The sequence below is a fragment of the Aquarana catesbeiana genome, linkage group LG10, assembly GCF_042186555.1.
Source record: "Aquarana catesbeiana isolate 2022-GZ linkage group LG10, ASM4218655v1, whole genome shotgun sequence".
Taxonomy (NCBI): Eukaryota; Metazoa; Chordata; class Amphibia; order Anura; family Ranidae; genus Aquarana; species Aquarana catesbeiana.
The window spans coordinates 21,740,475-21,812,563 of NC_133333.1; the positions used below are offsets into that span (position 1 = coordinate 21,740,475).

Here is a 72,089-nt window from a genome sequence, read left to right on the forward strand (position 1 = left end):
CCACAGTCAGGCAGCTAGACTATTTACATTTAGTGCAGTGCGTCCTGCTCACAGTGTTCAGCTAGATCCGTTCCTGTTATCTTCTTACTGACAGGCAGGCTTGTCTTGTTACAGTATTTTAAAGAAAATTACTGGTGTTCTTTTGATCCTATTAGTACCACAGTCAGGCAGCTAGACTATTTACAGTTAGTGCAGTGCGTCCTGCCCACAGTGTTCTGCTAAACCTACAAGTAAGTGGGGTGCGTCCTGCTCACAGTGTTCAGCTAAACCTACAAGTTAGTGGGGTGCGTCCACCTCACAGTGTTCAGCTAAACCTACAAGCTAGTGGGGTGCGTCCTGCTCACAGTGTTCAGCTAGATCCGTTTCTGTTATCTTCTTACTAACAGGCAGGCTTGTCTTGTTACAGTAAATACAGCTACCTGAAGAAAATTGCTGGTGTTCTTTTGATCCTATTAGTACCACAGTCAGGCAGCTAGACTATTTACAGTTAGTGCAGTGCGTCCTGCTCACAGTGTTCTACTAAACCTACAAGTTAGTGTGGTGCGTCCTGCTCACAGTGTTCAGCTAAACCTACAAGTTAGTGGGGTGCGTCCACCTCACAGTGTTCAGCTAAACCTACAAGCTAGTGGGGTGCGTCCTGCTCACAGTGTTCAGCTAGATCCGTTTCTGTTATCTTCTTACTGACAGGCAGGCTTGTCTTGTTACAGTAAATACAACTACCTGAAGAAAATTGCTGGTGTTCTTTTGATCCTATTAGTACCACAGTCAGGCAGCTAGACTATTTACAGTTAGTGCAGTGCGTCCTGCTCACAGTGTTCTGCTAAACCTACAAGTTAGTGGGGTGCGTCCTGCTCACAGTGTTCAGCTAAACCTACAAGTTAGTGGGGTGCGTCCACCTCACAGTGTTCAGCTAAACCTACAAGCTAGTGGGGTGCGTCCTGCTCACAGTGTTCAGCTAGATCCGTTCCTGTTATCTTCTTACTGACAGGCAGGCTTGTCTTGTTACAGTAAATACAGCTACCTGAAGAAAATTGCTGGTGTTCTTTTGATCCTATTAGTACCACAGTCAGGCAGCTAGACTATTTACAGTTAGTGCAGTGCGTCCTGCTCACAGTGTTCTGCTAAACCTACAAGTTAGTGGGGTGCGTCCTGCTCACAGTGTTCAGCTAAACCTACAAGTTAGTGGGGTGCGTCCACCTCACAGTGTTCAGCTAAACCTACAAGCTAGTGGGGTGCGTCCTGCTCACAGTGTTCAGCTAGATCCGTTCCTGTTATCTTCTTACTGACAGGCAGGCTTGTCTTGTTACAGTATTTTAAAGAAAATTGCTGGTGTTCTTTTGATCCTATTAGTACCACAGTCAGGCAGCTAGACTATTTACAGTTAGTGCAGTGCGCCCTGCTCACAGTGTTCTGCTAAACCTACAAGTTAGTGGGGTGCGCCCTGCTCACAGTGTTCAGCTAAACCTACAAGTTAGTGGGGTGCGTCCACCTCACAGTGTTCAGCTAAAGCTACCTGTAGAAAGTTGGTGGTGTTCTTATACTACAGGCAGGCAGTTGATTTTGCTAGCTGCAGTATCAGTACATATATATATATATATATATATATATATATATATATATATATATCCCAGCTTAGTGCAGCTACAGGCCATTAGTATGTCTGGAAGGCCAAGAAGGAGAGGCAGACAGTCACAAGCCAATAAGAGAGGGCAAGCAGGCTCTGTATCTAGTGCTGGTCGTGGAGACGGTGCATCCTCATCAGCACGTGGCCATGGGACACGCTTGGCCTTTTTTTCGGCAGCTGGCCATGTTGAGCCGCAACATGCGGAAGACTTGGTCGAGTGGATGAGGCGGCACATCACCAACGAGGCAGGATGCCCTCCAGGGGCCAGCCTAAGGGCAGCACATTGACTGCATCACACCCCAAAGCTCCACATGTGCAGGGCGCTGCAGTCTCTGCACGTTATTCAAAAAGTTCTTTGGTGTGGGCCTTTTTTGAGACGAGTGCATCAGATCGCACCGCTGCTATTTGCAACATATGTCTCAAGCGTATCTCGCGTGGCCAAAACATCTCCCGCTTGGGTACCACATGCTTGACCAGACATATGTTGACCTGCCATGCAGTTCGTTGGCAAGCGTATCTAAAAGACCCACACCAAAGAACAAAGAGGACCTCTGCTTGCTCCTCATCAGCTGAGATTTCCAACCCCACTAGACCTTCAGTCCTCTCTGAGACCTGCACTGAGAGGAATGAAGGTGTAGAATTAGGTGTGTCACAGCCACGTACTTGTGGGCAATCTGATTTTGGTACACCGACGTCAGATTGTACCAGGCAAATTTCCCTGCCCCAGCTGCTGCACCGCCGAAAGAAGTTTTCTCCCAGCCATCCACATGCCCAACGGTTGAATGCTAGCTTGGCAAAATTGCTAGCACTTCAACTGCTGCCTTTTCAGTTGGTAGACTCTGCCCCCTTCCGTGAGTTTGTGGAATGTGCGGTTCCTCAGTGGCAGGTACCCAAACGCCCCTTTTTCCCACGGAAGGCAATTCCGGCTCTCTAGCAGCATGTGGAAGGCAATGTTCATGCCTCGCTGGACAGGGCGGTCAGCGGTAAGGTGCATATTACCGCTGACTCATGGTCCAGCAGGCATGGACAGGGACGTTACCTAAGTTTCACGGCGCATTGGGTGACTCTGCTGGCAGCTGGGAAGGATGCAGGACAAGGTGCAGTAGTGTTGGAGGTTGTTCCGCCACCACGCCTCCAAAATGCTAATGATTGTGACACACCTCTCTCCTCCACCCCCTCCTCTTCTTCTTCCTCCATGGCCTCTTCCTCGGAACCAGCGGTGCTCCGTAGTCGTTCAAGGGGCTACGCAAGTACGCAGGCCAAAAGATGCCATGCGGTGCTTGAGCTGGTGTGCTTGGGGGACAGGAGCCACACTGGGGCAGAGGTTCTGTCAGCTCTGCAGGGGCAGGTTCAGAGGTGGTTGACGCCACGCCAACTTAAGGCAGGAATGGTGGTTTGCGACAATGGCACCAACCTCCTCTCTGCCCTCCGACAGGGACAAATGACCCATGTGCCCTGTTTGGCTCACGTCCTTAACTTGGTGGTGCAGCGGTTCTTGGGCAGGTACCCGGGCTTACAGGATGTCCTGAGGCAGGCCAGGAAAGTCTGTGTGCATTTCCGCCGGTCATATAATGCCAGTGCTCGGCTGACGGACCTCCAAAAGGAGTTTAACCTGCCCAAGAACCGCCTAATCTGTGACATGCCCACCAGGTGGAACTCAACGTTGGCCATGCTGCAGCGGCTGCACACGCAGCAGAGGGCCATCAATGAGTACCTGTGCGACTATGGCACCAGGACAGGGTCAGGGGAGCTTGGTTTTTTTTCCCCACGCCAGTGGGCCATGATCAGGGATGCATGCACTGTCCTGTCACCATTTGAGGAGGCCACGAGGATGGTGAGCAGTGACAGTGCATGCATCAGTGACACTGTCCCCCTTGTCCACCTGTTGGAGCACACGCTGCGTGGAATAATGGACAGGGCACTTGAGGCAGAACAGAGGCAGGAAGAGGAGGACTTCCTTAGCTCTCAAGGCCCCCTTTATCCAGACAGTGTTCCTGCGTGCCCGCCGATCACACAGGAAGAGGACGAGGAGGAAGAGGAGGAGGAGGAAGATTGTGTCAGTATGGAGGTGGAGCCTGGCACTCAGCATCAGCAGCAGTCTTTAAGGGATCAGTCCTCCTGTTTCTGGACAATGTGTTGCTGAGGCTTCGGTCAGTCAAAGAAGGAGCGGTGGAGAAGGTGGCCGTCTGACCAATGCGTTCAGACAATTTTTTGGTCCGCAGCCCCAAGGTATGATCGGTTCCAGCAACCATCGCCAGCGTCTGTTTTACATGGTGCAGGAATACCTAGGGGCAAGATCAGACTTGGACACCTTTCCCACCGAAAATCCTCTGGGTTACTGGGTCTTGAGGATGGATCACTGGCCAGAGCTTGCACAGTATGAAATTGAGCTACTGGCCTGTCCTGCATCCAGCGTTCTTTCGGAACGCACATTCAGTGCTGCTGGAGGCGTGGTAACCGATCACAGGGTGCGTCTGTCCACTGACTCGGTCGATCGACTGACCTTCATAAAAATGAATGAGTCTTGGATCACCACCAGCTACCAAGCACCTGATGCTGATGTAACCGAATAATTTTTTTTGAAATCTCAGATCCCTTCAAAGACTGCCTATGCTGATGCTGAGTGACTATCCCTGAGTAATTATCCTCTTCCTCCTCAATCATCACGCTGATAGCTTGTAAGAAAATTTTTACTTCTGGGTGCCACCACCAGTGCCTAAGGCACAATTTTTCAGCCCCTGTTTAACAGGGGCGTGTAATTACGATTTTTGATGTAATACTTTGCAGCAGGGCTCGTTCCTGCATTCCAACTAGAGTGTCTGTGAGGGGTTGCAGTGTTGTGGCACCAGCACCAGTGCCTAAGGCCCAATTTTTCAGCCCTTGTTTAACAGGGGCGTGTAATTACAATTTTTGATGCAATACTTTGCAGCAGGGCTCGTTCCTGCATTCCAACTAGAGTGTCTGTGAGGGGTTGCAGTGTTGTGGCACCAGCACCAATGCCTAAGGCCTAATTTTTCAGCTCCTGTTCAACAGGGGCATGTAATTACAATTCTTGATCTAATATTTCACAGCAGAGCCCTGTGAGGGCTTACAGTGTTGTGGCCACAGCAACACCTAAGGCCCAAATTTCTGCTGAGTATATAGGGCAGGACCCTACTTTCAAACAACTAACTTACAAACAACTCCTACTTGCAAACGGAAGGAGACAACAGGAAGTGAAATCTACCCCTAGGAAGGGAAATTCTCTCCTGTAAGAGTTAATATGGGAAAAACATTTCTCCTTTCCACTGATGCTTTCCAATCCATTGGGACAAAAAGTGAGGTGAAATCTTCTGAAGAGGAGGAAAGACAGCAAAACAAATGTCACAGGGGTGATAACCCTTTCCTATGTTTTCCAAAAAGCTTAAAAAGATTTTTTGGCTGGAGTTAAACACGTTAAAAATGTACCCGTTCAAAATTACAAAGAGATTCTACTTAACAACAAACCTACAGCCTGTATACTGCTGTTCAGAGTATATAGGGCCTGGTGGCCCCACACCTTTCCTTATTTTAATTTGGGTGCGGGGTTCCCCTTAATATCCATACAAGACCCAAAGGGCCTGGCAGTGGCGTAGCGTGGGGGGTGCAGGGGGTGCCGTGGCCCCGGGCGCGATATTTAGGGGGGCGCCAGTATGTGTCACTGGCTGCCTCCTCCTAATTTTTAATTTTGTGTCCCCGGGCTCCGGCCGCCATGTTAAGTGTCCGGCGCCCTGTGATTGGGTGTATGGGGGTCATGTGAGGCGCCCCGCCTCCGCACATGACCCCCATACACCCAATCACAGGGCGCTGGATACTGAACATGGCAGCAAGCAGAGCGCAGGGGAGAGAAGAAAGTGAGCCGCCGCTGTGTTCTCATCATCCAGACCGATGCAGCCAGGATAAGAAGGTAAGTGAGAGTCATGTTACTGGGGGGGGAGGGAGGGGGGCGAGAGAGAGAGACTGTAGGCAGGACAGTGTAGTTTAGTATAGTATGGAGGTCAGTGTAGTTTAGTATAGTATGGAGGTCAGTGTAGTGTCACTATGGAGGTCAGTGTAGTGGACAGTATTGGAGGAGACAAGTCAGTGCAGCCCAGTCCTGTCTCTGCCGATGACTGACCCCTATCACAGGATCTGTTACACACACACAGATCCTCAGTGTCTGGGGGAGGGGCGCTGATGTCCTATCCAGCAGGAGCCCGGGAGGAAGGACATCTCCCATGCTGTTATGATAAGGTCAGTACATTTGTTAGGGGGATGTTGTGTAATTATTGTGCTAGGGGACAGACTGCTGCTTCCCCCATGTAATGTGCTCTCTTGTGCCCAGTGCCCACCATGTCATGTGCTGTGCCCACCATGTCCTGTCATGTGCATTGCAGTGCCCACTATGTAAAGTGCTGTGCCCACCATGTCATGTGCATTGCAGTGCCCCCCATGTAATGTGCTGTGCCCACTATGTCATGTCATGTACCTTGCAGTGCCCCCCATGTAATGTGTGTGCCCACCATGTCATGTCATGTGCCTTGCAGTGCCCCCCATGTAATGTGCTGTGCCCACCATGTCATGTCATGTACCTTGCAGTGCCCCCCATGTAATGTGCTGTGCCCACCATGTCATGTCATGTACCTTGCAGTGCCCCCCATGTAATGTGTGTGCCCACCATGTCATGTCATGTGCCTTGCAGTGCCCCCCATGTAATGTGCTGTGCCCACCATGTCATGTCATGTACCTTGCAGTGCCCCCCATGTAATGTGCTGTGCCCACCATGTCATGTCATGTGCATTGCAGTGCCCCCCATGTAATGTGCTGTGCCCACCATGTCATGTCATGTGCCTTGCAGTGCCCCCCCATGTAATGTGCTGTGCCCACCATGTCATGTGCCTTGCAGTGTCCCCATGTAATGTGCTGTGCCCACCATGTCATGTCATGTGCCTTGCAGTGCCCCCCATGTAATGTGCTGTGCCCACCATGTCATGTCATGTGCCTTGCAGTGCCCCCCATGTAATGTGCTGTGCCCACCATGTCCTGTCATGTGCATTGCAGTGCCCCCCATGTAATGTGCTGTGCCCACCATGTCATGTGCATTGCAGTGCCCACTATGTAAAGTGCTGTGCCCACCATGTCATGTACCTTGCAGTGCCCCCCATGTAATGTGCTGTGCCCACCATGTCATGTCATGTGCCTTGCAGTGCCCCCCATGTAATGTGCTGTGCCCACCATGTCATGTCATGTACCTTGCAGTGCCCCCCATGTAATGTGCTGTGCCCACCATGTCATGTCATGTGCCTTGCAGTGCCCCCATGTAATGTGCTGTGCCCACCATGTCATGTCATGTGCATTGCAGTGCCCCCCATGTAATGTGCTGTGCCCACCATGTCATGTGCCCACCATGTCATGTGCATTGCAGTGCCCCCCATGTAATGTGCTGTGCCCACCATGTCATGTCATGTGCCTTGCAGTGCCCCCCCATGTAATGTGCTGTGCCCACCATGTCATGTGCCTTGCAGTGTCCCCATGTAATGTGCTGTGCCCACCATGTCATGTCATGTGCCTTGCAGGGCCCCCCATGTAATGTGCTGTGCCCACCATGTCATGTCATGTGCCTTGCAGTGCCCCCCCATGTAATGTGCTGTGCCCACCATGTCCTGTCATGTGCATTGCAGTGCCCCCCATGTAATGTGCTGTGCCCACCATGTCCTGTCATGTGCATTGCAGTGCCCCTATGTAATGTGCTGTGCCCACCATGTCATGCGCATTGCAGTGCCCCCCATGTAATGTGCTGTGCCCACCATGTCATGTCATGTGCCTTGCAGTGTCCCCATGTAATGTTCTGTGCCCACCATGTCATGTCATGTGCCTTGCAGTGCCCCCCATGTAATGTGCTGTGCCCACCATGTCCTGTCATGTGCATTGCAGTGCCCCTATGTAATGTGCTGTGCCCACCATGTCATGTGCCTTGCAGTGCCCCCCCATGTAATGTGCTGTGCCCACCATGTCATGTGCCTTGCAGTGTCCCCATGTAATGTGCTGTGCCCACCATGTCATGTCATGTGCCTTGCAGTGCCCCCCATGTAATGTGCTGTGCCCACCATGTCATGTCATGTGCCTTGCAGTGCCCCCCATGTAATGTGCTGTGCCCACCATGTCCTGTCATGTGCATTGCAGTGCCCCCCATGTAATGTGCTGTGCCCACCATGTCCCCGTCATGTGCATTGCAGTGCCCCTATGTAATGTGCTGTGCCCACCATGTCATGTGCCTTGCAGTGTCCCCATGTAATGTTCTGTGCCCACCATGTCATGTCATGTGCCTTGCAGTGCCCCCCCATGTAATGTGCTGTGCCCACCATGTCATGTCATGTGCCTTGCAGTGCCCCCCCATGTAATGTGCTGTGCCCACCATGTCATGTCATGTGCCTTGCAGTGTCCCCATGTAATGTGCTGTGCCCACAATGTCATGTGCCTTGCAATGCCCCCCATGTAATGTGCTGTGCCCACCATGTCATGTGCCTTGCAGTGCCCCCCATGTAATGTGCTGTGCCCACCATGTCATGTGCCTTGCAGTGCCCCCCATGTAATGTGCTGTGTCCAGTATGTCATTTGCTGTACGTTGCAGTGCCCACCATGTAATGCACTGTGCTGAACAATGTCATGTGCTGTGCATTGCATTGCCCTTCATGTGATGTGCAGTGCCCACTATGTCATGCTGTGCCTTGCAGTGCCCACCATGTCATGTGCAGTTCCTAACATGTAATGTGCAGTTGCATTTCCCACCATGAAACGTGCTATGCCATGCAGTGCCCACCATGTAATGTGTTGTGCCCACCATGTAATGTTATGTGCCATTCAGTGCCCACCATGTAATGCGCTGTGCCCACCATGTCATGTGCCTTGCAGTGCCCCCCATGTAATGTGCTGTGTCCAGTATGTCATTTGCTGTACATTGCAGTGCCCACCATGTAATGCGCTGTGCTGACCATGTCATGTGCTGTGCATTACATTGCCCTTCATGTGATGTGCAGTGCCCACTATGTCATGCTGTGCCTTGCAGTGCCCACCATGTAATGTGCAGTGCCCACCATGTCATGTGCTGTGCCTTGCATTGCCCACCATGTAATGTGCAGTGCCCACCATGTCATGTGATGTGCCATCCAGTGCCAACCATGTCATGTGCAATGCCCACCATGTCATGGCTGTGCCTTGCAATGCCCGCTATGTAATTTGCAGTGTCCACCGTGTCATGTGCTGTGCCATACAGTGATCCCACCATGTAATGTGCAGTGCCCACCGTGTAATGTGCAGTGCCCACCGTGTAATGTGCAGCGCCCACCATGTCATGTGCACTTCCCACCATGTCATGTGCTATGCTGTGCCCACCCTGCCATGTGCTGTGCCCAGCATGTAGTGTGTTGTGCCCACTGTGTAATGTGCTGTGCTGTTCAACAGTGCCCACCATGTCATGTGCAGTTCCTAACATGTAATGTGCAGTTGCATTTCCCACCATGAAACGTGCTATGCCATGCAGTGCCCACCATGTAATGTGTTGTGCCCACCATGTAATGTTATGTGCCATTCAGTGCCCACCATGTAATGTGCTGTGCCCACCACGTCATGTGCTGTGCCATGCAGTGCCCACCATGTAATGCGCTGTACCCACCATGTAATGTGCTGTGTCATACAGTGCCCACCATGTCATGTGCAGTGCCCATCATATAAATTGCTGTGCAGTGCCCACCTAGTATGGTGGACAGTGTAGTATGGTGGACAGTGTAGTATGGTGGTCAGTGTAGTATGGTGGTCAGTGTAGTATGGTGGTCAAGTACAGTGTAGTATAGTGGACAGTGTAGTGTAGTATAGTGGTCAGTATAGTGGACAGTTTAGTATAGTGGTCAGTGTAGTATGGTGGTGAGTATAGTATAGTGGTCAGTGTAGTGGACAATGTAGTGTAGTGGACAGTGTAGTTCTCAGTGTAGTGGTCAGTATAGGAATCAGGTAGGTCAGTACTATTGTATTTGAAGGGACTCAGGGATAGCTAAAAGTCCGCAGGTTGGGGGGGGCGCAAATTACTTGCCTTGCCCCGGGTGCTGACAACCCACGCTACGCCACTGGGCCCTGGTAATGGACTGGGGGGTACCCATGCCGTTTGTCTCACTGATTTTCATCCATATTGCCAGGACCCGACATTACATTAAACCCGCAAGCAGTTTTAAATGAGATTTTTTCCTTTAAAAATGACATTTGGTGCAGGGACTGTTCTAAACACGGGAAACACGCGTCACTTTACAGGCATACTATAGACACCCCTCAGGTACGATATTTAAAGGAATATTTCACTTTTTTTTTTTTACTTTAAGCATCATTAAAATCACTGCTCCCGAAAAAACGGCCGTTTTTAAAAGTTTTTTTTGCATTGATACATGTCCCCTGGGGTAGGACCCGGGTCCCCAAACCCTTTTTAGGACAATACCATGCAAATTAGCCTTTAAAATGAGCACTTTTGATTTCGAACGTTCGAGTCCCATAGACGTCAATGGGGTTCTAACGTTCGTGCGAACTTTCGGTCCGTTCGCAGGTTCTGGTGCGAACCGAACCGGGGGGTGTTCGGCTCATTCCTAATGCTGAGTGACTATCCTGTTATGCTGAGTAATTATCCTCTTCCTCCTCAATGATCACGCTGATAGCTTGTAAGAACATTTTTGGTTCTGGGCGCCGCCACCAGTGCCTAAGGCCCAATTTTTCAGCTCCTGTTTAAAAGGGGCGTGTAATTACAATTTTTAATGTAATTCTTTGCAGCAGGGCTAGTTCCTGCGCTCCAACTAGAGTATCTGTGAGGGGTTGCAGTGTTGTGGCACCATCACCAGTGCCTAAGGCCCAATTTTTCAGCCCCTGTTTAACAGGGGCGTGTAATTACAATTTTTGATGCAATTCTTTGCAGCAGGGCTAGTTCCTGCGCTCCAACTGGATTATCTGTGAGGGGTTGCAGTGTTGTGGCACCAGCACCAGTGCCTAAGGCCCACTTTTTCAGCCCCTGTTTAACAGGGACATGTATTTAGAATTCTTGATCTAATATTTCACAGCAGGGCCCGTTTCTGCGCCCACCAAGAGTAACTGTGAGGACTTACAGTGTTACTCACCAGCACCACCACCACCAAAGACCCAATTTTTCTGCCCCTGTTCAACAGGGGCATGTAATTACAATTCTTGATCTAATATTTCACAGCAGGGCCCTGTGAGGGCTTACAGTGTTGTGGCCACAACAACACCTTAGGCCCAAATTTCTGCTGAGTATATAGGGCAGGCCCCTACTTTCAAACAACCAACTTACAAACGACTCCTACTTGCAAACGGAAGGAGACAACAGGAAGTGAGATGAAATCTACCCCTAGGAAGGGAAATTCCCTCCTGTAAGAGTTAATATGGGAAAAACTTTTCTCCTTTTCACTGATGCTTTATCACCAATCCTTGTTTCACCAAAAACCCCAAATTTTCAAAAAACATTTGTCATTGGGACAAAAAGTGAGGTGAAATCTTCTGAAGAGGAGCACAGACAGCAAAACAAATGTCACAGGGGTGATAACCCTTCCCTATGTTTTCTAAAAAGCTTAAAATAGATTTTTTGGCTGGAGCTAAACACGTTAAAAATGTACAAGTTCAAAATTACAAACAGATTCATTTTAACAACAAACCTACAGTCCTTGTCTTGTTTGCACCGCCTGTATACTGCTGTTCAGAGTATATAGGGCCTGGGGGGGCCCCACACCTTTCCTTTTTTAATTTGGGTGCGGGGTTCCTCTTAATATCCATACAAGACCCAAAGGGCCTGGTAATGGACTGGGGGGTACCCATGCCATTTGTCTCACTGATTTTCATCCATATTGCCAGGACCGGACATTACATTAAAGCCGAACGCAGTTTTAAATGACTTTTTTTCCTTTAAAAATGACATTTTGTGCAGGGACTGTTCTAAGCACAGGAAACACGCGCCACTTTACAGGCATACTATAGACACCCCCAGGTACGATATTTAAAGGAATATTTCACTTTTTTTGGGCAGGACCCGGGTCCCCAAACCCTTTTTAGGACAATACCATGCAAATTAGCCTTTAAAATGAGCACTTTTGATTTAGAACGTTTGAGTCCCATAGACTTCAATGGGGTTCTAATGTTCGTGCAAATTTTCGGTCTGTTTGCAGGTTCTGGTGCGAACCGAACCGGGGGGTGTTCGGCTCATCCCTAGTTACCACCCCCAACTATTGAACAAGTCTCAGATGGAACACAAACCCTTACCCCTCTGCTGTGCACATTGGATTTTCAAATAAAGCTTTAAAAGGGGGGAGGGGCGTGATCGGCCGACGATGCAGATGATTGCTTTCTGCTGAAGCTCCTCTGCTCTCCCAGATACTTCTGCGACTTCAACCCATGACGCAAAACTGAACCAATTGAAACTGAAAATAGCAGACCTTGAAGACCGTTCCAAGAGGAACAAAATTAAATTCCGTGGCATACCAGAATCAGTTAACTCTGACGCCTTGGTCCCTTTTCTTCAACAACTAATGAAATATCTTCCGGCACTCACGGACCTAGAAATGGCCATTGACCGGGCTCACAGAATTTCTAAACCTGATTTCCTGCCAGTGTTGGTCTCTAGACATGTGCTGGCAAGAATTTACTTTTACAATATAAATGAAAAATGTACGTTTGCAGCCAAAAACACACCTGCACTTCCTGCACCTTATTCTGGAATCAAATTCTAAGCTGATCTTTCATAACACTTCTAAATAGGAAGAAACTAGTCTCCATTACTAAGGCCCTCCATAACAATAATATTATAGCTACCAATGGGGCTTCCCGACCAAACTCACAATTAATAGATAAGGAAGCCTAAAAGCTGGCATAGACCTTCTGAAGGAATGGGGTATTCTACCTACTGATGACCATCCTCCTACATCTCGCCAGCCCCATCACATGGATATGGAATGGAGCTGATTATTCTCTGGTACCTGCTCAAGCTACCCTGAAATCCCTTTTTCTTATACAATTGTTAGTAGCTGGACACTTTTTTTTCACCTAACCGCACAAATGTTTACATTCACAAATGCTTTTGTTTCTTATTAACCTGTTTGTTGATATGGCCCACTATTGCCCCCACCTGGATAGTAGCAATACATGCTACCCATGACTCAAGCATTTTACACAGGGCTTTTTTACACCCTTTTTCTAGTTGCTTTCTCTTGGGTTTTTGTTTCTCCATGACGCTTAAGCTCGTCTCCCTAAATGTACGAGGCCTCGGTTCTCCTTTTAAACAATAGATTTTTATTGATTTTCACATTGTACATATCATGACATACATTAATTACATTGTTAAGGTTATACAAGGTGAATAATAAATGCAGTGCTTACTACACTAATAACAGTAAATATAACTTGGGTGCTCGAGCTACATATATGGCTATAAACTTTTGACCTCAACAGGAGGTACAGCCTGTCACCCATTTTGGGTTCACACTGTGAACAGGCTTTTTGCTGGGTTGTCACAAACTAGCCCGCCTTGGACTTTATTGAGGGTCCCTGGAGGGTTAAAAGGAGTAGTATGTTCTGTCATTGCATTGTTAGAAATTTAGGAACATAGATGTAATTTGTTCACAAGTACAGAGTGTTTCCTGCACACCTAACACACCACAATGTGAGGCTCATTTTAATACATCCAATAGTTTGAGGGTGACTGCTCATGCCATTACTCCACACCACCAACAGGCATCATATATGCTTCAGAGTATCAGTGATTCCTATTCACATATCATAAATGTCTAGAAGCATACCGAGAGGATCTCCAAATCTCCCAATGTTTATGGAAAGTCAGAGATCCTCTTTTTTGTGTAGGCAAGTATTTTTTCCATTGTATATTGAGCATTTACTCTAGAGATAACCTCTTCTATTTTAGGGGGTGCTTGTGATCGCCATTCCTTTGCTATTGATATGCGGGCTGCGAACAGTATATGGATGACCACTTTCCTCACTAGAGGGGGAAAAGATTCGATACCCAGGCTTAGTAGTGTAAATGCAGGGTTGAGGACAAAGTGTATATTAGTAACATTCAGAATGAGGGATTGAACATCTTTCCAGAAAGGCTGTATGACCCTACAGCTCCAGAATACATGAAGAAGACTTCCGTGGTCATACATTCCCTCCAGTATAGTGAAGATATGTTAGGGCTCAACCTTTTCAGGCATGAAGGTGTAAGGTACCATCCATGTAAAAGTTTTTGTGCATTATCCCAATGGTCTGCGCATGACGAGGATTTACTGTTGTATTTTATAGCTATATGCCATTGGTGCAAGGGGTATTCTCTTTGTAATTCCTGTTTCAACTTTACCATATTGGGCAGCTTAGATTGTAAATAAGTGGGGGTGGCAAATTTGTAAAACAGGGATATGCCTTTGCGATTGCTCAGGGGATTATTGATCAGGAAATCCCATAAGATCTGTGGAATTTCTATTGGTCGGGTCGGGTTGGAGCTTGAGTAGTGATTTAATTGGAACAACCTATATCTGTCAATTTCGCTCAACTTATCCAGCTCAGCGGCTGAGAAGTGTACACCCTGTTTCTTCCATGCTTGAGCCGAGAAGTTAGGGATTAAATATTCATATGTTGCTAGTGGTATACCTAGTTTGCCAGTCGGGATATCAGTAAATTGATAGTTTACCAAAGAGGACTACCAATAGTGGCTTGTATGGTTGGGTAAGGAGGGATATTGGGTTTATGGTGAAGGCAAGCGGCTATGGACATTGCTGGGAGATCGTGACCCGGTGTAACCGTGCGCTCAATATCAGACCAGCGGTTGTCCGTTTGACAGGAAAACCAGTAGCGCATTTGGTCCAGTATTGCTGCCTTGTAGTATATTTGAGCATTGGGGAGGCCAACGCCACCAAGGTGTTTAGATTTGTAAAGTTGTGCTAGAGCAATTCTAGGTTTTCTACACCCCCATATGAATTTTTTCAGAAGCATTTCTATGTGTGTGAAGAATTTTTGGGGAACAGGGATGGGTAAAGTTCTAAAAATATACAATAGTTTGGGCAATACTTGCATTTGGTATGCAGCTATCCTCCCCAACTACGTGAGTTGTAGTTTACTAATTTGATTTAATTCTTCCTCCATTTTTGCTAATAGTGGAGGGAAGTTGCATGAGTAGATTTTGGTAGAAGAAGATGCCAGCTGCACACCAAGGTATGTAATGGAGGGCGGGTCCCAGTTACAGGGAAAAATGTCCTTTAAGCCGGGTTTTATTTCATCAGATATATTGATGGTCAGTGCATAGCATTTACTTGTGTTGACCTTGTAATAGGAAACCTGTCCAAACTTGTGTAAAAGGGATTTAATAGAGGGTAGCAATGAATTTGGGTTAGATATAGTTAGTATGATGTCGTCAGCGAAGAGCACTATTTTATGGCATTCAGAGCCTACCGTGATGCCCTCTATTGCATTATTAGTTCTAATATATTCCGCTAACGGCTCTATAACCAATGAAAAAATTATTGGGGATAAGGGGCATCCTTGTCAGGTGCCGTTAGTTAGCGTAAAGGGATCTGAAAGTAGACTAGAGGAATAGACTTTCGCTGTGGCGTTCATATACAGGGACATAATCGCGGAATGGATCAGGCCAGAGATGCCAAATTTGTGTAAGGTCCTAGACAGGTAAAAGGAAAAGGCCTTCGACCCTGTCGAAGGCCTTTTCAGCATCCAATGCCATAAATATACTCGGTATCTTGTTGACTTTAGCTAGTCGCAATAGGTTCAACATCCTTCTCGTCCCATCAGGGGCTTGTCTACTCTTTACAAATCCGACCTGATCCAGTCCTATAAGAAAGGGGGTAATATCTTTTAATCTGTACGCTAAGATTTTAGCGTAGATTTTGAGATCCGAATTGGAAAGAGATATGGGCCTGAAATTTTGGGGGATTGATGTGTCCTTGCCAGCTTTCGGTAGGGTGACTATCACAGCTTGTAGCATCTCTTTGGAGAAGTTACCCGAGGAGGCTGCTATATTGAATACTTTCACTAGTTCGGGGGTGAGAAGGGAGGTGAAGGCTTTGTAATATTCGTCAGAAAAGCCATCCGCGCCTGGGGATTTATGCATGGGTAGGGATTTAATAACCGATTCAACTTCCTGGTAACTGATAGGGGCGTTCAGTTTATGTAGTGAGGTTGTGTCTATGGATGGAAGATGAACTCCGTGTAGGAATTCCTCGATCTCCTCGCTTGTGGGCTGGTGTGTAGAGGGGTCCGCATTTAGGTTGTACAGGGATTCGTAGTGATCTTTGAATACATTGCCTATATCCTTAGGGTTTTGAAATAATGTGTTGGTGTGGTGGTGCTTGATGTGTGTGATATTTGAGCGTGCCTGTCTTTTCTTGAGTTGGGAAGCTAATAATTTACCCGACAGGTTATTTTGGGAGTAGTATGATCATTTTAGTATTTTAAAGTATGTGTCGCAATCTGCCCTAAGCTCCTGTCGCAGTTCTTCCCGGCAAGAAGTAAGGCGTTTAAGTACTTCATTGGATTTGGTGATGGGATTCTTGTGTTTCGCTTCAAGATCTGCTATAGTCTCTTGAAGTTGTGACATGCGTTGTGATTTCTTTTTCCTCTCTCTGGAGGCAATTTGTATGAGGGTACCCCTAGTGAATGCCTTATGCGCACACCATATCGTCGTCGGGGAGCATTCCCCATTATCATTAATTCAGAAAAATTCTGTGAGTTTCTCTGCTATCTCATCCCTAATTTTTGGGTGCGATAGGAGAAATGTATTGTTGCGCCATAGTGGTTTTTGGGAGGTCTTGCTGTCATCCACAACTTCAATTGTCACAGGAGCGTGGTCTGACCACGTGATGCTGTGGATGTCAGCAGCCCGGACCTTCTGCAAGGTATACATATCGGTAAGGAAAAAATCAATCCTAGAGTAGCTACTGTGTACTGCAGAAAAGTGCGTGTAATCTCTCTCGGTGGTCTTAAGGCACTTAAGTCGTTCCTCATGACAAAGAGGTCCTAAGAGGGCCTCCGCCTAAAGGCCACCGAGGAGGTGTCCCATTCTGCATTCATAACCATGTTAAAATCGCCACATATAATTAAGCTACCTTTTTGCAATCTTTTTGCCATTGTGAAGACTTTACGAATTCATTTCAAATGGCGGTTTCAGCATTTCTGGATTTCATTATATATAAGGATACATACAACAGCCAATCTGGTTCCCCAGATGAAGACACGTGACGTGTCGTAACGCGTAGGGATTGGCTGGAGCGGCACACAGCTGTCAACACAAGTGAGAGGGCGCTGAGAACGCCAAGCTTCTCATACGTTCTTTACTCTGCCTATTTGTATGCTTGTAAATGTAAGAGAATATATCAAATAAATATCTCCCTTTGCTTATAAACAATAATACACTAGTGGAGCCTATCTTCTCTCTCCCTCTCCCTTCTCTTTATCCCCCCCCCTTCCCCCCTCTTCTCCCCCTGGGTCTGAGCTGCACCAGAGTGGAAGAAATAAGGAGATAACAAGGAGAGCTAAGCAGCAAGAAGGAGAAGTTTTCAGACAGGACTTCCACACCTCAGAAAGTATATTACCACAGCCTGATTTCTACTATTTTAAGGTGAGAGTTCTGAGAGACTGAACTAGGAGGCACCACTATAGGAACAACTCATTCAACATATAAGACATACACAGATCTTAATGGAAGGACTTTTTTAACTCTGCAATAGCGCCACCTATCTATGAATTTATGAACTGTTCTTTTTCAATTTTACAATGCTGACATCACTGTTTTAAGGCACATTTATCTGCATGATGATTGCATTAATTGTAGTTAACTGTTGATATTTTCTGTGTATAATATATTTATCCTTTTGATGGGTTGCACTTTATTAATTATCCACAGTTGAAAATTATTTTTAATTAAGGATATTTATTCACTAATATTTATTTGCATCAATTTATTTATGGTATCTTAGCTAGCTGTCACCTTATGGTCGTTTGGTTTTTTCAACCACTTGCACGTATTCACTTTAAATACAGCACTATCACTTTACTGTTAATCAGCGGTAATAGATTTTTGTTTTAATATAGAGATCGTAGATCCTAATTAACATTATCACAGTTACCAATACCTTAATCACTTTTGCCCTACCCTACTCTATTCACATTACTCACGTAAATATTGCGCGAAATCTCTTTTAATTATCATTTCATTAAGTGGTTGTGTGAGCACTTTTATTGTGCAGCAATATTTATTTATTTATTAATCTACACTACTTAGTTATCAGTACTTGTCACATCCACCAGCGCGAAGGAAATTTTACCATTCACTGTTTGAGATTTCACATACATACACCTTTGCAGCTAACATGGATGTATTTACCTATATTGAAAATAGAAAAGTAAATCTAGATGAGGTATTTAACCCAATCAATAAAACACGAAACACAGATCTGGAAAGTATGACCAGAAAATTAGGACACCATATGGAAAAAAAGATCAATCTATGGTGGGACACTAATACATTCGAGAGATATATTAGAGAAAACATTGTCCCCAGAAGATTAAGGTGGGAAGTACCACCAAATGATGGGCTGACTGACAAAGATTCAATGGAAGAATGGTTTGCGTTCTATAATGAGAAAAGCATTGAAGGTCTAAAATTCCTACTAGGACGTAAACACAAGAAAGCCATACTATTGGAACAACAGATAGAAGAAATTAAACAAAAAATGGAACCATTTAAAGAAACAGCGGATTTTAAAAGACTGGCAACCCAACTTAATAAGGATTTAATAACTAAAGACCTAGAAGTACAAAATCGGAAAATGAAAAAATATCAAAGGGATATAACGGATTACAAGACCAACCAGGTCTTCAAATGGCAAAGTAAAGTTGAACCCGACCCTCCTGCATCTGCATACTCAACTCCGGAAAGGGAAGTTAGAATTCAAGACCCCACAACAACGCACGCACTCAACCCACCTAGGTGGAAAGAAAAAGAGAGAAGAATGGAAACACCACGTGCACATAGAGATAGACCCTATACAGATGGCCCCAATCAAATAAGAAGAGATGAAAGAGATACATATGGAGGTACACCAAGAACTAATTATAACCAAAGAAACAACTACGTATACGGGCAACACACTCCAAAAAGAGGAGGAAAGAAACCCTTTAGAAAACCCTTTAATAACAGAAATTGGCAACATAATGAGAGAAATACAAGAGAAAATAGAATACCACCATATCAACATGAATATCGAGACGGATATGGACGCAATCCGATACCCACGTACAATAGATTTGACCCTATTAGAGACTACCAAGAACATCACTATGAAGACCCCCACTACTACGGGTACCAACAAAATTATAACACACAAAGGCCTTTTTTAGAGAGAGAGAGGAGAGAATACTCCCCGCAAAGACCCACTCAAGACGTCTACCACTCACCCAGGAGACGACCCCAAGAAGAACACAGAAGAAATACGCCAGAACGAAGAGAGGACGGAGATCAGGGAAGAGACTCCAAAAGAAAAAGAGTATAGTTGGAGAAAATGTAGTGAACATAAGCGGCAAACAAATAACAACAGAAGAGCTGGCAGTACTCGACAAGGGCCTTAAACATGCACCTAAAAATAATCTCAATAAGTTCAACACGTACATTGGGATACAAAAAAACATCAGGAAAATTAACATTAAAAAATATATGATGAACAACTTGTGGAAGCCATTAAATCCAAGAATTGAAATTGTACAGTCAGAAGTACATAGTACACTACGAAATGCCTCATTATTCAATCCACAGATGTCCAACAACCAAAATGTGGAAGTCTTCAAGAATCTAGTCTTACAGGATATAGACTCCATAAAGATTAAAAAAGCCACAGACCCTATACATATAAAAAATGGCATTAAACGCCTGACAGAAAGGAAAGATATAGTAATCAGGCCGGCGGATAAGGGAGGTGCAATAGTGCTGCAGTCAAAAGAACAATATTTGACCGAATTAAATAGGCAGCTACAAGATGAAACGACATATACCAGATTACTTGGAAATCCTACTTCAAAGTATAAGAAACAATTAGAAGCTCTAGTAGATCTAGGCATGAGGAAAAATATACTAAACTCGAAAGAAAGTAAATATTTAATACCGGAAACCTGTCGAATACCGATAATTTACACAATTCCTAAAATCCACAAGAATAAAGAGAATCCACCGGGAAGACCTATAGTCAATAGTATTGATTCACTTACATCAAGAATGGGTAAATACATTGACTATTTTATACAACCAGCGGTCCAGCAAACACAAGCGTATTTAAAAGACACTAAACACATATTACAACTTTTAAATACAGTGCCAGTATTAAAGGGACGTACATTACTGGCCACCGCAGATGTTACATCGCTTTATACAACAGTACAACACCACGATGCGATCTCAGCAACAAAATGGCTTTTAAGAAAATACAGCACTTTAACTTGTAAACAGAGAAAATATCTACTGAAATGTCTCGATTTCTGCCTTAAGTGCAATTATTTTTGGCACAATCAAACTTATTTTAAACAACTAGTGGGAATAGCCATGGGTGCCAAATTTGCACCAGGAGTGGCGAATGCATTTATGGCGCAGTGGGAAGAAATGGCAGTATATACAAGTACCCCCGCCGAACTTACGTTGTACAAAAGGTTTATAGACGATGTAATGATAGTGTGGAATGGGGATAGAAACAATCTGGAAATATTTCTAAATAAATTGAATGACAACACAAAAAATATTAATTTGGTATGGAGAATAGAAGAGAAAGAAATAGATTTCCTAGACTTAAACATAAGTTTAGAAGGACAGAAAATAGTCACTAAAACGCATTTTAAAAAAGTAGATGCTAATAGCTACCTGTCAACAGATAGCTGTCACTACAAATCGTGGCTATATAACATCCCAAAGGGCCAATTTACAAGATTGAGAAGGAATTGTACAAAAGAAGAAGACTATCGGAGTCAAGCACAGGTGATTGGAGAAAGATTTAGAGTAAAAGGTTACAATGAAGATTGGATAAAAAACCAGATCGAACATGTCAATTGTATGGACCGAGAGAAAATGCTTGAAGAACAACCTAAGATGAGAATCCAACAAGAAGCACCTAGTATAATATTAGATTTTAACACACAATATAAAGATGTAGCTAAAGTTATACAAAAACACTGGCACATTTTAAAAAACGATAAAGATCTCAAGGATATATTGCCAGAAAGACCCAATATAGTATACAAGAGGGCACCTACTATTAGAGACCTCATCGTTAAGTCAGTCATTGACCCTCCCCCAACATCCGCATATACATTCTTTTCAGGAAAAGGATTTTATCCCTGCCGTAACTGTTATGCTTGTCGTCATGCGAAAAAATTTCAGGGAAAACGTAAAGATTTTATAGCTACTAATACAGGACAAAATTTTATTATTAAAGATTTTATAGGATGCCACACTGAAGGGGTTGTGTATGTACTACAGTGCAGTTGTAATCTTCAATATGTAGGCCGTACAAAAAGAGCACTTAAGACACGAATAAAAGAACATGTACAAAATATAAAATCTGGCTTTCCCAAACACAACGTGTCAAAACATTTTGCATTAGTACACAACAGAGAGCCCACACATCTCCAATTTTGGGGGATTGAAAAACACAAACCCATGTGGAGAGGTAGCCATCTAGTCCGTGATATCAGCCGGAAAGAATCCAGGTGGATTCATACTTTACGCACTTTGGTACCTGGGGGCCTTAACGTGGAATTTGATTTAAATTGTTTTTTAAATAACTTTTAAATAATTTTTAACATTTTATTAAATACATTTTTTATCATATTTTCATATTTTAATAAATTTTATTGTTTTTTACTGGTCATTATTAAATTTAAATATTATAATTGTACATACTTTTGGCACCCGTTAACATAACTGATTTATATTACAATTTAGTAACTATAATCATATATATTAAGTTTTATGTTTATCTTGGATCTAATTTTATGATTGTGCATTGACTAATCTCATGAGTAGTGTGTATGATTACCTTAATGACTGGTACATGTTATAATATTGACCAATAGCTTTAATTTTAATATGGTATCGGAGTAGAATTGTTTTAGAAGATATTTGACTCTTAATCGATTTAATTATGTATAATGTATTTATTTACTGCTGTATCAGAGCACTCTCACCTGTTTTTACATGTATACCGCAGTGTGGTCTTCGACATAATCGATATTTATATGTATAATTTTATACATATTCTTATTGTATAATATTATTAAGTGCACCATATAAGGTCATTTGCTATATTGTGGCTCCTATGGTGTAATTTTTATTACACATATTGGCCGTAAATAAAAATGAATATCCAATTGTATTTCCACCAAAATAATGGCCGCCCACATAGGAATCCAACACACAGAGTAGTGCTATATCCATCTACAACAAAATGGCGGCGAATCAACTTCCTATATCTAAAGAAAAATGACCGCCGTTCATTACAAACATAACCATAAGTAAAATGGCCGTTCTAGCACTTCCGGTTTCAATATACAGACGGCCGAGTTTAACAGCACACCCATAAGTAAAATGGCGGTTTCAGCATTTCCGGATTTCATTATATATAAGGATACATACAACAGCCAATCCGGTTCCCCAGATGAAGACACGTGACGTGTCGTAACGCGTAGGGATTGGCTGGAGTGGCACACAGCTGTCAACACAAGTGAGAGGGCGCTGAGAACGCCAAGCTTCTCATACGTTCTTTACTCTGCCTATTTGTATGCTTGTAAATGTAAGAGAATATATCAAATAAATATCTCCCTTTGCTTATAAACAGTAATACACTAGTGGAGCCTATCTTCTCTCTCCCTCTCCCTTCTCTTTATCCCCCCCCCCTCCCCCCTCTTCTCCCCCTGGGTCTGAGCTGCACCAGAGTGGAAGAAATAAGGAGATAACAAGGAGAGCTAAGCAGCAAGAAGGAGAAGTTTTCAGACAGGACTTCCACACCTCAGAAAGTATATTACCACAGCCTGATTTCTACTATTTTAAGGTGAGAGTTCTGAGAGACTGAACTAGGAGGCACCACTATAGGAACAACTCATTCAACATATAAGACATACACAGATCTTAATGGAAGGACTTTAACTCTGCAATAGCGCCACCTATCTATGAATTTATGAACTGTTCTTTTTCAATTTTACAATGCTGACATCACTGTTTTAAGGCACATTTATCTGCATGATGATTGCATTAATTGTAGTTAACTGTTGATATATTCTGTGTATAATATATTTATCCTTTTGATGGGTTGCACTTTATTAATTATCCACAGTTGAAAATTATTTTTAATTAAGGATATTTATTCACTAATATTTATTTGCATCAATTTATTTATGGTATCTTAGCTAGCTGTCACCTTATGGTCGTTTGGTTTTTTCAACCACTTGCACGTATTCACTTTAAATACAGCACTATCACTTTTCTGTTAATCAGCGGTAATAGATTTTTGTTTTAATATAGAGATCGTAGATCCTAATTAACATTATCACAGTTACCAATACCTTAATCACTTTTGCCCTTACCCTACTCTATTCACATTACTCACGTAAATATTGCGCGAAATCTCTTTTAATTATCTTTACATTTCAGTGCCCTGACATTAGGTGCATACAAATTTACCAGGGTGTAGGTGACATGGTCCATTTCAGCAACCAGAATGAAAAGCTGCCTCGGGGGTCAGCATGTACCTGTATTAAAGAAAATGTTATCCTGTCTCTGACAATCAGTACCCCATTTTTCTTGGTAGAGTCGTTGGCTGTAAACACCTGTGGAAATTTGGCATGTGTGCATTTCGGGGGTTTAATGCTAGAGAAGTGAGTCTCCTGTGCACACAGGATATCGCAGTTCGCATCTATGACTGTTTTCCAAAGGGCTCTCCTTTTGTAGGGGCTGTTCAGGCCTCTCACATTAAATGTCATCATTTTAAGATTGAGTAAGATTCAGTAAGTAAGCGCAGGTGTGTCATTTGGTGGTGGTTCCAGGTGTTGGAAGTGAGGCGATTGGTGTGTCCAGTGTGCAGGGACTCCGTTGTATTATTACCTTGTACTGAATAAGCAAACTCGTAAAATCAGAAACCAAATAAACTGGAACAAGTGATAGATGAAAACATATAAGCCGCATCCTTCGCGGAGAACATGTTATGGAAAACATCTCGCAACGTACGTGGTGGAAAAGAAAGATAAGTCAAATAACAGCCGAACAACGGGTGGGATGATCAAAAGCTTTACACTCGCTGTGCAGTTTGAAGGCACTAGTTGTGATGAATATCTGGGACTTAGATTATGTTGTTAGGAGATCACTATTTCGTATCACAGTCCTGGGTATGTTATCTACTTGCTCCTTTTATTCAGGTGGTGGTTGTTGTGTCACCCATGGAGGGGGTCGGGTACCTCTGACTCTCCATTCTCAGGCAGCAGCATTTCCGAAGAAGCTCCATACCTTTATCTACCGATGTAATCGCATACGATTTGTTGTGCATGTCCACAATAAGCTTGGCGGGGAATCCCCATTTGTAGATGACTTTGTGATTACGCAGGATCTTGGTAATCGATACCAAGTTGTGTCTCGCCATTAGAGCGGCTTGTGACAGGTCTGCATACAATGCAATCCCAGCAAAGGGATCAGGGAGGGCAGAGTGTTGTCTGGCATTTCGCATTAGCTGGTCTTTGACCTGGTAAAAGTGAATTCTCGCTATAACATCCCTGGGAATCTGGTCAGGGAGGAAGGATGGTTTCGGTAGCCTGTGGGCCCTGTCTTTTATTAAGTCTGCAGAGCTTAGTGACGGAAGGGCCGTTACCATGAGCTTTTGAAGGTATGCCAACAGTTCTGCTGGCTTAACTGAAGGTATGCTCAGCTCTCACACATCCATCAGCTCTGGCTGCCGGCTCTGCCCCCTCTCAGTTCTCCTTTTACACTTTCATTACTTTCAAGGGAAGCCCGCTAACTCAAGGCAAGAAAAGCCTTGAAGCCTATCCAAGAAACCCATTTTGCAGCCTTTAAAGTGCCGTCATTTTCCCTAAATCTATACTTAGCGTCCGACACCCAAAAGCAAAATGGGGTCCTCACAGCCATCAGAGACTCAGTTACCTCTAAACTCCACTCAGAAATTAGGGACCCCCTAGGTCGTCCATATCCTTACCTGTGACATCAACCAATGTTGACATTCAATTGTAAATGTCTATGCCCCAAACTCTAAACAGATTAAGTTCTGTGAAAAACTCTTCATAAGAATCCTCTCTTGCAAGAGTTGTAGGCCACTAATCGGAGGAGACTTTATTATAAATGGCAATGTGACCCTTGACTCATCTACGGGCAAAAGACCATTTGACTTTGATGACATCTGGAGGTGTCAACATGGTGGGGAAAAGGACTTCTCATACTATTCTGCTTCCTATCTCACTCACTCTAGAATTGCCTTTCTCCTCACGGACAAATTGACCCTTCAATTGATTACTTCCTCTCAGATCGGTACAATCAATTGGTCTGACCATGTACCTATAAGTAACAGCACTAGATCCACTGTCCCTCGCCTCTGGAGACTAGACGCTACACTCCTAGCAATTCCTGCTCATCGTCAGACAATTGAAGAAGCTCACTCTCTTTTCTTTATTGAAGAAGCTCACTCTCTTTTCTTTAAAACCCCTTACACCCCTACACCATTATTATGGGCTACATACAACGCCTAAATGAGAGGCATCTTGATAAAATTACAAGCTTCTGTCAAAAGCCAGAAGACACATCAAACTGAAGAGGTCCTAACCTCAATTAAACAAAAAGAGGACCTAAACAATGAACACCCCTCCCCAAACCTATCCTCTGCTCTGCTTGTGGACAGGAACCAACTCCGCTCCCTCCTATCTTATCAATATGATCTATACTGGAAAAAAAACTAAAGCGACATACTATTCTCTAGGAAACAAAACAGGCTCTCTTCTATCAAAATCTGCAAAACAGCAACGTTTGAAATCTAAAATTGCTTTAGTCCATCACCCCATCTCTAAAACCCCAGTGGCTAACCCTCTAGATATCGCAAATGCATTTAGCGAATTTTATCAATCATTCTATAACCTTAAAGATGATGTGACAACCCCCAAGCAACCCCTTCAACTATACAGACTTTCTTGGACTCAGTAAATCTCCCCACATTAAGTCCCAGATTCAATCCTTAGCTGAACTCTTTTCTGCACCAGAAATTGAGCTGGCCATCAAATCTCTTCCTTCAAACAAATAAAGCTGTAAATGTGTAAGCCAATAAAATTTGTATCTCTTTTTTTATTTAACAGATTTTATTCATATAGTCAGCAGTTTATAAACATTAAAGTAAAGAATAAAATAAAAAACAAAGTGAAAATAAAATCAATCTAGTACCTCTATAGTTTTCATGTATACTGGGTTCATCAAAGCAGGATGGATTGCGGTTATCATAAAAAGGTAAAATATATTACTACTGACTGAAAAAATCTGTCTACCCCACAAATCAGCCTTTTTGTTTTTGTTTCTTTTCTTTAGGCCTTTCAGATCAATAACTTTAAAAAGAAAATACAAATCATAATTGGGAGGTAGAAGCCTTTTTGGAGACCAGTACTTCCGTTAGTACAGATCAATTTAGTTTCTGCCTTTGCTCCTTCGACGCTAATAGATTGGCTGGCAAGATCGCAGATGCTTTTCGTGGCACAACCACGTATTGCTGTTGATGCTGTTATTGGTCCTGTGAAAAAAAAAAAATTGCATTAAAGTTTGGGAAATGTACATTTTAAAACAAATATTATTTAAAAAAATAAAATTGCAATGGCAGTCTGGCAATGACATCTCAATAACACCAACACATACCAATAAGGTCTTAAAGTGGTTGTAAACCCTTTACAATCACTTTAACCTACAGATAAGCCTAGATTAAGGCTTACCTGTAGGTGCTTGAAATATCTCCCAGTCCTGCATGGTCTAGGAGATATTTGCAAATCACCATAGGGCGATTTCTTCTGCGCATGCGCCGGAGTTAGAGAGGGCACACTGTGCCGTTTCTAGCTTGGGTCATGCCGTTAAAGGCGGCTCCCGTGCGCATGCGCGGAAGTGACGTCACGCGCCGTCACGCGACTCCGGCCAGTCACAGAGCCGGAGTGCGCGGCCCTGGAAGGAAGAAGGGTGAAGAATGGACACTCACTACTAGCTAGGAAGACGGGGACATCGTGGGCTTCTCCTGCAGGTAAGTGTCACATAAAATTTCACCGTACAAATGTTTCAAGCTGTCACAAATGATCCTGTATTTTGCCTAATTTGTTTCTTTCCTGTGATCGTCAGCTCCATCTAGTGACCATAATGTGGTATTTTCCTAATTGAGGTATTTCTGAAAAATACTGCAATATGGCCTCTAGATGGCCCTGACAACTATAGGAAATAAACATATTAGGCAAAATATGAGATTGTTCGGGACAGCTGAAGTAATGCTTGAAACATTTGCACAGAAAATTTTACATAAATAGACCCCGAAGTATATCAATGCCAAAATAGTTTTTCTCTTAGTTTTGAATAAAGTGAGGAAAGGATAGAAGCCCTGTCAGGTTTACTCCTATCAGAGAGATTTCTACTCACTTCCTGTTTTGGGGGCAATGTTTTACTAGGAAGTAAGGGAAAATCTAACATTCCTCTACTTAACTTAAACAAGCATTTTTTCTTCTCTCTGTTATGCTGTTGGAGAGTTTCCTTCACTTCCAGCCTGGCGAAAAAGGTTGTCCCCGGGATTGGAAGCGAGGGGAAATCTCTCTCCGGGCTCATTTACAAATCGTATTAGCCCCTTTTGAAGCAATCAGCACTGGATTGCTCTATTGAGGGCATTTTAAAGGCAGATAGGAGCTGTTATGTTGACTCCCCAATGCCTGTTTTAACCGCTAATAAAATCACTTGACTGTGTTCATTGCAGTTGCAGTGTTGCCTCATTCAAAAGAATAGGTTGCGTTCTGGGGGTAGTACTGCCCATCGAGCATTTGCCACCCCCACAACCCCATCTACTGCCTTTGCAGCTCACTGGGGAGTGGTTGGAGGGTGGTAAAAATTTCAGCTCAACTGAGTTTTTACCACCCACCCCCCCCCTTCCCCTGCCTATATTTTCACTTCAATCTTGGTTGAAGGTGAACAGAACCCCAATGCACCTCACTATGTGTAAAGTGTAGCATAGAGCAAAATAATATACTGTATGTGTTTCACCATGACTTACTGTAGTGCAAGAGTGTAAATGGGCCCACAAGGATAGATAACAAACAAGAGGTCCACGCTGCTCACAGGTGAGCCGGCTCCAACTGTATGATCTCCTCACTGCAGGGTGCTCGCCCAGTCACAGCTGAAGCAATAATGTACAAGCAAGGGAGACACGGTTTACATGTTTGATAAAGCACAATTCGTGTGCGAAACATGTCTCCCTTTCTTGTGCATGTAGTGCTCCACCTGTTCTTCATGGTTTTATGTGAATAAAGGCATTTGGATCTCAGTTTGGTGTCCAGCCATCCGGACTTTCCTTTCATTAAGGATAGATGACACTGGCTCTGTCTGGAATACTGACCTGATGCTTTTGTGGTCCAGAGAAGACACATGTTCTCATCCCCAGTACACTGCATCGTATCTGAAGTGTAACACCAGTTGGAGTCAGCAGACATGCAGGATCGGCACGTCAATCCATTGAATACTGAGCTGTCCTTTGGTACTAAGGTAAAAAAACATAACATGGTTATAATGGCATGGGATTAAAGAGCGCCTGTATTTTAGTGATAAATAAAGGACCACTACACTTGGTCCTTCCAACAATGAAGATCCTAATGAAATGTTATGATGAAGGTCTACTTCAATCTTTAGTGCTTCCATGCTGTTACACTGCCACAGATGCTATAGCTAGGCGATTAGTTTGTAGGTGGGTGTCACATACTTGGTAAGGACCAAACTAATGTGGGGTCTTCTCTTGCACCTCTTGTCCAACACCCCTGGAAGGGATCACTAGGAGTAAGGGCACGAACTGGCATGTGCATAAAAAGAAGCATGAGGGAGCTCATGGCCATAATGGGGATGGTATTGACACAGCCCCAAATGATCCACAATGGCTCAAAATGTATATGGTCCAGAAATATTTTGAAATTTTCAGAGACATTTAGACAGAATAAAGCACCTGGACCACATGGCCTAAAAGAATTTAGCTCTGTCATTTCAAAGCCATTGTTTCTCATTTTTAGGGACTCGTTAATGACTGGAATAGTACCACTGGATTGGCATAAGGCCAACATGGTCCCTATATTTAAAAAAGGAGCAAAAGTTAGCATGGCTTCATGAAAGAGAGAAGTTGTCAGATAAACCAGATTTCTTTTTATGAGAAGATAAGTAAAACCTTGGATGGAGGGGTGGCTGTGGACGTGGTATACTTGTGTAGCCCCCTGTTCCCAAAAATGGGGCTATAGTGTAAATTTAGTTTTTGGCTGAGCTGTAAACAGCTCAGGTTGATTGTACATAGTTTATTTGGTTCTGTTCTAATCTTGACTGTGTTGTGCATTGACCACTGTTGCCAGTACGTGTCACTGGTATCACAGGACAGTGTGAGAATAACAACTAAGTTGAGCTGTAATGAATATTCTTTTTCCAGAAACAGCCCAGTAGGAGGTTCCTGCCGCTGTGCATTCTGGGAAGGGGTATTTATTGGACAGATGCCATGCGCTTTAGTCAGTTCTCACCTTGTGGTCTTCCAGGCCTGAGGCTATGTTGCTGCAAGCTGTGCAAGTAGGCCCAGAAGCCTGTCTGGGGCCTACTACTTCTGAGGTGCTTCTTACGCTGTCTTGCCTGAATGGAAGAAGCCGAGCCAAGCTGAGGAGATCAAGGGGAGGACACTTGCTAGAGAGAGCCAGGATGAAGGCTGGTCTCTCAGAAGGGCCTGGTGACTCGGTGGGAGAACGCACCTACATCTAACCTACACTCACAGTACTGCTGGATGGCTTAAAGGTTCTGGTACTGTGAAGCTGTTCTACAATCCAATCAAGGTAATACATTCCTGGCTGCTAAGTTTGTGAGAGAGACTTATCCAGGCATCTACTGGCTGCTAACTCTGTGAGAGAGGCTTATTCAGGCATCTTACTGGTTGCTAGGTCTGTGTGAGAGACCTACCCAGGTATTCAAGATCTGCTGAAAGAAAGCTGTGTTTTGTCCTTTGATTCAAGGAGTCTGTAAGTGATCTGCTAAAAAGGTATCTGAAACCTCCCCTCAACCTCTTTTCTACAACCTTTCTCAAGCTTTAATTAAAGCATTGAAAAATACCTAAAGTGACTGGCGCCCACATTTGTTCTAAGTTAACCACAAGTTAACCATAAGTTAACCCTAAGTTAGCCACATTTGTTCTAAGTCCATTATAGCCATGGACTCAGCCCTGGGGTGAATGTAAGTCCGCTCCCTGTATCTGGAGGTACCCTTTTTGCTCTCAGTATACCCAGGGGGGTTCTACACTTCGATTTTGCAAAAGCCTTTGACACAGTTGCCCACACACGGCTAATGTGTAAAGTAAATTCTACAGGCTTGGAAAGATCAGTTTGTAAATGGATAGAAAGTAGTGGTTAATGATTCTTACTCTGAATGGTCTAAGGTTATCAGTGGTGTACCACAAGGTTCAGTGTTGGGACCCTTACTTTTTATTATCTTTATAAATGATATAGGGTCTGGGATTAAAAGTAAAATTTCTGTCTTTGGATATCACTCCAAGCTATGCAGTGGAATAACGTCCTTACAGGATGTCTCTAACTTACAAGCCGACCTCAATGCACTGTTATATTGGGCAAATATGTGGCAAATAAGGTTTAATGTTGATAAATGTAAAGTTATGCACTTACTAAGCTAAGCAGGGCAATAACTTCTCCACAGGATGTGGAACCCTTGCAAAAAAGATCTGAACAAATTAATAGGGTGGCAACTACATGGCAAATGAGGTTTAATGTAGAAAAATGTAAAATAATGTATTTGGGTGGCAAAAATATGAATGCAATCTATACATTGGGAGGAGAACCTCTGGGGGAATCTAGGATGGAAAAGGACCTGGGGGTCCTAGTAGATGATAGGCTCAGCAATGGCATGCAATGCCAAGCTGCCTCTAACAAAGCAAACAGAATATTGGCATGCATTAAAAAGGGGATTAATTCCAGAGATAAAACGATAATTCTCCCGCTCTACAAGACTCTGGTCCGGCTGCACCTGGAGTATGCTGTCCAGTTATGGGCACCAGTCCTCAGGAAGGATGTACTGGAAATGGAGCAAGTACAAAGAAGGGCAACAAAGCTAATAAAGGGTCTGGAGGATGTTAGTTATGAAAAAAGGTTGTGAGCACTGAACTTATTCTCTCTGGAGAAGAGACACTTGAGAGGGGATATGATTTCAATGTACAAATACCATACTGGTGACCCCACAATAGGAATAAAACTTTTTTGCAGAAGGGAGTTTAACAAGACACGTGGCCACTCATTAAAATTAGAAGAAAAGAGGTTTAACCTTAAACTAGGTAGAGGGTTCTTTACTGTAAGAGAAGCAATGATGTGGAATTCCCTTCCACATGCGGTGGTCTCAGCGGGGGGGGGGGGGGGGGCGTTGATAGTTTCAAGAAACTATTAGATAAGCACCTGAACGACCACAAAATACAGGGATAAACAATGTAATACTGACACATAATCACACACATAGGTTGGACTTGTGTCTTTTTTCAACCTCACCTACTATGTAACTATGTAAGGTGCTAAGAATATGCATGCATCATACATACTAGGGGGAGTACCACTGGAGGGATCTGTAGTGGAGATGGATTTGGGGGTTTTAGTAGATCATAAGCTTAATAATAGCATACAATACCAAGCTGCGGTTTCCAAAGCCACCAAAGTACAAATCATTATGTAAGACCTCATCTGGAATATGCAGTTCAGTTTTTGGCACCAGTTCTCAAAAAGGATATCGGGGAACTGGAGAAAGTGCAGAGAAGGTCAACCAAACTGATAAGAGACATGGAGGAGCTCAGCTATGAGGAAAGATTAGAGGAACTGAATTTATTCTCTCTTGAGAAGAGGAGATTAAGGAGGATATGATCAACATGTACAAATACATAAGAGGTCCATATAGTGAACTTGGTGTTGAGTTTTTCACTTTAAGGTCACCACAGAGGACAAGGGGGCACTCTTTACGTCTGGTGGAAAAGAGATTTAATCTCCAAATATGGAATGGCTTCTTTAATGCCCCGTACACACGATCGGAAATTCCGCCAGCAAAAGTCCGATGAGATCTTTTGGTCGGAAATTGCGACCGTGTGTATGCTCCATCTGACTTTTGCTGGCGGAATTCCCCGCAGCAAAAGATTGAGAGCAGGTTCTCTATTTTTCGGTCGGAAACAGTTCCTATCCGAAAATGCGTTCGTCTGTATGCAATTCATACGCGCAAAAAAATCACGCATGCTCGGAAACAATTCGACACATACTTGGAAGCATTGAACTTCATTTTCTCGGCTCGTCGTAGTGTTGTACGTCAACGCGTTCTTGACGGTTGAAAGTTCAGAGAACTTTTGTGTGACTGTGTGTATGCATGCCAAGCTTGAGCGTAATTTCGTCGGAAAAACCATCCAAGATTTTTCCGATGGAAATTCCACTCGTGTGTACAGGGCATAATGCAATTTTTTCAATTGGATTTGAACCAATTTTATCAATAAAACTTTGGACTCTTGGACGTGTGTTTGGCATTGGCACTCTCATCGAACTATATATGCATGGACTGTGCTGCATAAAACACAAGTAAAAGCAAGGTACTGGATATAGATTTTTAGTGGGTCGCTAACAAAAAGGGAATTTTAGAAAATGGAGGAAAACCCAGAAAACCCATAAAAACCCATATGTCCTATGTAACTCTTAACTGGTTACCTGCAAAGGCTTTTAAAGAGTCACCTATGGGGAATTTTAGGTACTGTAGTTTGGCGCCGTTCCACAGCGTGTGCAATTTTAAAGCGTGACATGTTAGGTATCTATTTACATGGGGAAACATCATCTTTTATGCTTTACCAAACAAATGGGTATTACATTGTGCTTGTGCTCACTAAAATTAATTTAAGTGTATTATTTCCCAAAAATTTGTTTTGAAAAAACACTGCGCACATATCGTGTCACAGAAAAAATTGCAACACCCATCGTTTTATTCTCTAGGGTCTCGGCTTAAAAAGTTATATAATGTTTGGGGGTTCTAGGTTATTTTCTAGCCCCAAAAATATGCAGATTTTTACATATGGGAGAGAAGTGTTATGCCACGTACACACGAGCGGAATGTCCAATAGAGAAAGTCCCCCAGAGTCTTTTCATCGTTTATTCCGATCGTGTGTAGGCCTCAGACTTTTTTTTTCCGAAAATTCTGATGAACCTAGAAATGGAACATGTTGTAAATATTTCCGACTGAACCAATTCCTATCATGAAAACCGCTTGTCTGTATGCTGTTCCGACGGACCAAAAACGACGCATGCTCTGAAGCAAGTACAAGACGGAAGCTATTGGCTACTGGCTATTGAACGTTCTTTTTCTAGTCCCGTTGTACGTGTTGTACGTCACCTCGTTCTGGACGGTCAGACTTTGGACGGACTTTTCTTTGACCGTGTGTATGCAAGAACGCTTGAATGGAATTCCGTCGGAGTTCCGTCGAAGAAACCTTCGGAGTTTAGTCCGCCGGCAAAACCGGTCACATGTACATAGAGTTAGCCCAGTAGGGAAGTAGGTAATAAAATAGCTTCATAGCAGAAAATAACCATCGCAATGCGGGGGGGCCAGACTGAGTCCCCCTTCATCAGGGCTACAAAACAAATACAAATCATAATACAAAAAATAAAAGTCAAAAGTATAAAAATAAATATGCAAATCATTGCATCATTTTTTAAGTTATCAATCTTAATTTGCGTATTTTTTTATTTATTTTTTGCAATAAGAGTTTTTATTGAGTTTTTAATAAACAATGATACAAAGTATCCTACATGAAAGGTAAAAATTATAAGTATGATAAGTATAAAAAGTATGAAAAGTGTGATAAAGGAAGAACAGGAAAGCGTCCCCGAGGGGGATACAGTCATACATAAGTCAGAATCAGGGGCGGACTGACCATTCGGGCACTCGGGCACTGCCCGAGAGCCCCATGCCACTAAGGGGCCCCATCAGGGTTGCCAGCCTCAATTAAACCAGGGACAGTATCCAAGATTATAGCTGCCCCGGGTCTCCAGTACCTTTTTCAGTGTGTGTATGTGTATTCAGTGTGTGTATATTGTGTGTCTGTGTGTGTATACTGTGTGTGTGTGTGTGTGTATACTGTTTGGCCCCATAATCTATTGCCTGGGGGCCCCATAATCTCCTATTGCCTGTGGGCCCCATAATCTCCTTTTGCCCAGGGGCTCCATAATCTTCTCCTATTGCCCAGGGGCCCCATAATCTCCTATTGCCCGGGGGCCCCGTGAGTTGTCAGTCCGCCCCTGGTCAGAATAACAAGTTATGGGAATGTATTTTTGCAGGATAAGGCAGTAAATACAATCTTTGTTAAACCAGGTTATGGCCCTGAGTCTCAATAACATGTGATATAACAGCAGTTATTTGTTCATTATAATAACAAGACAAAAAGAGAGAAAGAAAAAGGAAAAAAAAAAAAGGGTTAAAAGCTGCAAAAGTATTTTCAGGTACCCATTAGTCTCTTATAATCATCAGAGTATGTAAAAATGAACCATCACATGGAAGAAACTGTTGATATTTCTCACGATCTTTTGACCAAATATTACAAAATATAGAATACTTGTTTTTTTTTTGTTTTTTGTTTTTTTATATTTATGGCTTTTATTTATTTGAAATTTTTTATAGTTTTGATTTTTATACTTGCATTCATTTTGTAGCCTTGATGAATGGGGAAGTCTGTTTGGCTCCCGAAACACTTTAAAGTTTTCTACTATTAATTTATTTTATCAATAAAACTTTTGGATGTGTATTTGGTGCTGTCATTGGGCTATATATAAGGACTGTGCTGTGTGGAAGAGCTGTAAATTTCAGAACTGGATGGACAGGAGTAGAAATCCTTTGGCAGGTAAATCAGTCACATACGTGTGTTTAGCTGTTCCTATGAAGACAGCGGATGGTCACTTACGGGAAGGAAGAGGTGGGGTGCATTGATCACTTGTACAACATGATATACCCATCTTCATTCTTCCATTGTTAGGAAGCCCCATACTTCCTTTCTTGTCACACTGGTCCTGTTGTACACATGACTTCTCGTATACTTTTGAAACAACGGTACCTACAAGTAAACAAACTGTATCATTGTCTGCAATGAAAATAGACAAAGGTTTAATGTGAAACAAAAATGGAAACCACCCCCCCCCCCCCCCACAATATATACCAAGCTTTTAGAGTAGGTGCATTGTACATCACAAACAAACGTTTCCCAACACACTTACCAGCTAGACAGTAAAAAAATGCAGATGACGCTGTCTAACAATTTGCGGTAAAAACAGAGGCTTTAGTTGCACAACGCTTGCATATACAGTAAAATCTTGGCCTGAGAGTGTTTTGCAAGACAAGCAAAAATGTTTTTTTATAAATTTTGACTTGATATACAAGCGATGTCTTGATATACAAGTAGCGTCATGTCACAACGAGTATAAAAGAGAAGGGAGGGCGCCACTAAAGTGTAGCAATATGGTGAAGGTACAACATTTAGCAACTCTCATGGTTGATGATTAACCACTTGCCGACCAGCCGCCGCAGTCGTACTGCGGCAGAATGGCACGGTTGGGCGAAATGTAACATCGCTTCGCCCTGTGACCCCCCCCCCCGCTCGCTCCCCCCCCAAGCTAGTCTGACACATGGAGAACCCGGGATCTGTGTGTGTGAACACACAGTTTCCGGTTCTCTGAGGGGAGAACAGACAGATCGTCTGTTCATACAGAGTATGAACAGCGATCTGTCATCTGTCATCTCCCCTGCGCAGTCCCCTCCCCCCTTGAGTTAGAACACACAATAGGGAACACATTAACCCCTTGATCGCCCCCTAGTATTAACCCCTTCACTGCCAGTGACATTTTTACAGTAATCAATGCATTTTTATAGCACTGATTGCTGTATTAATGCCAATGGTCCCAAAAATGTGTCAAAACGTGTCCGCCATAATGTCGCAGTCCCGATAAAAATCACAGATCGCCGCCATTACTAGTAAAAAAAAACAAAAAAATAATAATAATAAAAATGCCATAAATCTATCCCCTACTTTGCAGACACTATAACTTTTGCGCAAACCAATCAATATACGCTTATTGCGATTTTTTTTTACCAAAAATATGTAGAAGAATATGTATCAGCCTAAACTGAGGAAACATTTTTTTTTATATATATTTTTGGGGGATATTTATTATAGCAAAAAGTAAAAAATATTGCGTTTTTTTTTTTTTCGAAATTGTCACTCTTTTTTTGTTTATAGCGCAAAAAATAAAAACGGCAGAGGTAATCAAATACCACCAAAAGAAAGTTCCATTTGTGGGAAAAAAAGGACGTCAATCTTGCTTGGGTGCAACGTCGCACGACCACGCAATTGTCAGTTAAAGCGACGCAGTGCCGAATCGCAAAAATTGCTCTGGTCAGGAAGGAGGTAAAATCTTCCGGGGCTGAAGCGGTTAACTGCTTCCCACCTGTCATACAGCAGAATGACGGTTGCAAAGTGATTAAGTTATCCTGACTGGGCGTCACATGACGTCCAGCTGGATAAGCCGCCCTCGAGGGTGCACAGCGCCGCGGTGCTGCAGTGTGTCACTCTGCCAGGAAATTTTGGGTGTCGTGTCAGTAAATTTCAATCTAGTAGGTTGGCAACACTGGCTAGGAGTCACAAAAATGCTATATACTGATGATGAGAAAAGGTATTTAGCAGTTTATATTTGCTAAAATAATTGCATTTCCATGTTCTTTGTAATGCGGGAGACCCGATATAGTAACTACAGGCTCCTGGGTTTAGTAACACTTTAAGAGCTATTTTAAGGAGGGAATATTGACTGATTATATTGAGCTATTGAGGTTTGTGCACTGCAGTACTATTTTGCTGTTTGGAAGACATTATTGAACTTGAGTGTGCTATTCACACATTGTACACATGAAGAAAAACGGACATCTCTGGAGTAATCCAGAGGCCTCTAATGTGAACTGACACTTGTGAGACTCTGAAAAAAAGACACATCATTTTTTTATTACTGAATAACTTACCCTGAGCCCAGGTTTCTGTATATTTAGCTCCACACACAGAACCAGAAGGACAAGGAATACTGGTGCCGGTACATGAGTCCGATGTAGAAGCACAGTGTGTACAAGAGAGCGAGTATCCTAAAAAAACACAGCACAGGATGATCAACCATAGCAGCCACATTTTACCAAATTGAGAATCTCATTCATCATCCATTTTCCAACTGTTGTTTTCCAGTGTGTATTTAACCACCTCAATACCGGGCACTTTCACCCCCTTACTGCCCAGGCCATTTTTCAGCTTTCAGCGCTGTCGCACTTTGAATGACAATTGCGCGGTCATACAACACTGCACCCTAATGACATTTTTATTATTTTTTCCCCACATATAGAGCTTTCTTTTGGTGGTATTTGATCACCTCTGCGGTTTTTATTTTTTGCGCTTTAAACAAAAAAAAGCGACAATTTTGAAAAAAAACCCCACAATATTTTGTACGTTTTGCTATAATAAATATCCCCATTTTTTTTTAAAAAAAGCTAATTTTTTCTCAGTTTAGGCTGATGTGTATTCTACATATTTTTGGTAAAAAAAAAACGCAATAAGCGTATATTGATGCGCCAAAGTTATAGCGTCTACAATATAGAGGATAGATTTATAGCATTTTTTTTTTTTTAATTATTTTTTTTTTTTTTTACTAGTCATGGCGGCGATCTGCGATTTTTATTGTGACCGCAATATTGAGGCGGACACTTCGGACACTTTTGACACATTTTTGGGACCATTCACATTTATACAGCGATCCGTGCTATAAAAATGCACTGATTACTGTGTAAATGTGACTGGCAGGGAAGGGGTTAACACTAGGGGGTGATCGAGGGGTTAAATGTGTGTCCTAGGGAGGTGATTCTAACTGTGGGGGGAGGGGACTGACTGGGGGAGGTGACCGATCGGTGTCCCTATGTATGTCCCCCTTTTCTCCCCCTTATTATTTTTTGTTGACTTGGTTAGTTACACGCAACCATATTGTTTTTTTATACATTTCTATAGAACTCAGACGCATCTGGCTCCTGAAGAGTGGACCAAAGTCCATGAAACGCGTCGGGCCTACTTTGATGCATCCAACACACATTGATCAATTTTTTGACGTTTTTTATTCTACCTGACATTGTTCTGGGGGACTGTGATGCATAATTGTACTTATCTATGCCATGTTTTTTATATATACACATTGATTGTTTTGTATATGATTACTTTTATGTCATATGTCTGCAATGCGATTTTCATGCCATGTTGGTCATTGGTCCCTAATAAACATACATATGTTTGCACCTCTGTGAATGTGATTGGGTTCCATCATGTGCACCTCATTTAAAGTCCCAACCTCCCCCCTTCGTTTTTATGTACAAGGGACACACCATCGGTCTCCTCTCCTCTGACAGGACGTCGATCTATGTGTTTACATACACAGATCCACGGTCCTGCTCAGTTACTGGGCAATCACGGGTGCCCGGTGGACATCGCGGCCGCCGGGCACGCGCACCGGGTCCCCAGTGATGTGGCGGGCGCGCAAGCGCGCCCCTTAGTGGCTCGGGAAGGCGGTCACGTCATACGACGTCCGCCCAGAACGAGAGCTGCCTCGTCCCACCGTCATATGACAGTGGGTGGGCAGCTAGTGGTTAAAGTCTATGTCAACCCAGACAAGGAAATGCTTTTCAATTGTTTAATGATTAAAGCAGAGTTCCACACAAAAATGGAACTTCCGCTTTTCGGAACCCTCCCCCCTCCGGTGTCACATTTGGCAACTTTCAGGGGGGAGGGCGGTGCAGATACCTGTCTAATACAGGTATTTGCACCCACTTCCGCCATAGACTCCCATGGGAGTCTATGCCTCTTCCCGTCCCCACCGCGCTGTCTCCTGGGAACACACAGCTCCCAGGAGAGAGCGGGGACCACTTGGGACGCGCAGCGCGACTCGCGCATGCGCAGTAGGGAACCGGGAAGTGAAGCCGCAATGCTTCACTTCCTGATTCCCTCACCTAGGATGGCGGCGGCAGCTGCCGAGAACTGAGCGGGTTCTCGGTGTCCCCTGCCGACATTGCTGGACCCTGGGACAGGTAAGTGGCCATGTATTAAAAGTCAGCAGCTGCAGTATTTGTAGCTGCTGGCTTTTAATATTTTTTTTTTTTGGTGGGTGGACCCCCGCTTTAAATATAACATTGCAATTTTTTTTTTAGACACCTGATTGATAGTAACAATTTAAAGTGGTTGTCAAGGCTCACGTTTTTTTTTTTTACCTTCATGCATTCTTTGCCCCTCAGCTGCGGTTCAGGTACCAGCCTGCTTGGGTGCCCCCCATAGCATGCTGCTTGCTATGGGGGCACTCGGCAGGATGGAGGGACCACGATCACCGCCGAGAAGAGGAGGATCAGGACCGCTCTGTGCAAAACCACTGTACAGAGCAGGTAAGTATGACATGTTTGCTATTTAAAAAAAAAATCACGTTCACGTTGTGGCTTCCTGTGAACAAGTCACAACGCTAACAAGGGGGTTCTGTGATAGTGTTGTCACCCCACCCTGCTCATTCCTGCATTTGGACTAAAGGATGCCATGTTGACTCACAGCTTCCCTCTATGAGTCTGTGACATCACAGGCAACCATGCCTCCAGAACTCCCCCAAAGTGGGCAGAAGCCAGTGGAGGGATTGGAGGGAGAAGGGTGTCAGAAACTGAACAGGCGGTAAGATGGATGAGTAGATCAGATCATCAGTAGATGAGTGAATCAGCAACATTTAAAAAAGACTGAATGGGGGATATGTGATGGACGGGAAATTATACTGTTGGAATTATTAGTAAAATAGACAGCATACAACTTTTCTTTTTTATTATTAAATTTGAGTTCTGTTAAAGGAACTGGATGTTCAGGAAGCAACCTTTAGGTGACGCATTACACTTTAACCGCTTCCCGACCAGCGCACGCCGATATACGTCGGCAGAGTGGCACTGGTGGGAAAAGGGGCGTACAGGTACATCCCCTTTAAGATTGAGATTGGGTCAGCACCCGGCGGACTCAATGTCCCCCGGGTGCCCGCGATTGCGTCACGGAGAGGAAGAACGGGGAGATGCTTTTGTAAACAAAGCATTTCCCTGTTCTGTCTTGTGACAGGACAGAGATCACTGCTCTCTGTCATCGGGAGTGGTGATCGCTGTCATGTGTATTGTAGCCCCTCCCCCCTCACAGTTAGAATCTCTCCCTAGGACACATGTAACCCCTTCATCGCCCCCTAGTGGTTACCCCCTTCCCTGCCAGTGTCATTTACACAGTAATCAATGCATTTTTCAGCGCTGATCACTGTATAAATGACAATTGTCCCAAAATAGTGTCAAAAGTGTTCGATCTGTCCGCCATAATGTCGCAGTAACGATAAAAATCGCAGATTGCCGCCATTACATATACGGCCTAAACTGAGGAAAAAAATATTTTTTTTAATATATTTTTGGGGGATATTTATTATAGCAAAAAGTAAAAAATAATGCGTTTTTTTTTTTCAAAATTGTCGCTCTTTTTTTGTTTATAGCGAAAAAAAATAAAAACCGCAGAGGCGATCAAATACCACCAAAAGAAAGCTCTGTTTGTGGGAAAGAAAGGACGTCAATTTTGTTTGGGTACAACGTCGCACGACCGCGCAATTGTCAGTTAAAACGACAGAGTGCCGAATCGCAAAAAGTGCTCCGGTCAGGAAGGGGGTAAATCCTTCCGGGGCCGAAGTGGTTAATGAGGGGGGAAGGCAACTGGCCAACAGTAGAAAGAAAGTAGAGAAAGATCCACAGCATGGCAGAATAAAACTGCTCTCATTTTCTCATCACTCTACAGGTATGCAGAACTGTTTTAATGACATAAATTTATATGTAAAAGACTCATAATGGTTCATCAGTGATGGATGTTATGTAAGGCCGGGTTCACACCATTGGCTCCCCGCATCCAATTCGCAATAGCAGGAGAAGTTGACCGGCTCTCTATGGAGCCGGTTCCCATATCTCTGCAGTGGGTCCGGTGCGTTTTCCACAAAACTGCTGTGTGTCTTTTGGTCCATTTCAGGTCCAAATTCAGCCCAAAATTCAGGCTGAAATCAGACCTGAAACGGTGACCCAGCACGCACCGAACCCCTGCTGTGAGCCTGTGAGTATTATGAGTTTATTATCAATACATTAGTTCAAGATGTAAAAGTACTAAACTTTAAAATTAGTCAAAAGCGTTTGTATAATTGCTATCATAGGCCTAAAATAATACATGCCCAACTAGATATACAGTATATATATATATATATATATATATATATATATATATATATATATATGTTTTATGAGCATTTATTCGCGATTTTCAGATCGTACAAAACAAATGCCTTTTAAAATACGCTTGGCATAACTCCATCAGTATCACCAGCAAAGCAGCTTCATTATTATCCCATTAAAGAAGATGCTGCATTTCGGCATTTACAACAGTGGTCATCAGATGTTTACAACAGTGGTCATCAACCCTGTCCTCAGGGCCCACTAACAGGCCAGGTTTTGATGATATCACCTGTGATGTATTTCAGTTATCTTGCAAACCTGGCCTGTTAGTGGGCCCTGAGGACAGGAGTTGTTGACCACTGGTTTACAAGACCAAACCCTTCCCAGTCGTTCCTTGATTCCGATCATGCGTGTTTGTACTTTCAACTTTTGTGTGACGATTCCTGTACTGGCCATCCGAAAATCAGATGTTGAGTTCACATCTGACAAAAAATTTTATAGCCTGCACATCGAGCTTTTGTCTGACGAAAAAGTCAAATCAGCTGTCAAAAGCACCGTACTAACGCTATCCGAAAATCCAAAAACAGCTCGTCTTACGAATTTTCCCTTCTGATTTTTGTATCGCGTGTACGAGGCCTTAGGGGGTGTTTTAACCCCTGTCAGTTTTTGTAGCCAACTGAGTTTCATTGGGGAAAATTTCCTTAAATTCCAAAAAGCCTAAAGCTGTAGAGTGTAAAATTTGATGCAACTCTGCATAGAAACCAATCAGCTTCCAGGTTTTATTGCCATTTTACAATAACATAAAATAATATAGTGCATTCTTTTAAGGTCTTTTGTGAATTTTTAAGATTAAGAAGCTGTTACCAGATGTTACCAAAGCTGAGGGCACACCAAGGATTTGGAGAAGTGATGCCATTATGAGAGTCTGCTGTATCTCTAGGTTGGTGCAAGGGAGGACTGGCTGAGTATGCTGGATGGCTGTTTAATTTTGTAAGATTTAGGCCTCATGCACACGAGACGCTGTTAAACTCGCGTTCAGAGGCAGTTGGACACTTTTTTCAACTGCCCCTGAACTCATTCAATGTTATCCTATGTGTCCATGTACACAGTCTCGTTTTTTGGCTTTTTTAGGCAGTTGAGTTTAACCTCGTTTTTCCAGAAGCCAAAAAATGTCTTCAGACGCAAACGTTTTCCACATTTTAGACGCCAAACGTGGCTAAACGTGGCTAAACGCCGGTAACACGTTTAGTCGCGTTTGCATTTATAATTGTTTTTAAAGAAACCCTATTTTTTGGACCAGAAAACACAGAAATATGATGGTAAACTGCAGCAGAGAATGACATTTTGCGACCCGAATTTGGGGCCCCATATCTCGAGGTCACTTGGTGCTAGGAACCCCAAAATTGGTGTGCTAACACAGTGGAACGAACACTACAACATATCCAAACATGGGGTTCCTAACACCAAGTGGCCCCGAGATATGGGGGCCCAAAATCAGGTCAGAAAATGTCATTCTCTGCTGCAGAATTATGTTGTAGTGCTAGTTCCACTGTGTTAGCACACCAAATTCGGGGTTCCTAGCATCAACTGGCCCCGAGATACAGGGCCTCAAAGTTGTGTCACAAAATGTCACTCTCTGCTCTGCAGATGCTTCTAGATGCAAACGCGGCAAAACGGGCGTTTCTAAACGCCGGTTTCAGCTTTTAAAAACATGTGTTCAGCAGAGTTTGCACGTGTGCATGAAGCCTTATGGGTGTAAGCATGTTGAGACTGATTATGCATAAAAATTTTGTACCACAAAAACAAACTAGGTTTCTTTTCCTTCCCATTCTTTGATTCACTTCTCTATAAATGCCAAGTCTGAAGGGTAAATTAAACTTTCAAAAGTTTAACTTAGTTTCAAGTTCCTGAGACTAGAGATGGGCTGTATTTATCAATTTGCAGCCCAAAATCATGATCCTTCTGTACTCTAGAAAAAATAAACAAGCTAGCAGTCTCGCAGTTCTTCCTACACCTTCAAAAATTGTAAATAGGCAGGAACAAAAAAAAAGGTCCCTCATGCTGGACTACACCTTCAGAACTTGAACATCAACAAGAAAAAGAAGAGTTCTTTCATGCTGAGGATGATCGCACTAATCGGCGCTTCTGCTCTCCAGCAATCCCACTGGGTGATGGATCAGCACTGAAACAACACAAAAAAGAGAGAGAAAGCGCACGACCGCCCTAGTGTAATCCAACTTTATATGTCCAATGTAGACTTTAAAAGAATATACTCACATGGTTCCAGATTAAAGTGATCTGGAACCATGTGAGTGCATTCTTTTAAAGTCTACACTGAATTTTATTAAATTGGATTACACTAGGGCGGTCTTGCGCTCTCACTCTCTTTTGTGCTGTTTCTGTACTCTAGATACTACTTCACAGTATTTCAGATAATAATAAACTGGTCCTCAATTTATTATATGCAAAGACGATGACAAGTGTTGCCATGGATGCTCCCAGACAGGATCTTTATGCCCACACCTATGAAGCTTCTGGAGCTAAATATTCACCCTTATATCTGGGGTTACGGGCTACCTTCCCCAGCACTGGCCATACTTAGCATGGACATAGACGGGTTCCCTTTTCAGTTCAGAAACCTGGTTATGCGCATCCTATTTGCCACCAGATTGAAGATCTGGAGGAAATGGAGAAGCACTGCAGCTCCAAATCTGTCTGACGTTAAACTTCAATTGAATCTGACATTAGAAAATGAAAGATTCCTGGCTCTACAGTCTGGTTCCCTTGTGAATTTCTACAAAACATGAGATCCTTGGCTTAAAGTTCACAAACTACAGTAAATGTATATTTTGTTACAATATCATAGATCTAATACTGAAATGTAAGCATCATTCCTATGAGCCCCCAATGGCTTTCCTATACTCTGGCTGATTTGCTTTGTTCTGATTTGATTTAACGTAATTTGACTTGCAATTTTTCATTTATCATAACATCCAATGCATGTTATTGGTAATGACTATGATACTCAACTTCACATTGTATGTTTTTCTTTGTCAAAAACCTGATATACATAAAAAAAAAAAACAAGAACACATTTACAGATACTCATATGTGGTTTTGTTAGTTAACGGTTGGGTGCCACAAGCTGGGCTGCATGGTCACCACATATACTCTTGAAGGTCAACTAAAATAAATAAACTTTAAATTTTGAATAGCGTAAGGGAGGGTTTTTATTTAGCCATCTGTGTCTCAGGGAGAATTCCCTTCAATTCCAATCCCATAACCATATATGGAAGTGAGACAAAATCCCTCCAAAATGAACGAATCCCTGGTTCTGATTTTGGATCTAAATGTAGCAATTTGCATACTTAGTTCCCAAGCCTTGAGTCTTGGAGTGCTTTGAAGGACCAATGTACAGTTACTCCTTGGTGAAAACTCTGACGGTCTAAAATTGTCTAAATCACTTTAGATAGCTTTACTTTACATTAGTATTGATTCCTGTTATTAATTTTAAGAACTGCATTTTTTGTTTAAAAGAAAATAAAGTGCATTCTTTTAAAGACATTTGTGAATTACGGTATTAAGATTAAAAATCTCTTACCAGATGTCACCAAAGCCGAGAGAACACCAAGGATTTGGAGAAGTGAAGCCATTATGAGAGTCTGCTGTATCTCTAGGTTGGTGCAAGGGAGAACTGACTGAGTATGCTGGATGGCTGTTTAATTTTGTAAGATTTATGGGCGTGGGCATTTGGGGGCTGAATATGCTGCATAACAATTCTGCACTACAAAAACAAACTCGGTTTCCTTTCCTTTCCATTCTTTGATTCGATTTTCAATAAATACCAAGTCTGAAGAGTAAACGAAACTTTAAAAAGTTGCACTCACTTTCAAATCCTGCAATTGCAAATGGGCCATTTTTATCAATTTGCAGCCCAAAAACATGACCCTTCTATACTCGATATCATGCTTCACAGTATTTTAGATAATAATAAAATGGTCCTTAGTTTATCATATCCAAAAAACACATTTACCAACACTCATATGGGTTAGTGTTAGTTAACGGGTGGGTGCCACAAGCTGGGCTGCATGGTCACCAAATGTACTCTTAAAGGTCGACTAAAGGCAAACCTTTTTTAAAATTTTGGATAGCGTAAGGGAGGGCTTTAACCCCTGCCAGTTTTGTTTAACTATCTGTATCCCATTAGGAAGATTTCCCTTCAATTCCAATCTTATAGCTAAAAAAGGAAGTGAGAGGAAATCTCTCCAAAGTGAAATAATACCTGGTTCTGATTGTGGAGCTAAATGTAGCATTTTGCATGCTAAGTTCCCAAGCCCAGAGTCTTGGAATGCTTTGAAGGACCAGTGTCCAGGTACTTCTCAGTGAAAACTCAAACCTAAAAAATTGTCTAAATCACTTTAGACAGCTTTACTTTACATTAGTATTGATTCCTGTTAATTATTTTAAGAACTGCATTTATTGTTTTAAAATAAAAAAAAAAAAATAGTGCATTCTTTTAAGGAAATTTGTGAATTTTTAAGATTAAGAAGCTCTTAGCAGATAGTGCCAGGGAGAACTCACTGAGTGTGCTGGACGGCTGTTTCATTTTGTAAGATTTATGGGTGTAGGGATTTTGGGACTGATTATGCATAAAAATTCTGTACCACCAAAATGGACTAGGTTTCGTTTCCTTCCCATTCTTTGATTCAATTCTCTATAAATGACAAGTCTGAAGGGTAAATTTAGTTTCAAATTCCTGAGATTAGAAATGTGCCATATTTATCAATTTCCAGCCCAAAATCATGTACTCTATAAAAAAAAAAAAAAAAAAAAAAAAAAACAAGCTAGCAGTTGCGCAGGTCTTCCTACACCTTCAAAAATTGTAAATAGGCAGGAACAAAAAAAAGGTCTCTCATGCTGGGCTACACCTTCATAACTTGAACATCAACAAGACAAAGAAGAGTTCTTTCAAGCTGAGGATGATCACACTAATTGGTGCTGCTGCTCTCCAGCAATCCCACTGGGTGATGGATCAGCACTGAACCAAACAAAAGAGAGAGAGAGAGAGAGAGAGAGAGAGAGAGAGAGCGCACGACCGCCCTAGTGTAATTCAATTTATTAATTCCATTTTAATCTGAAACCATGTGAGTATATTCTTTTAAAGTCTAAATTGGAATTAGGGATGAGCTTGATGTTCGAGTCGAACATAAGTTTGACTCAAACATAAGTTTGACTCGAACATCGGGGCGTTCGCAGGAAATTTGAGCGCCGTGGAACGCCCCATAATGCACTGCGAGATCGCAGTGCTTTGCTGTATGTTGATTAACCAAAGCATGCACCTGACCTGCATGCTTTGGTCAATCACAGTGTGTTCTGCTGAGAGAGCCATTACAAGCCAAAGGCAGGGTGCCATTGGCCAATCATGGCTCAGAGGGACTAAGCCCACGCCCCACACTATATAAGGCTGCTTACACGGCGAACGCCTGTAGTGTTGTTGGAGTGGACAGAGAGATAGCTTGAGTTAGATTAAGCAGGCAGGTTATTCAGTGCCAGTGTATTTGATTATCAAAAAAGAAGTGGAAAATGGACTTTATAGGCACCAATCATAAAATTAAATATAAATATTTTATTATACAAATAATACATGAAACCAAAAACACAGACATGTTAAAACATTGCAATAAATTGCAGAACACTAGCTAATACTCTCTCAGAAGTGGGTTATAGACTCCAGAGGGGTATACCCTTAGAAAAGAGGACATGTCCCCCTGATCAACATAAAAAACATCAAACTAACAAAGCTCTACATGTTTCGCAATTAAATGCTTCTTCAGGAGCTTGTTTGAGTCGTCTGTAGAAGGGAAAAAGAGAGAGAAAACAAACAAACAAAAAATGCATACAATTAATATTCACTTTAAACCTTATTGGTAGTGAGTCTCAATCAGTAGCAGGGAGCACCATGAAGAAACCAGCAGGTGGACCTGAACGACACGCATAAGGTGACAAACACTCACATGCGGGGACGTGTCTGGTAGTAAAACCGTAAAAGGTGTAAAGAACAAAAGAAGACCGGATAAGGACAACAGGAAAGCAATAAAATAATGATCCCGGCTGCCACAAAGAGTTGTGTAAAACCATATCAGGCTTCAAAGGTGGTAAAATTACAAAAGACACTCCATGTATGGGGGGGGGGAAAGAGGAAAGGGAGAAAAAAAAGAAAAATGAACAAAACTAAGGTAGTGATGATAACATATAGGCAGGTGAAATTAGGCCTACCTCAGGGAGAAAATAAAATAATGTCTGTGGATAGCTGGAAAATGTATAATGTAGTCATAGGCTTATAGATGGCAAGGCTGAGTTTGATGAACAACAGCGCTGATTCTAGAAAGTATATACACATATACATCAATTCAGAGCTGGGTGTATATATATATATATATATATATATATATATATATATATATATACATATATACAGACATATATATAGAAAAGAGTAATAATAGGAAGCTATTCCAAAAAAGTGACTGACTGTCAAAGCAGTAAGGTGATATTAATAAAGAGATGTGTGTATATATATATATAAATAGACATCAGGTGGGTTACCCTCTTCTCTTTCAATCCTTGTTCAATCAAGGCACCGTCAAGGTGGACTCCCAACCTTCCACCATAAATGGATAGGAAAAATGCGAGGAACGATGCTTTGATGCAAAAAGTGTCCTTTTACTGAAAATCCTTCATTACATAGTTCAAATGCAAGCAAGCCACTGTACAGTTCCGAGCGCAATTCGCTCTTCGTCAGGCTTTTCTGGCTGTGTGTGAAAAGCCAAACCACATCATGTTCTCTTATCCACACCCAGTCCAATTCACACCTGTGTTCACTTAAGTAATTACCATAAACAAACCACCTATACATATTCAAATATTTAACCCCACTATATACATCCAATATAGTAAACTATCTTAAATTTCCCCAATACAGAGTTATTCGCATCAGATTCATCCTCATTATATATAAATCTTCCATTAATATAATATTATGGAGTAAATTGACTATCTCATATGTTTAAACAAACATCTTTCTAATCATTTATCATAAATACAATAATATTCTTGATCATATCTCAGATCTCCTCATAGATTCCAGCTGATATTCTATTATCTAATATTCCCAACGGAATTTCTCTCCAATCGATCTAAAAGAAATGTGATATAACAAGACCTGGTTATAATTACTTTGTATCTCATATCAAATTTCTATACAAACAAATATAAATCATAATCCTTGTTCATACCGTCAGGATGCAAGGACTGTAATTTATTGATCCACCAAACCTCACGTTTTTTCAATTCTAAAATCCTATCACCCCCTCTTTTGTCGTGAGGAATCTCTTCCAACACCATAAATCGTAGGTCAGTATCTTTGTGTCCCATCTCAGAAAAATGACGCGATACAGGGAGACCTGATTGGGGATGTCTAATCGTACTACGATGTTGTGCAATGCGATCTTTGATTTTTTGGGTCGTCTCCCCCACATAAAGGAGATTACAAGGGCATGCAAGGATGTAAATCACATATGATGATTGACAGGTATAAAAGCCATTTATTTTTATCTTGTTATTTGTTCTAGGATGGGAGAAGTCATTGCCTTTAATCATTAGATTACATTGGATACAATTAAGACAAGGGTAACACCCCTTCCTTTTGCTACCTAAAAAAGTCATTCTTTTCTCCTCCTGCCTACCAGGTTTAAATTCAGATCGTACCAAAAAGTCACGCAAAGTTTTATTACGTCGATATGCTTTCATAGGAGTTAATTGAAACTCCTCTATCTGAGGATATGATCGTTTTAATATCGTCCAATGTTTTCTTAATACATTAAAGATCTTATCACTATAACTGTTAAATTGAAAGACAAATGGAATCCTAGGTCTATCAGAAAATTACTTTTTCTTTTTACAACTGTCAATGGGGTTCAGAATTTTATTTAATTCCTGTCTAATCAAACCCTCTGGATAACCCCGGCTCCTTAAACTTACCGCACATTTCATCTAATCTCTGATCTCTTATTGTAGTATCACTCACAATACGCATCACTCTGAGAAGTTGGCTTCTAATAATAGAACTAAAGACGTGGGGGGGATGGTAGCTGTCGTACCTTAACAGCTGATTCCTATCTGTGGGTTTGGTGTATATGTCAGTTTCAATCCGTCCTTGTTTTAAGTATGCCCGTACATCCAAAAAGGGAACCGAGTCCCCACCAATGTGTATTTTAAACTGGATATTAGGTAAAAAACTATTAATCATCTCATCAAAGGCTTTGAGTGATTCAATGTTGCCCCGCCATATGGCGAAAATGTCATCTATATAGCGCCACCAAGTGGTGCAATGCTTCCGAAAACTTTCATTGACAAAAATATATTTCTGTTCAAAATCATGCATAAATGAACAAGCATATGGCGGGGCAACATTGGAACCCATTGCAACCCCCGTCAGTTGTACATAGCACCGATCCCTGAAAAGAAAATAGTTGTTATGTAAAACCAAATCAAATAACTTTTCAAAAAAAGAAATCTGAGCTTCCGAGTATTCATGACAGTCCTTAATTAGGCTCATCGCTGCTTCAACACCGGCTGCATGTGGAATTGATGTATATAAACTCGTTACATCCCAAGTGACAAGGATACATTCATCTCGAATTTGCGGTAAGTCCCTGATTTTAGACAGAAAGTCAACAGAGTCCTTAATGTAGGATGGGGTAGTTCTCACCAAAGGTGATAACACTCTGTCCAATAATTTAGCCGTGGGTACAAAGATCGAATCTCTCCCCGATACAATCGGGCGTCCTGGTGGGGAGTGTTTGTCCTTATGGATCTTGGGGAGTACGTACAAAACAGGAATACGAGTATGCGTTGGTAACAAAAATTCATACAGGTCATGTGAAATTAACCCTTCTTTAAACGCTGGTTTAACAATACTCTCCAAGATCTTTCTAATTCTCCTTGTAGGGTCTGATTGTAGAGGTTTATACACCGTGTCATCATCAAGTTGACGCTTAATCTCATATTCATACGCCTGCGGGTCCATAATGACCACTGAACCCCCTTTGTCAGCAGGTTTACATATAATGTCACTTCGTTTAGTTAGTTCCCGCAACGCTATTTTTTCATGGGGAGACAAATTATTTGGTACATGATCTTTGAAATCCACTTGTTGTATTAAACGTTTCACATCTCGAGTAACCTCCTGTACAAACATCTCAACCGGTACATATGTAGTAGGGGGAACAGATTTGGATTTCATCGTCAGTCCCAAATTTTTATTACTCAACCTCCCTTCAACCATTTCGTTCTGAACAAATGGTTTATGAAAAAAATGGACCTTCCATCTAATGTTACGAAATAGGCGATACAGGTCTTGATCTAACTTTTCTGAGATGGGACACAAAGATACTGACCTACGATTTATGGTGTTGGAAGAGATTCCTCACGACAAAAGAGGGGGTGATAGGATTTTAAAATTGAAAAAACGTGAGGTTTGGTGGATCAATAAATTACAGTCCTTGCATCCTGACGGTATGAACAAGGATTATGATTTATATTTGTTTGTATAGAAATTTGATACAAGATACAAAGTAATTATAACCAGGTCTTGTTATATCACATTTCTTTTAGATCGATTGGAGAGAAATTCAGTTGGGAATATTAGATAATAGAATATCAGCTGGAATCTATGAGGAGATCTGAGATATGATCAAGAATACTATTGTATTTATGATAAATGATTAGAAAGATGTTTGTTTAAACATACAGTATGAGATAGTCAATTTACTCCATAATATTATATTAATGGAAGATTTATATATAATGAGGATGAAACTGATGCGAATAACTCTGTATTGGGGAAATTTAAGATAGTTTACTATATTGGATGTATATAGTGGGGTTAAATATTTGAATATGTATAGGTGGTTTGTTTATGGTAATTACTTAAGTGAACATAGGTGTGAATTGGACTGGGTGTGGATAAGAGAACATGATGTGGTTTGGCTTTTCACACACAGCCAGAAAAGCCTGACGAAGAGCGAATTGCGCTCGGAACTGTACAGTGGCTTGCTTGCATTTGAACTATGTAATGAAGGATTTTCAGTAAAAGGACACTTTTTGCATCAAAGCATCGTTCCTCGCATTTTTCCTATATATATATATATATATATATATATATATATATATATATATATATATATAAAGGGTCTCACCTTGTTAGAGGCAATGTAAGCCAAATAGACCTTGTGACACAAACCACAAACCGTTTCCTTCCAAAACAACCAGCAACAGAAAGGAGACAGGCGGGGCTGTATTGGGGTTTTATATGCAATAATACAAGCAGTTTAGCAAAAGCCAGATGAAAGCCATCTACAACAAAAGAGAAATAACTAAGTGTAACCAATTAACAACAGTACATGGAGTGTAACCACCGATATAGGGTATGCAGTAACTAAAGGTAAAGCCATAGGGAGATCTTACCAGACAGAGTACAGTGGTATAAGTGACGCCCAGAGACCGGAGCAGCATGTGAGAGAAATGGCTTGGTAATAGGCTAGACTGATAGCCTTAAATACACGCCCCAATCAGGTGTGCATCTTGTGCAGCACCTGAATCGGCCGGGCAGGGCTGCGCACGCACCCACATCGGGCCGCGCTTGTGCAGTACACAAGAAGCGACTACCATGGACACGGACGTGTAAGGGGAGTGCAGTCCTAAAGGTAGCAGGACTGAGAGCTCCCTCTAGTGGCTCCTCCACAATACCAGCGCAGAGTGGCGCTGTATAAGGCAGATGGAAAAAAGCCTTGAGATGGTAAAACACACATAGGGGAGGTCGCAAGCACACACATAGGGGGGAGAAACACAGGCCTGAACCAAGAGCTGCAAAAAACAACTCCCATAAGGGGCGGAATGCAGCTACCCGGCCGCACATGTGGTTAGGTACACCAGCAAATCTGTAAGGTCCAGAGGCTGGCAACAACCAGGTCTCCACTGCAAGCCCGAGACGAAGGGCCAGTAAACACAGATACACAGTAAATACACCTGAAAAAAATAAATTTTTTCGTTTTAAAATACAAAAGAAAGAAAAACAACAAAAAATACATAAACACAACTACAGTCGCTTTGCAATATACAGTGTGACCAAAATTTAAACTTCTTAGCACAGCAGGACAGTATGGACGAAAGGAACATCCGGACAGCAGAAATTACATCATTCAGGGTATGCACAATAAGACACTCATAGAAGGGACAGCATAAGAAGGAGAAGGGACAAGCGGATCGCCAACATATGGAGAAGCAAAGTGGATTGCTAGTATATACTAATAATGTATGCTTAATTCGATAAATCAAACATTTTTTTAAAACAAAAAGGGTCACTATTAGAGGAATGATTTGCAAAATTGTACTTCATTAATACCTGGCCAACGTGTGGCATTCAAACGCTCAATCCACTTAGCCTCTTGCTGGAGTATCCTCTTATCCCAATCACCACCTCTTGGGTCCCGTGGGATAACTGCCAAAACAGTGAAAGTCGCAACAGAAGTATCAAATCTATGACAAAGATCAAGATGTCTACTAATGGGGCTAAGCATCCTCCCATTAGCTGAGTAATAGATGTGGTCGCGTATTCTTTGACGGAGTTGGCGGATGGTCTTGCCAATATAAAAGACCCCAGATTTGCAAGTCATCAGATAAATCACCCCCTGAGTGCTACAATCTGCCCAAAAATGTGGGTAAAACATCTCGCCATTAGGTAGTTTAAATCTTCGACCAGTGGAGAGCCAAGAACAAAAAGAGCAGTGACCACAGGCATGATTGATTGGCAATTGATTGGTAGTGTGCTACCAATGGACAAAATGGCGTTCCCTAAGTTGATCCGCATGATATCTGAAGTCGCTGTCACAAGTACAGTTCCTTCTGCCGGGGCACAACCTACGCCAATCTGTACCTGGGGGGGTGGGAACGTGACATCTTTTCAAATAAACAGCTTAGTAACCACACCAGTCAGGTGTTGATGTGGCTAAGATATATCGACGATATCTTTATTATCTGGGTTGGCTCTCAGCAAGCATTGAATTCTTTTGTTGACCATCTGAATATTAACACCTACAATTTGAAGTTCACAGTTTATAGTGATCCACACAAAATCTCCTTCCTTGACCTTGTAATATACAAAGACCCTAACGATTGCTTGGCCACTACACTCTACTGTAAGGAAACGGCGGGTAATACGATTCTGCACGCTTCCAGTGCTCATCCCTCTACACTTGTGTGGAGCATTCCCTACGCGCAATATATCCGGCTCAGAAGGAACTGTACTTGTGATAGCGACTTCAGATATCATGCGGATCAACTTAGGGAACGACTTCTCCAACGTGGTTATTCCAAGTCACTTCTTCTTAAAGCTTTCAATAAAGCGTGTGACCAACCTAGAAATACACTGCTGTATAAGAACAAAATCAAGTCAGAAGAGCACCCTACTGTAAAATTTATCACACACTACTCCTACCAACAATATCAACTGCGTAATGTATTGCAGCAACACTGGCATATCCTTTATGAGGATCCCATTCTGAGCAAATACGTTAGCGATCATCCAGAGATTGTGTTTAAAAGAGCAACTTCTCTGCGTGACAAACTGACCAAAAGCCATTTTGTTCCCTTGCAGGATCACACTACCAATCAATTGGGCATACATGCCTGTGGTCACTGCTCTTTTTGTCCTTGGCTCTCCACTGGTCGAAGATTTAAACTACCTAATGGTGAAATGTTTTACCCACATTTTTGGGCGGATTGTAGCACTCAGGGGGTGATTTATCTAATGACTTGCAAATGTGGAGTCTTTTATATTGGCAAGACCATCCACCAACTCCGTCAAAGAATACGCGACCACATCTATTACTCAGCTAATGGGAGGATGCTTAGCCCAATTAGTAGGCATCTTGATCTTCGTCATAGGTTTGATACTTCTGTTGCGACTTTCACTGTTTTGGCAGTTATCCCACGGGACCCAAGAGGTGGGAGTGGATTGAGCCTCCAGCAAGAGGCTAAGTGAATTGAGCGTTTGAATGCCCCCCCTTTCCTCCTCCCCCCTTTTCTCCCTCCCCCCCCTGTTTTTTCCCCCCATACATGGAGTGTCTTTTGTAATTTTACCACCTTTGAAGCCTGGTATGGTTTTACACAACTCTTTGTGGCAGCTGGGATCATTATTTTATTGCTTTCCTGTTGTCCTTATCCGGTCTTCTTTTGTTCTTTACACCTTTTACGGTTTTACTACCAGACACGTCCCCACATGTGAGTGTTTGTCACCTTATGCGTGTCGTTCAGGTCCACCTGCTGGTTTCTTCATGGTGCTCCCTGCTACTGATTGAGACTCACTACCAATAAGGTTTAAAGTGAATATTAATTGTATGCATTTTTTGTTTGTTTGTTTTCTCTCTCTTTTTCCCTTCTACAGACGACTCAAACAAGCTCCTGAAGAAGCATTTAATTGCGAAACATGTAGAGCTTTGTTAGTTTGATGTTTTTTATGTTGATCAGAGGGACATGTACTCTTTTCTAAGGGTATGCCCCTCTGGAGTCTATGACCCACTTCTGAGAGAGTATTAGCTAGTGTTCTCCAATTTATTGCAATGTTTTAACATGTCTGTGTTTTTGGTTTCATGTATTATTTGTATAATAAAATATTTATATTTAATTTTATGATTGGTGCCTATAAAGTCCATTTTCCCCTTCTTTTTTGATAATCAAATACACTGGCACTGAATAACCTGCCTGCTTAATCTAACTCAAGCTATCTCTCTGTCCACTCCAACAACACTACAGGCGTTCGCCGTGTAAGCAGCCTTATATAGTGTGGGGCGTGGGTTTAGTCCCTCTGAGCCATGATTGGCCAATGGCACCCTGCCTTTGGCTTGTAATGGCTCTCTCAGCAGAGCACACTGTGATTGGCCAAAGCATGCAGGTCAGGTGCATGCTTTGGTTAATCAACATACAGCAAAGCACTGCGATCTCGCAGTGCATTATGGGGCATTCCACGGCGCTCAAATTTCCTGCGAACGCCCCGATGTTCGAGTCAAACTTATGTTTGAGTCAAACTTATGTTCGACTCGAACATCAAGCTCATCCCTAATTCCAATTTAGACTTTAAAAGAATATACTCACATGGTTTCAGATTAAAATGGAATTAATAAATTGAATTACACTAGGGCGGTCATGCGCTCTCTCTCTCTCTCTCTCTCTCTCTCTCTCTCTCTTTTGTTTGGTTCAGTGCTGATCCATCACCCAGCGGGATTGCTGGAGAGCAGCAGCACCAATTAGTGTGATCATCCTCAGCTTGAAAGAACTCTTCTTTGTCTTGTTGATGTTCAAGTTATGAAGGTGTAGTCCAGCATGAGGGACCTTTTTTTTGTTCCTGCCTATTTACAATTTTTGAAGGTGTAGGAAGACCTGCGCAACTGCTAGCTTGTTTTTTTTTTTTTGTTTTTTTTTTTTTTTTTTATAGAGTACATGATTTTGGGCTGGAAATTGATAAATATGGCACATTTCTAATCTCAGGAATTTGAAACTAAATTTACCATTCAGACTTGTCATTTATAGAGGATTGAATCAAAGAATGGGAAGGAAACGAAACCTAGTCCATTTTGGTGGTACAGAATTTTTATGCATAATCAGTCCCAAAATCCCTACACCCATAAATCTTACAAAATGAAACAGCCGTCCAGCACACTCAGTGAGTTCTCCCTGGCACTATCTGCTAAGAGCTTCTTAATCTTAAAAATTCACAAATGTCCTTAAAAGAATGCACTATTTTATTTTTTTTTTTTAAAACAATAAATGCAGTTCTTAAAATAATTAACAGGAATCAATACTAATGTAAAGTAAAGCTGTCTAAAGTGATTTAGACAATTTTTTAGGTTTGAGTTTTCACTGAGAAGTACCTGGACACTGGTCCTTCAAAGCATTCCAAGACTCTGGGCTTGGGAACTTAGCATGCAAAATGCTACATTTAGCTCCACAATCAGAACCAGGTATTATTTCACTTTGGAGAGATTTCCTCTCACTTCCTTTTTTAGCTATAAGATTGGAATTGAAGGGAAATCTTCCTAATGGGATACAGATAGTTAAACAAAACTGGCAGGGGTTAAAGCCCTCCCTTACGCTATCCAAAATTTAAAAAAAGGTTTGCCTTTAGTCGACCTTTAAGAGTACATTTGGTGACCATGCAGCCCAGCTTGTGGCACCCAACCGTTAACTAACACTAACCCATATGAGTGTTGGTAAATGTGTTTTTTGGATATGATAAATTAAGGACCATTTTATTATTATCTAAAATACTGTGAAGCATGATACTGAGTACAGAAGGGTCATGTTTTTGGGCTGCAAATTGATAAAAATGGCCCATTTGCAATAGCAGGATTTGAAAGTGAGTGCAACATGTCCCCTTTTCTAAGGGTATACCCCTCTGGAGTCTATGACCCACTTCTGAGAGAGTATTAGCTAGTGTTTTGCAATTTATTGCAATGTTTTAACATGTCTGTGTTTTTGGTTTCATGTATTATTTGTATAATAAAATATTTATATTTAATTTTATGATTGGTGCCTATAAAGTCCATTTTTCCACTTCTTTTTCTTTTTTGATAATTCGTAGATTTAGGACGTGGCAGTGTTGAGGTTTGGTATTCTCTTTTTGCTCCAGTGTATTTGATATATATACAGTCAGTCTAGTATTTTATTTAATATATATATATATATATATATATATATATATATATATATATATATATACACTCTGCATTTAGCACACTGTATTTTTATATATATATATATATATATATATATATATATATATACACATTTCTTTTTTTCTCAGAAAATAGGTGCAGGAAATCAACCATGACCCCCCCCCACACACACCCCCCCTCCAAACTGCATCAAATAGTGGGTGTTGTCACATTTTACATCAAACAGTGGAAGGGTCTTAAAGGGGCATTAAATACCAGGGGTGCATTATGTACAGATCGCACAGTTCATAGGGAAGTGTTACACACAGAGTGCAGAGTTCAGCCTTCTTCCACAGCTGCTTACCTTTGCATCCCCCATCCACATTTCACTTTCACCCCTCTTCAGCTCTGACCTCAGCCGGACTTCTATGATTACAAATGATAATGGTGAGTAGGGGGCCTGAGCCAGAGGTGGTGGAACTGAGTTCCAGCTGAAAAAAAGCCATATATATATATATATATATATATATATATATATATACACACAGTCTCGTATATATATATTCTGCATTCATCCAGTGTAGCCTATATCTACCGTGAATTCGGTGGTGTACTGTTTCTAATAGGCTTCAGCCGGTGTACACAGTATCTAATACAGTGTGTACAGTTTCTACTACTTTTCTGGTGGTGTACACAGTATCTAATACAGTGTGTACAGTTTCTAATACACTTCAGGCGATGTACAGAGTATCTAATACAGTGTAGTGTGGTGTTGCAAAAAAAAAAAATACATCATGTCCGGAAGGCCCCCAGGAGAGGCAGACACTCACAGACCACTAAAAGAGTGCAAGTAGCCTCTGTGTCTACAGTCAACAGTGGAGGTCGTGGACATGGTGCATCCTCTGAAGTTGGCCATGGGGCACGCTTATCCTTTTTTTCTGCTGCTGGCCGTGTTATTGAGCCACAACATTCACAAGAGTTGGTGGAGAGGATAACAAAGCCGTCCTCATCCTCTGTCACCCAGGCTCAAAGTAGTTTGCCTTCCAACGCAGCTGCCAAAGTGGCCTATTCCACCGGCTCCTTGTCCACAGTCAGTCCTTTCGTAGGCCCACCATTATGCACAGAGGAGTCCCCAGACTTATTCGACTACAGTGTCGGGTACATGCTGCTGGAGGATGCGCAGCAATTTGAATGCTCTGATTTTGGTTCCCAAGGGAGCAACGTGAGTCTAGAGAGAGGGGGTGCCACAGAGAGACAACAAACTGGCAGCCATGTTCCTCCAGCTGCAGCATACTGCCAAGTTTGCACCAGTGACGAGGAGGGAGGGGATGATGAGGTCACTGACTGTACTTGGGTACCTGAGAGAAGAGAGAAGGAGGAGGAGGCACAACTCCAACGAAGTAGGATGTCCTCTAGGGGGCAGATTAAGGGCAGCCACCCTATTGCATCACACCGCAGAGCTCCGCAGGTGAAGGACGTTGCTGACTCCTCGCTGTCTTTTAAAAGTTCCTTGGAGTGGGCCTTTTTTGACACATGTGCAGCAGATCGCACCATTACTGTTTGCAACTTATGTCTGAGCAGCCGCTTGGGCAGCACATGCTTGACCAGACATATGAGGACCTGCCATGCAGTCCATTGGCAACAGCACTTGAAAGACCCACATCATAGAAAAAGGTGAACTTCTCCTTGCTTCTCATCTGGGATCTCCAACCCATATACATTATACCTCCAGTCCTCTCAAAAACCTACACTGAGAGGAATGAAGGTATAGCAATAGGTGTCCCAAGTACTTGCAGCCAATCTGCTAGCAGTACACCACCAATTGATTTTAGCAGTCAAATTTCCCTACCCCAGTTGCTGAATTGTAAAAAGAAATTTGTTCCCAGCCATCCACATGCTCAGTATCTAAATGCTAGCTTGGCCAAATTGCTAGCACTGCAGCTGTTGCCGTTTCAGCTGGTAGACTCTGCCCCCTTTCGTGAATTTGTGGAATGTGCTGTACCTCAGTGGCAGGTTCCAAAATTACCTTCCTTCACGGCGCACTGGGTAGCTCTGCTGGCAGCTGGGAAGGATGCAGGACAGGGTTCAGTGTAGTTGGAGCTTGTTCCACCATGAGGCAGGCCAGAAAAGTCTGTGTTAATTTCCGCCAGTCATACAATGCCAGTGTTCGGCTGGCTAACATTCAAAGGGAATGCAACCTGCCCACCAACCGTCTCATTTGTGACATGCCCACCAGGTAGAACTCAAATTTGGCAATGCTGCAGCAGCTGCACACACAGCAGAGGGCCATCAATGAGTAACTGTGTGAGTATGCCACCAGGACAGGGTCAGGGGAGCTTGGCTTCTTTTCACCATGCCAGTGGCTACTGATCAAGGATGCATGCACTGTCCTGTCGTTATTTGAGGAGGCCACAAGGAGGGTGAGCAGTGACAATGCATTCATCAGTGACATTGTCCCTCTAGTCTTCCTGCTGGAGCACACGCTTTGTGGAATCATGGACAGGGCACCTGAGGCAGAACAGCGGGAGGAAAAGGAGGACTTCCTTTCCTCTCAGGGCTCCCTTTATGCAGATAGCATTCCTGTGGGCCTGCCAAACACACAGGAAGAAGAGGAGTAGGATTGTGTCAGCATGGATGTAGTGGATAACACTCAGTCTTCAAGGGATGGTTTTCAGTCCACAGAAACCCATGGAGTTGTATGTGGCTGGGAGGAGGTAGTTACGGATTATGTGATCCTTAGTGACCAGAGGACTCAGAATCAAATGCCTCTGCAAACTTATGCTGCATGGCCTCCCTGATTCTGCAAAGCCTGCGAAAGGACCCTAGGATTCGTGGTATCAAAGAGAGGGATAATTACTGGCAGGCAACCCTTCCTGATCCACAGTACAAGGGTAAGGTTGCAGAATTCATCCTGCCTTCGCAGAGGGAGCAGAGAATGAAACATCTTCAGGAGGACTTAAAGAAAGGTTTGTGCAATGCATTTCCAGACCCTGGGAGGTTTCCATTTCCTGGTGCTGGACAACGTGTTGCTGAGGCTTCGTTCAGTCAGAGGAAGAGCGGTGGAGAAGGTGGCCGTCTGACCGATGCCTTTAAACAATTTTTCAGTTCTCACCGCCAAGATCTGATCGGTTCAAGCAACCATCTCCAGCGTCTGCATTACATGGTACAGGAATATCTAGGGGGAGGAGCAGACTTGGAGACCTTTCCAACAGAGCATCCACTGGGTTACTGGGTCTTGAGGATGGACCACTGGCCAGAACTTGCTCGATATGCAATTGAGCTACTGGCCTGTCCCGCATCCAGTGTGCTTTCTGAACACACATTCAGTGTTGCTGGAGGGTTTGTAATGGATCAAAGAGTGCGTCTGTCCACAGACTCCATTGATAGGCTCACATTCATAAAAATGAATCAGTCTTGCATCAGCAGCTATCAAGCACCTGATGCTGATGTAACTGATTGAATTTGCTATGGATGTGGGATCTCTTGAAGACTGCCTATGCTGACTATCCTATTCCTCTTCAATCTTGCTGATGCTAGCTTCCAAAAATATTTTTGGATTAAGGCACCGCCACTACCACCCAAGGCCCAATTTTTCTGCCTCTGTTTAACAGGGGCATGTAATTACAATTTTTGATATAATATTTCAAAGCAGGGCCCGTTCTTGCGCTCAACAAGAGTATCTGTGAGGGGTTACAGTGTTGTGGCACCACCACCCAAGGCCCAATTTTTCTGCCCCTGTTTAACAGGGGCATGCACCCAACAAGAGTAACTGTGAGGGCTTACAGTGTTCTGGTACCACCTAAGGCCCAATTTTCTGCAGAGTATATAGGGCAGGCCGTATAGTATATACTGTATACTGCTGTTCAGAGTAGATAGTGCTAGGGGGCCTGGGGGAACCCCATACCATTTTTAAAAAAAATTGGGTGTAGGGTTCCCCTTAATATCCATATCAAACCTGAAGGGCCTGGTATGGATTTTGGGGGGGACATCCACGCCATTTTTTTTTGTATTTTTGGTATTTTTATCTATATTGCCGGGATCCGACAATACATTACAGCCGTGAGCAGTTTTATATGACATTTATTCCTTTAGAAATGTCATTTTGCAGCCAACAGATTAGTAAACATAACACCCCAACTAATAGGACCTGACCAAGTAGGATTTACTAAAGGGAGACAAGCACCAGACAGCACTAGAAGAATTCTTAATATAATTGACCAAATTCATACTGATCGAACTCCCTCCTTACTTCTAACATTAGATGCAGAAAAGGCATTCGATAGAATGCACTGGATATACATTTCCAAAACTCTAGACAAATTCGGATTTCAAGGATTCATCCACTCGGCAATTATGGCACTATACTCTCATCCTACGGCCAAAGTACTCACATCAGGTATAATTTCTAAAACTTTCCCCCTTACTAATGGAACCAGACAAGGATGCCCACTATCCCCATTAATTTTCTCACTAGCAATAGAACCACTTGCGGAATATATAAGATCAACCCCCAACATTAAAGGTATAACTATAGGACGATATGAACATAAAATAGGATTATTCGCAGATGACATCATACTTACATTAACCAATCCTACCTCTTCCTTACCTGAAGCTCAAAAATTACTAGATAAATTTGGGGAGGTATCGTACTATAAAATAAACCAAAACAAATGCTATGCTCTCCCTATGAACATTCCCAAGACACTAATCAATACACTACGCAAGGAAAATGGCTTTAACTGGGATAACTGCACAATAAGCTATTTGGGAATACAACTTACCTACCCACCAACCAAAATATACGAAGCTAATTACCCCCACCTTTTAGACCTAGTCAACAAAGATTTACAAAACATACAAAAAACACAACTTTCTTGGGTAGGGAAAATAGCCGCATTTAAAATGCAAACCCTCCCTAAAATACTATACCATTTTAGATGTTTACCCATCCCAATCCAGTCCAAATTTTTCACACAACTGAATACAAAACTTAAAAGGTGCATATGGAATGGAAAGAAACCCAGAGTGGCATTTTCCATCTTAACTACCAGAAAATCTTTAGGAGGAATGAACCTACCTGACATCAAAAACTACTATTATGCAACCTTATTAGATCAGATGAGATATTGGTTTAACAACACGGAAGACAAACTATGGCTAAACATAGAGAAACAAGTCACAAAAAGACACGACCTGTATGCCCTAGCAATAGCTTACGCTATACTACCAATGATTAATATACCTAAACTACTCAGTATAAGAACCACATTAATAGCTTGGAAACATATACTTTCAAAAACTAAAAATTTCCAAAATAAAATCAAGTTAATGATTCCGACAGGAGCAATCAATTATTGTAAAATATGTCTAAATTCTGACGAATGGGTTAAAGAAGGTTATCATCTTTACGTAAATTTACCCTTGCATTATAAAGAGATCACTCTAAATAAATTGAGGAAACATACCAAACTAAAAGATTTCAACCCGACTAACCCTGTAGAAATCCCTTTAACTATATGGCAATTTTTCACACGTCAAAATCAACTATCAATAAAAGGAATCTCTCTTTTTTATGATCTATTATCGACTCACCCATTTGACAATAAAAACACACACATGATTAAATGGGAGAGAGATCTAGAACAAAAATTTACCTGGGAACAATGGAAAAAAGCCATTCATATATCTAGCAAGTCGTCAGCATGTATCGAGCACTGGGACAATGCACAAAAAATACTCAATAGATGGTATCTGACCCCATATAGATTATCGAAAATATATCCCACTACATCTAATTTATGCTGGAGATGCAATGATCAGACGGGTAACCTTTTACACATTCTATGGAACTGTAAAAGTTTGCAAAGCTTCTGGAATTCAATAACTTCCTTCATTGCAGACCTCACGGGCATCCTAAATAAACTAAATCCTGCCACAGCCTTGCTAGGTATTAATTTAGATATATATCCTAAAGAATTCAGAACAATTGTATTCCACACACTAATAGCAGCAAGACTCACTATATCCAGCCTCTGGAAATCCAGTAATGCACCCAATTTATCGACAGTTATAGCCAGAATTAACACACAGGCCCAATACGAATTAATGCTGGCTTATAAAAACTATTCCACCATTACATTTAGAAAGAAATGGAGTACTTGGATATCCCATCCCAAAGCATCCAGTTACTTAAAACAATGTAATATATAATTTTATGACAAATTGGAAGTACACTGAAGTCATATATAAACACACCTCAGATGTAGTATATCATCCTGGACCCACTTTATTAACCTATGCAACAAGTTTTGTTCAGTTAATTTAGATGTATGTATGTGTATATGTATGTATATATATATATATATATATATATATATATATATATATATATATATATATATATATATGTATGTGTATGTATATATATATGTATATATTTTGTTTTTGTTTTTTTTGTGTTTTTTTTTTTGTTTTTGTTTTTGTGTTTTTTGTTTTCCTTACAATTTTCTGTATTCAACTAATTAACGCAATTGATGGCCTATCCATGCCTACAGTTTGAACCCAATAGGGGTAGGCTGGTACAGACTATCAATTACTGTATTTGTATAAGAATATTCTTAAGAACTATTGCAAAGAAGTTAGTCACAATTGTTATCGTGACAATGTCAATCTGTATTGTTAAGAAAATCTTTTCAATAAAAATCTATTGTAAAAAAAAAAAGAAATGTCATTTTGCTGTGGCACTGTTATAAACATGGGAAAGATGCGCTACTTTACTGGCATACTAAGGACACCCCCAGGCACGATATTTAAAGGAATATTTCATTTTTATTGTTTCACTTTAAGCATTATTAAAAACACTGCTCACGTAAAAAAGACAGTTTTTAACTTTTTTTTGCATTGATACATGTCCCCTGGGGCGGGACCCGGGTCCCCAAACACTTTTTATGGCAATAACTTGCATATAAGCCTTTAAAATGAGCACTTTTGATTTTTCACATTCAACTTTTCTGCCTATTCTCATGTTCTCCTGCGAATGGAACCATGGGGTGTTCGGCTCATCCCTAATTGAAATTATTTAATTGGATTACACTAGGGCGGTCGTGCGCTCTCTCTCCTTCACAGTATTACAGAAAATAATAAACTGGTCCTCAATTTATCACATGCAAAAAACACATTTACAGAAACTCAAATGGGTCATTATTGTGTAATTGTTTGGTGCAACAAGCTAGGCTTCATGGTTAACACATGTATTCGTAAAGGAAAAAGCAAAGTTTGGAATTTTCCTTCACGTTCACACTTGGTTACAATGGTAAACAGGATAATTAGAAGGGGCGAAAGTTTATTTAGGAGCACACACAATGATACAAAATCTGCCGGGATTCTACCCCCCCATCCAAAAAAAAGTTTTGCCTTTAGTTATACTTTAACCCATTCATGCCTGGTCAAGGAAGTGGTTCCCTTAAGCACAGTGAGATAATTGGGGCCCAGGACTCTTCAAGGTATTTAGGGACTTTGGATTATGCTTTGGCTCCTACCTTTGCATGAGCTCACACCTTTAGAGGCACCCGACCTGGCTTGAGCATTATTCTTTAGCTGTGCTTCTACACACCCACTACAGACCTTACAACAATGAGTCCAACAGCAGCCCACTCAGAGAAGACATTCCTAACAGAGGTTAGGAACGTGAAGAGTCCAGATGTAAAAAGCCTTTTCAGTGCTTTACTTGAACAATCCATATATATGTGTTTCAGTCATCATGGTCTCAGGTGACTGCAGAATACGTCACTTGCAAGCAGAACATTGGACAAGCAATGAGAGAGAGACCGGAAGAGTAGCCAGTACCCGTTCACAAGTAAAAATCTGTATTTTTTTTAGCAGAGACTCAAGAGAATAAACCTAACAATACATAACATGTTATGCGTTAAAATTTTGCGCACTCATGGAATGGCGCCAAACTACAGCACTGAAAAATCTCCATAGGCGACATTTTTAAATTTTTCTACAGGTTACTAGTTAAGAGTTACAGAGGAGGTCTAGTGCTAGAATTATTGCTCTTGCTCATACATTAGAGGCAATCTCTCACATGAGTGGTGGAAACACCGTTTGCATATTTAGACGTGACCTACGTTCACATCGTATACATTCACTAGTGCACGTGAGCACGCGGGGATGGGGGTGCTTTACTTTTTTTTTTCATATATTCATTTTCTTAATTTTTTTTTATTTTTTCACTTAATTTTTTTTTTCACTTTTATTGCTATTGCAAGCAATGTAAACATCCCTTGTGATAACAATACAGCATGATGTGTCCTCTTTATGGAGAGATCTGGGATCAAATCTTTCCTTTATCCTTAAAAGCAAACAATAAAAAAAGTATCTTTTGCTTTAAAAAAAAAAAACATGTTTACAGTACATGACCCGAGAACTGAAAGTACTGTCATGACGTCACTCCAAGGGCATAGAGATGAGCGGTGGCCATCTTGCCATCGCTTATCTCTATGGGAAGACACTGCCGGCACCTGATGGTTCCCAGACCCAGCGATTGGTATAGTAAGTCCAGGAAGCGGCAGGAGGGGGCACCTTTCCCACCCGCTTCTAAAAGTGATACCGCACTGAATATCATTGCACTGAACAGGTAAGTCAAATCTGTTTTTTATTCTAACCAACAGCCTTTAATGTAATTTTAAAAATAGGTTTCATATTTAATTTTATTAATATTTATTGCCAGTGCCTGTGTCTGTGTGTTTTACATATAATATGAAAAATAGTACAATGGTAGGATAACCAGGTGAAAATAAAGCAAAAAAGCATGAAAATAGAAAACGAATGCAGCACCTACATCTAAGCAATAGCAAACTGCAATATATTTTTAGTGGTTTGAGTTACACTTTAATCAGTCATATAAAGTAGAGGTAAACTCCTACAAAAGAACACATTTTTAGACCACTGTGAGTTAAACATATTTGCATTATTATTATTGTTACTCTCATTTTTTTTTTTTTTTTTTTTTTACATTTGAAAATGAAAATAAAGTACTCAACATCTTTATACAAAATAATAAACCTTTATTTACAGTTTCATGAAAAATAGGATTTTATAAAATTTAATTGTAAAAAAGGTATATTTTTTTAAATAAAAACAAATTGAGTATAATTACAGTAAATAGCAAGCTACAATATTTTTTTTTTCTTAGATTTAGCTAAACTTGAATGAGTCTTATAAATTAAAGCTAAACTCTCACAAAAGAATATTTTGTTTTTTTTAAAGCACTGTGAGATAAACAGGATACATTTAATACAAAATATATATATTTTTTTTAGGTTAGAGCGTGCACTTTGTTTCTGTTTCCTATTCATGTGGTATGCACATCAGGTAGACCCTTTGTATGAACTTCCTGTAGATGTGTGCGGGGTAAATCATGAGAGAATGTGGCTGTGTATGAACAGTCATTTGTAGTACAAACTGGGAGAATGCAGAAAATAGTTGTTGTAACCCGCTAGAGTTATGCCGCGCACAGACGATCAGAATTTCCAACAACAAATGTTCGATGTGAGCTTGTTGTCGGAAATTCCAACCGCGTGTAGGCTCCATCGGACATTTGTTGTTGGAAATTTCCGACAACAAAAATTTGGGGGCTGGTTCTCAAATTTTCTGACAACAAAATCCGGTTCTCAAATTTTCTGACAACAAAATCCATTGTCGGAAATTCCGATCGTGTGTACACAATTTCGACGCACAAAACTCCACGCACGCTCAGAATCAAGTAGAGGAGCCACACTGGCTATTGAACTTCATTTTTCTCGGCTCGTCGTACGTGTTGTACGTCACCTCGTTCTTGACGTTCTGAATTTCCGACATTTGTATGACCGTGTGTATGCAAGACAAGTTTCAGCCAACATCCGTCGGTAAAAAATTCATGGTTTTGTTGCCGGAAAGTCCGATTGTGTGTACGGGGCATAAGTGTTGTCATCCTAAAAAAGGATGTACCGATGTATACAGCTTGCTGGTATGATAACACCAAAAACAGGGCTTATAAAAAAATGATTCTCCCCAGCCAAGACAAAGTCTGTACGAGACAATTAATTGCTTCCTTTTGAAATTCTGTTGAGGGGAGTAATATAGTTACTCTGGTATAAATCCTACATTTTGGGGATATCATAATCTATAAGTATTTTAAACCCCTGCTTTTCCATTTAAATGAAAACAATGATCTTAAGTCCTTACATTCTCCAGGGGTTAATGTAATAATCAATATTTCAGATTTCTCCAGATTAATTTTTTAATTTGATAATTCCACATATGCTCAATGTGGGCATCAATATGATTTTACGTATAATCACTGTCAGGGAGGTTTGAACGATTAAGTTATATCAATCGTTTAATTGATTGATGGATAATAGTGCCTCCAAAACAAAAACAATTTACTAAAAATAATTAGGCTGAACAATTAATTATTCCCGGGATAATTGAGGTACGTGAATTCGTGCAGCGGGTCTGAGGCGTGCACGAGCACGCCGCCGGCGACCCACACCCGCTGTGATTGGACGCAATGGAAACCAATCAGTGGGTCCAGCGGCCGCAATGGCCACTGACACCCCGCGATCGTTCACAGGAGAAGCAGAACAGCTATGTAAACAATGCAGACCGCCGTTCTGTGAGGAGGGAAGATGGAGATCTTGTGTTTCTGCTTAGCAGAAACCTGGATCTCTGTGTTCCTCCAGTCACAGCATTCCCACCACAGTTAGCAAGCACCCCCTAGGAGCACACTTAACCCTTTGATCGCCCCTGATGTTAACCCTTTTCCTGCTAGTGTCATTAGTACAGTTACAGTGCATATTACTTAGCACTGATCACTGTATTAGTGTCACAGGGTCCCCAAAAAGTCAAAAGTGTCAGTTAGTGTCCGATTTGTCTGCTGCAATGTCGCAGTCCCACTAAAAATTTAAGATCGCTGCCATTACTAGTAAAAAATTTTAAAAATAAATATACATTCCATAAAAATATCCCCTAGTTTGTAGATGCTATAACTTTTGCGCAAACCAAATCAATATACGCTTATTGGGATTTTTTTTACCAAAAATATGTAGCAGAAAACATATTGGCCTAAACTGATGAAGAAATTCGATTTTTTATATTTTTGTATTGGGTATGTGATCAAATGCCACCAAAAGAAAGCTCTATTTGTGGGAAAAAAAAGGACATCAATTTTATTTTTTTGTACAGTGTATCACGACTGCGCAATTGTCATTTAAAGAATGGCCTTGTCAGGAAGGGGGGTAAACCTTCCGGGGCTGAAGTGGTTAAACACAATAAGATTGGGTGAAAGTAGAGACTGCAAAACTATAATGCCCCGTACACATGGTCGGATTTTCCGATGGAAAATGTCCGATCGGAGCGTGTTGTCGGAAATTCCGACCGTGTGTGGGCTCCATCGGACATTTTCCATAGGATATTCCGACACACAAAGTTGGAGAGCAGGAGATAAAATTTTCCGACAACAAAATCCGTTGTCGGAAATTCCGATCGTGTGTACACAAATCCGACGGACAAAGTGCCACGCATGCTCAGAATAAATAAAGAGATGAAAGCTATTGGCCACTGCCCTGTTTATAGTCCCGACGTACATGTTTTACGTCACCGTGTTCAGAACGATCGGATTTTCCGACAACTTTGTGTGACCGTGTGTATGCAAGACAAGTTTAAGCCAACATCCGTCGGAAAAAATCCTAGGATTTTGTTGTCAGAATGTCTGAACAAAGTCCGACCGTGTGTACGCCCTATTAAAGTAGATTAAAGTTTAGTTGAAGAGAAGTCACTTTATAGTGCCTTGAAAAGTATTCATACCCCTTAAAAGTTTCCACATTTTGTCATGTTACAACCAAAAACGTAAATGTATTTTGTTGGGATTTTATGTGATAGACCAACACAAAGTGGCACATAATTGTGAAGTGGAAGGAAAATGATAAATGGTTTTCAAATTTTTTTACAAATAAATATCTGAAAAGTGTGGCGTGCATTTGTATTCAGCCCCCTTTAACTCTGATACTCCTAACTAAGATCTAATGAAACTGATTGCCTTTAGAAGTCACCTAATTAGTAAATAGAGTCCACCTGTGTGTAATTTAATCTCAGTATAAATACAGCTGTTTTCTTTGAAGCCCTCAGAGGTTTGTTAGAAAACCTTAGTGAACACACAGCACCATAAAGGCCAAGGAACACACCAGACAGGTCAGGGATAAAGTTGTGGAGAAGCAGGGTTAGATTATAAAAAAATATCCCAAGCTTTGAACATCTCACGGAGCACTGGTCAATCCATTATCAGAAAATGGAAAAAGTATGGCACAACTGCAAACCTATCAAGACATGACCATCCACCTAAACTGACAGGCCGGGCAAGAGAGCATTAATCAGAGAAGCAGCCAAGAGGTCCATGGTAACTCTGGAGGAGCTGCAGAGATCCACAGCTTAGGTGGGAGAATCTGTCCACAGGACAACTATTAGTCGTACACTTCACAAATCTGGCCTTTATGAAAGAGTGGCAAGAAGAAAGCCATTGTTAAAAGAAAGGCATAAGAATTCCCGTTTGCAGTTTGTGGGAAGCCATGTGGTGGGATACCCCAAAGCATCCTCCCCATGTTGGGGGCATGTGGCCTGGTACGGTTTGGGGGACGCTCTCTTGCCCCCCCTCTTTTCCTGCGGCCTGCCAGGTTGCATGCTCGGATAAGGGTCTGGTATGGATTTTGAGGGGGATCCCTACGCCATTTTTTTTTTTTTGGCGCAGGGTTCCCCTTAATATCCATACCAGACCTGAAGGGCCTGGTATGGAATTTGGGGGGACCCCCACGCAATTTTTTTTAAAATTTTGGTTCAGGGTTCCCCTTAATATTCATACTAGACCCAAAGGGCCTGGTAATAGACTGGGGGGATCCCATGCGTTTTTTCAATGACATTTATCTGTATTGCCGAGACCCGACAATTCACTGTAGCCGTTATTACTTTTAAATTACTTTTTTTTCCTTTAGAAATGTCATTTTTTGCAGGGACTGTTCTAAACACGGGAAAAATGTGCTACTTTACAGGCATACTATAGACACCCCCCCAGGTATGAAATTTAAAGGAATATTTCACTTTTATTGTTTCACTTCAAGCATTATTAAAATCACTACTACCGAAAAAACGGCTGCTTTAAAAAAAAAATTTTCATTGATACATGTCCTTTGGAGCAGGACCCAGGTCCCCAAACACTTTTTATGACAATAGTTTGCATATAAGCCTTAAAAATGAACACTTTTGATTTTTCATGTTAATGTCCCATAGACTTTAATGGTGTTCCAGCGGCTTTTGAATTTGCCCCAAACAACGCATATTGTTTGGTGTTCGCTAGAACATCCGAACAACCAAATTTCGTCCCGAACTTATGCTCGGGCTGAACCATTCGCCCATTCCCTAGTTAGGGTATCGTGATGGGGATAGCAATTTAAACAGTAGTATTATTATTATTATCACAGGTATTTGTATAGCACTGTCAATTTACACAGCGCCTAACACATATATTGTACATTCACATCAGTCATCGCCCTCAAGGAGCTTACCTATTTTGTTACATTACAGCCTTTAGTTCAATGTTTTTTTAATCTGAATTACATGTGATGGATCAGAACACAATAGTCTAAGTTGGTGAAGTAAAATTAGAAAAATATATACATAAAACTATTTTTCAGAAATTAAAAACTGATAAATGGCATGTGCGTATGTATTCACCCCCTTTGTTACGAAGCCCATAAAAAGATCTGGTGCAACCAATTACCTTCAGAAGTCACATAATTAGTGAAATGATGTCCACCTGTGTGCAATCTAAGTGTCACATGATCTGTCATTACATATACACACCTTTTTGAAAGGCCCCAGAGGCTGCAACATCTAAGCAAGAGGCACCACTAACCAAACACTGCCATGAAGACCAAGGAACGCTCCAAACAAGTAAGGGACAATGTTGTTGAGAAGTACAAGTCAGGGTTAGGTTATAAAAAAATATCCAAATCTTTGATGATCCCTAGGAGCACCATCAAATCTATCATAACCAAATGGAAAGAACATGGCACAACAGCAAACATGCCAAGAGACGGCCGCACACCAAAACTCACGGACCGGGCAAGGAGGGCATTAATCAGAGAGGCAGAACAGAGACCTAAGGTAACCCTGGAGGAGCTGCAGAGTTCACAGCAGAGACCGGAGTATCTGTACATAGGACGACAATAAGCCGTACGCTCCATAGAGTTGGGCTTTATATCAGAGTGGTCAGAAGAAAGCCATTACTTTCAGCAAAAACAAAATGGCACGTTTTGAGTTTGCGAAAAGGCATGTGGGAGACTCCCAAAATGTATGGAGGAAGGTGCTCTGGTCTGATGAGACTAAAATTGAACTTTTTGGCCATCAAAGAAAACGCTATGTCTGGCGCAAACCCAATACAACACATCACCCAAAGAACACCATCATAAAGAGTGTTGTTCACAAGTGCAAACCATCCAACTTGAAGGAGCTGGAGCAGTTTTGCAAGGAGGAATGGGCAAAAATCCCAGTGGTAAGATGTGGCAAGCTCATAGAGACTTATCAAAAGCGACTTGGAGCTGTGATAGTCGCAAAAGGTGGCTCTACAAAGTATTGACTTTAGGGGGGTGAACAGTTATGCACATTGACTTTTTCTGTTGTTTTGTCCTATTGCTGTCTGCTTCTCAATAAAAATTAAGAAATCTTCAACGTTGTAGGCATGTTCTGTAAATTAAATGATGCAAATCCTCAAACAATCCATGTTAATTCCAGGTTGTGAGGCAACAAAACACGAAAAATGCTAAGGGGGTGAATACTTTTGCAAAGCACTGTACTGGGGCCAATTTAGACAGGAGCCAATTGACCTGTCGGCATGTCTTTGGAGTGTGGGAGGAAACCAGAGAACCCGGAGGAAAACCATGCATGCACAGGCAGAACATGCATACTCCAGGCAGGTAGCCATGGTTGGGATTCGAACTGGCAACTCTACAAA

At 41.9% G+C, this 72,089-nt stretch overlaps 1 protein-coding gene across 1 annotated transcript; it reads right to left on the reverse strand.

The window, feature by feature from the left end:
* Positions 1 to 26,028: 26,028 nt before the first annotated feature.
* On the reverse strand, positions 26,029 to 44,967 carry LOC141110438 (phospholipase A2 inhibitor gamma subunit B-like). The gene is made up of 5 exons (XM_073601786.1): positions 44,875 to 44,967; positions 37,005 to 37,121; positions 34,903 to 35,052; positions 28,309 to 28,449; positions 26,029 to 26,463 (listed from the first exon to the last, which is right to left on the reverse strand). Exons 1-5 carry the CDS (start codon positions 44,924 to 44,926, stop codon positions 26,270 to 26,272), a joined length of 654 nt encoding a protein of 217 aa, XP_073457887.1. The 5' UTR covers positions 44,927 to 44,967; the 3' UTR covers positions 26,029 to 26,269.
* Between the last annotated feature and the right edge of the window lie 27,122 nt (positions 44,968 to 72,089).

Coding starts and splice junctions, on each gene's coding strand:
- LOC141110438 (XM_073601786.1), bottom strand. CDS start 44,926: ATGGCTTCACTTCTCCAAATCCTTGGTGTTCTCTCGGCTTTGGTGACA. Junction 37,122..44,874: donor CTCGGCTTTGGTGACATCTG/GTAAGAGATTTT, acceptor GTGTTTTTTTAG/GATACTCGCTCTCTTGTACA. Junction 28,450..34,902: donor CACCCCACCTCTTCCTTCCC/GTAAGTGACCAT, acceptor TTTTTACCTTAG/TACCAAAGGACAGCTCAGTA.